This window comes from Cupressus sempervirens, chromosome 2 (assembly GCF_028749045.1).
Source record: "Cupressus sempervirens isolate cs-2001-9-10 chromosome 2, ASM2874904v1, whole genome shotgun sequence".
NCBI classification, from domain to species: Eukaryota; Viridiplantae; Streptophyta; class Pinopsida; order Cupressales; family Cupressaceae; genus Cupressus; species Cupressus sempervirens.
The window spans coordinates 608,431,715-608,503,803 of record NC_143119.1 but is presented as its reverse complement, the minus strand read 5'-3'; positions in this window follow the sequence as shown (position 1 = coordinate 608,503,803).

Here is a 72,089-nt window from a genome sequence, read left to right as displayed (position 1 = left end):
AGTATTAGGGTGGGTGGGAAAAAAGTTGGAATAGATTTTGAAATGGTTTGAGATATTTTAGAATTACAAATTTTTTAGATTGCCACTTTTTGGCACACCATGATCCTAGACATACCCTCAAGAAAAATTTTACAAGTCTGAAATTGATTTAAATTTAGGAAATTGTCTCCAACTTGTAGCTATATGCATAATTAAGCTTGACTAAATCCTCACAAAAATAATTACAATTCTTAATCCTCCATGAATCCTTGAAAAATGGCCATGAATGAGAGAAATAATGCTTGAGAATAATAGTTCAATGATGAAAATTTTCATTTTCATGTTGCTTTAGCTATATAAGTTTCAGTGGTTGTATTTGAAGTTTACGAAGGGACTTATCTCATTACAGAAGTACATTTTTTTTATTAAGGAAAGTAAGTTTTAATAGGGTCTAAAACCCATAAAATACAAAGATTTGACAAAAAAGAATGCTTAAAATATCAAAAGAAACTAAAAGCAACCAACTAAAAAAGCTCCCCACACTAAAGTATAAAACTAGTAAAAAGTCAGGGAGTCAAGACAAAAAACTAGGGCTAGCCAAGAAAAGCCAGGGCATTAAGGAGATATCTTTTAGCATTTATGTTATGTTGATTTCTAGCTCCAACAATCTACCCATCACCTTCTTCATGTCTAAGAGTTCCTAGTGAGATTCCAAGGTGTCTTTCTTCCTCAAGCTAGATTTAGTATGCTTCCTCAAGATATCATCAAGGGCTCTATCCTTTGTATTGTGGGAGATAAGGTCTTCCTTATTGATTCTTTGCTCCTCCATTTTGTTAATGAGAAACTTAGTATTCTCATTGGCCTCTTTGAGAATATTATAGCTTTGTTCCACTATAATCTGCATTGATCTCTCCATCATTTGAACATTGTTCTTGACCTCCTCCACTCTATTGTCCATGCTCTTTTCTTCCTTTGATATCCTATTTTTCAAGCTGTAGTTCTCCCTTTCCAAGCTTCTCACCCTATATTTGAGCTCTTATATTTCATGAAAAATCCACTTGGTGGTGCAAAAGCTATCCACCACATTGTTTTTGGCAATGTTGAGGACATCCATTTCTAGGTTTTCCTTAGTGGTCTTGCTAAAAATAACCAAGGTAGGGTTGATCAACTCTTCCATTTGGATTTTTCCCTCTTCACTCTCTTTGACTAGATTTTGATTAACTCTCTATTGATCCCCACTTTAGAAAAAGACGTGTCAAAATTATGCCACACCACATTCCTATCCTTTCCTTTGATTGAGCATCTATATATATTGGTTCTAAATTCCTCATAGCCCTTCTCCTCTTCCTCCCTTTCACTCTGATTGAGGTCCCCTTCCACCCATTCCTTCTCCACCCTCTTTTTATCCTCCTTGTCCTCTGAGAGTTTTTTTTTCTAACCCTTGGATGTCTAGACATCGCCATATTTGTTTGTTGACATTTTGATGGTGATGATTCTCTTGCCCCTCTCCCTCTCCATTTTGATGGTTTTTTTTACTAGAGCTTCTCAGTGTGGAATCATCCCTCTCTAAGTTAGTATGCATCTCAAGGCTATCCTCTATATTAGAAGGAAAATAATCCTCTTTTGACTCTTTGAAGTCCCCTCTAACTTTCTTGCCCTCCTTCCTATTCTTTATTTTTTTTCACATTGTACTAGCTTTAAAAATATCATAGATTAACAATAATAGTTCCTCATGGAGTGTTAGATTCCTACCATGCTTCTCTTGATAATCATTAATGTTCTCATTCATAGAATAACAGAGGTAGAAGGGGATAGAATTCTTTTTAGCATACCTAAAATGGTTGAGTAACATAAAGTGGTAGGTGAAAAGGTAATTAAATTTGGTGTCGAGGGTGATATATTTGATGATAACTCATAATATGAACCTCCATGGTGGATTGATGGACCTCGAAAGATAATGAGTTCCTCTCTTCACCAATGCCTTTTTTCCCTCTTGATCCTTTGTGAATTCCACCACCGCTCTCCTTGACATTTTTCTCTCTCTAGAATTTCCTTCCCAAGATGAGAATGCTAGTAACAATGGAAATGACATCCTCTATCACTATGAAATCCACCCCATCAATTTTAACTATTTCCTCATTTAGCTCTTAAACATAGTCTTGGTAATGAAGGGTTTCCAACCATGGAGCCATTCAATGAAATTCATGATTTCCCCTTTTTTTCAGAATGTTCCACACCTTGGAATATCTATGCCATTTCTGGGCTTCACCCTCTAGTTCCCTCCTATGTCTTTCCCCTAACATGATATCTTCCTCAACACAAGCTCTATTTCTAGTATTAAAGCCCTTCAAGTCTAAAAGAACTTTGGTACTCCTCATTTTCTTGGACCTTTTTCCCACCTTATGAATTTTTTGCCCAAATTTGATACTTGAAATAAGTTTATAGATATTATTGATGGGAGAAGTATGAGTGCTATCATACTTCCATGTCACATTTCTAAACATTCCTCATAAATCACTAAAAATCATAATAAATTCAGATATTATATTTCTAACCAATCCCCATAACTCATTAGCAAGCATAATGGACTTTTTATGATACCTAATCTAACCTAGATCCTTTTCCTTTCGATTAACTCATCAATTTTTGATAGGATATTATAACCATTCATCCACTTAGCCACTTCATTGCACTTGACTTCCCAATTATCCAGTCTATTTTCCACTTGGTTGGCTTCCCAATACTCATGTGTCATGTAGGTTTTTCTAAAGGTCTTGAGATGTTGGATGCATTCATCAATGATATTCTTAGTCATCCATGTTGGCTTGTTCTTCTCATTTACGCAATCAATAATATTTTTTAAATCTCCTTCTAGTCAAAGATATTTCACTCCCATTTCTTTCACCTATTTAATAGTATGGTGAGCCAAAATAGCCTCTGCATAATGATTAGTTTGTATTCTAAGGGGGACAACAACCACAACAATACCTTTACCAAAAGCATTTATGATGATGCCTCCCACCCTAGCCTTTCTCGAGTTGCCTTTTTTTGCCCCATCAAAATTAGTCTTATGCCATCTCTTTGGCGAGAGAGTCCATTTGCATCCATCACTCTTGTTATTGTCCCTATTCTTTGTAGAGAGAGAGGGGGAAGGACCTTTTATATTAATGTAGTTTTCCATCAATGCATTAAGACATTTGTGGAAAATAATGTCTACCTTTGTTTCTTTATCCCAAAAAATTTTATTGTTCTGCTCTTTCCAAACTCCCCAGCATACTTGTGGTAAGGTCCAATTCCACAAAGCCATGGTGTCACTCCCTAACATCCCAAGGTGCCATTGTTCAAAGAGACCCAAAATGTTGGAAGTGAAGCACCATGACATGTTGAAAAAATATAGGAAAAGAGACTAGATAGTGCTAATGAAAGGACAATGGATAAAAATATTTTCAACACTCTCATAGTGATTTTTTCATAAAATGCATCTATTAGGCATCATATTTCCCCTCTTGGTGAGATTTTCCACCATAAGAATATGGTTTTGGAGAATAATCTAGAAGAAAATATCAATTTTTTGGATGAGCCCTAGGCACCAAGCTTTGGCCCACATAGGGGTCAGGCTAAATTTTCAAAAAGTCTCATAGCCAAAGGCCACAGTATAAATGTCATTGATAGTCCCCCCTAGAAAATGGAATCTTTGTTGTGTGACAAAGGAATATGCCTAATCATGTCCATCAATAGTTTCAGCTCCTAGGACATCTTAGCCAAATCATCCCGTATTATGGATCTTGTAGTCACTCACCCTATTCCCAAATATTTCAATACAAACATTAGCCCATATGTTAAAAGGCTCTATCCCAAAGAGGTCCAAATCTAAGTCATTTGTCATGCAAGAAAGAAATATCTTCACCATTACCTAGTTTCCATTTTTATTTCTAGGCTCTATATCCCAAAGAAGTCTATATCTAAGCCATTTATCATGCAAGAAAGAAATATCTTCACCATTACCTAGTTGTCATTTTTCTCTCTCAAAGGTTAAGCTCTTCATCTTTAGGAGACCATTCCATATGTTAGAGCCCCTAGGGTCAAGATCCCTACTGATGAACTATTTTAGATTGAGCTTAGTAGCATGATTTAGCTTTAGAATATCTCTCCACTCACCATTGGAATTGAAGAGTCTTCAATTATATTTCACTTGAAGAGCATAGTTGAACTATTTCATCTTTCTAATCCCTGGTTCCCATTTTTTATTTAGTCTAAAGATGTTCTCCCAATCCACCAGAGGGTATTTTTTGTTCTCATTGGTGCCTAACCATATGAAATTCCTTTGAATATCTTCCAAGTGATTAACCACCTTAGAAGGGATAGAGAAGAGGCTAAGAGAATAAGTGGTTAAGTTCTACAAGGTGGATTTAATTAGAAACACTTTGCTAGCCTAACTGAGATTGATGTCTTTCCATCCTGCAAGCTTTCTATTGAATCTGTCAATGAGATTCTCCCAAAAGCTATCAGGAGGTTTAGTCCCCAAGGGGAGGCCCAAATAAATCGAAGGGAGGGCCCCAATATTATAACCCAAAATGCCAACAATTTTCTTTTGTCTATATAAAGGGGTGTTGAAGAAGAACACCAAACTCTTCTCCTAGTTGATGAGCTACCTAGAGGCCTTGGAATAAGTGTTGAGGATACTTTTCACAATCCTAGCTTCTCTAACTGAGGCCTCAGCCCCCAAAATGGTATCATCAATAAATTTTGAGTGAGTGAAAACCAAAGGATTGGAAGAAGGTTTGAGGCCCACTAAATCTTCTCTTCTTCTTTTGAAATGTATTAGCCTACCCAAACCTTCAGCTAGAATGATGAAGATGATAGGGGATAAAGGATCACCATGAAGAAGGCCTTTAGAGGATTTGAAAAGGTTAGAGGGTTTCCCATTAACAATGACTACAAAGGAAGGGGTGGAAACCAATTGAGATATAATCATTCCCACTCTAGCATTGAAACCAAAAACTTTAAGAATGTCATCCAAAAACTCCCAATTCACCCTATCATAGGCCTTAGATAGATCAAGTTTGAGTAGAAAACCATCCTATTTAACAAATTCAAGGGAATGAATAACTTCATGAACCTTAATAATGGAGTCCCAAATTTGTCTACCAAGGACAAAACCTTATTGTTGAGGTGCAACAATCTCTGGAAGTAATTTGATAACTCTATTAGTTAGGACTTTCATAAAAATATTATAAAAAGAATTACAAAGGATAATTTATCTAAAAGAGCTAAAAGAATCTACACTAGTGACTTTAGGGATCATAACAAAAAAAAGTAGCATTGATTTCTTTCAACGAGTTCCTAGCATCAAAAAATTCCTACAACTTTAACAAGATCAAATTGAATAATTTCCCAATACATATGGAAGAAAAAGATAGGAAAACCATTAGGGCTAGAGGCCTTCTTAGGAAGCAAAGAAAAAAATACCTCTTTAATTTCTTCAAGCTTTGGGATAACCACTAAGGCCCAATTTTGAGCATCACTAATAACACTGGGGATAGTGTTAAGAATAACATTTTGGTCCTCTTCTAAAAAATTAAGGTCTTTAGTGAAGATTGAAGAGAAGTACCTAATAGCCTCCCCTGCTATCTCATTATCTTCCCTGATAGTGTCATTCCCCTTTTCAATCTCACAAATTTTGTTGACAACCCTATGTTTCATAGTGGATAGGTGAAAGAATCTTGAGTTTTTGTCCCCTTCCTTTAGCCAGACTAACCTAGACCACTACCTCCAAAAAATTTTCCTCTTTTCCAATTATGTTGTGAAGATTAGAAAGGATTTCCTTCTTAGAATTCATCTTTATATCATCATAACTCCAAGTCTAGATCTCTTCCTACACCTTAGCAAGTTCCTCCACAATCCTTTCTTTAGTCTAAAAATTATTGCAAAATTTCATTTTATTTTATTTTTGAATTTCTAACCTAATGAATCTAAGTTTCTTGGAAACCTTGTACATGGTTGTTCCATTAACCTCTATACCCCACCACTCCTTGATTTTATCAAAAATACCTAGGTGCATGGATCACATCTTCTCAAATCTAAAGGGGAAAGATTTCTTTCTTTTAACTTTATCAATAGTAAGAGAGATAGGGGAGTGGTATGATCCAAAACAAAAAAAATATGAAAGCTTGGATTGAAATTGACACATCCTATCCAAAGTTAAAAGGGCTCTATCCATCTCACTTGGATGCATTATGGGCCAATTCTCCTATTGGACCAAGTAAATTTACATCCCCTGAGATTGACATACACTAGGGCCAAGTCCCTTATCAAGTTGGTCAAGTGTTTCCTGCTATCCACATCAGATAATAACCCACCTATCTTCTTAGAAGCCAAGAGAGGATTATTGAAATGCCCATTATAATGCCCTTTAATTCACCCATTTGGGCTACCAAATAAAAAAAAAATCCAAAAAAATCTTCTTCTATTCTTAGTTTTAGGGGCACAAATATTTAGAAGAAACCATCTATCTTGAGTCATAGGATTAAAAAAATTCATGAGCAAAATATTACCACTATCAAAGATAATGTTGGCTTCAAAGCCTTCCTTCTAGATTGTTAGAAAACCACCTGAAGCTCCATCTGAGTCAGTAATTGTGTTCCTCATTTCTTTAACAAAAAGAATCTTTTCAATTTTCTCCTTCTTCATTTTAGTTTCCTAAATTAAAAATAAATCTAGCCAATGATCCCTAATTATATTCCTAAAAAATTTCTATTTGTGGATTCCATTGATTCCATGAATGTCCTAGGAAACAATCTACATGCTTTATTTTGGTTGTAGGATTCTTGGATGGTTCTTTGGGTTTCAACCAAAATGTTCCTCCTTGTTTCTTCCTTTCTTATTTGATTCTTGTTCTTCCTACCTAGGGTACTAGATTTTCTTTCAGTGTTAGCTTTAATCCTACTCCTTGTCACTACAAGTGAGACTAGTGAAGGGTCCCTATTGTTTTTCTTTCTCTTATGATTAACTAGTATCCATGGGTTCTCATTTACTTCCTTGTAGTTATCAAAAAGGGTCTCCAAGTGGGAAAGGTGACTAGGAGTGGTGGTCGAGACCCTTTCAAGGAATCTATTGACCGTTGAAGGGGAGACCTCTTTGTTTTCGCTAAAGTTGAAATCTTGTGAAAGAGGTTGTCCCAGCACCTCCATAAGAGCCCATCCTAAGTCTAGAATGCAAGAAGCATCATTGGTATCTATCTTTGTGGTTTCCTCAAAGAAATTTTTCCCTACACCCACTATATTACCAGCCACATCCTTCCCTCCATTCTCCTAAGAGGTGATTTTGGGACTTGGCTCAACACCTATCAGGACCTTGTTACTATTTTTCAATGAAGCCTTTTGTTGTGCCTCCTTGGATTCTTTATTTCCTTCCATAGTGTTATGTTCCAGTGGAGGTTGCATCTTATCATTTTCTCCAATGGCATCTCCCCCTAGGACCTTTCCTTCTATAGTTTTTTCCTTCCACGCCTTTCTTGGTGCATCAACTTAGTTTAGGGATTTGTGTTGGTTGTCCTTGTTCTTTGCTTGTTTGTTTTGAGCTTTATTTATCTCCTACCTTTTTGCAATGAAAGTAGGAAAAAGTAACATTATCATAGTTAATCTTCTAGACTCATCTACCTAGATGAGACTAAAACTCAATCACTTGAGGCATATCCTATCATTTAACCACTCCCATGCAAATTCTAGCATATGTGAGTCTTTTCTTGGTTGCAGTGATAGCATCAATGGATAGAAATTCCCCAAAAGAGTTGGTGATGCCATCAAGAACATCTTCATGGTGATATTCTAAGGGATTTTCTAGCAACCTGATCAAGACTAGGGCCTGGGTTAGAAAATCAATATTTAGGTCTAGGTTGGAAGTCCACTTTTGAAGTATTAGTGTAGATTTTCACATCATCCAATTATTGACAAAAAGAATCTTGGAGTAATCTTCTAGGTAGAAGAACTCAAAAGACCTAAATTCTTTTTCCATAGCCATTACTTCAACCTAACTTTTCAACTCCCATTTGTTTCTAGCAAAAATCCTTACCAGATCAATATCTGATTAGGGGCCAATAAATTCTGCCACTAGGGTAGTAGTCATACGTAGAATGTTATGGTCAATCATTTTAGTAGGGACTTCTAAGGTGAAAATCCCCTTATCCTTATCAGATTTATTAATGGTCTTCGGGAAAGAGGATTTACCTGATGGTTTGACTCCTGATAGATTATTCCATCTTAGAGAAAAAGAATTTACCTGATGTTTTGACTCCAAATAGATTATTCCATCTCCCCCAGGTCCTTAGGGCCCCTCATTCTAATATCCTTGGTAAGGAAACAAAGATAATCTTTTCTCTTGGGTGTGGCTGCAAAGCACATGGGTCCCCATCTTCTGTTGCATCCTCCTTTCCCTTTTTCTTGTCATGTTCAAGGCCCATAGACTGGTTTCCCTACCCCATCTTGGCATTATTCTTGTTTGAAATCCTATTCAAAATTCCTCTCCACTCCACTATGATCTGCTCCATCTACTCAAGATAACATTTGGTAGAAGTATATGTTACTATTCATGCACCAAAGAACAAAATGAGCCTTGAAATGTCTAGCATAATTGATGTAGGGCACTCTGACCATGTCCCATAGAATCTTGAGTCTTATTTAGTATATTTTAAGTCTTGATATATTAGGAATTAGTTGTTTCATATCATGTTGTTAGGTCTTCAAATTAAGGTCATGTTGACTAATTTCATATTTTAAGTATTATGAGTCATAGTGAGTAAAAAGTGGAAAAATATCATGCAAAGGCATAAATGGAATATATGATAGTGTCAATACATCATAAGATGATGATAAACCTTTTTGTTGAACTGTGATTGAAACTATCATTGTTGAAGAATGATAAAGAAAGGAGATTATTGATAAAGAATGTTTTTAATCATTGTTTTGTCACTGATGTCAAACCTACTATTTATTGGAATGACAATTTCTTATATGATCCAAGTACTATCTCTTAGTTAATTAATAAGGAGGAGTTAATCAATTAGATATAACAAAAGTACCTAAGGGAAAAGTTGAGTTATAATGTTTTTATGAAGTACAAGGATCAGTTAAGACATTGGTAAAATGATGTATTGTTAACATACATGAAGATACAAAGGTTTGTCACACTTAGAAACATTAGAAGAATAAGTTGTAACAAGGCTATTTGCGAAGCTTGACTAAATTTAGTAGTGGGTGCTAAGCAAGTTACTTGATGTCGAGCAGATTGCCTTGTAAGTGCCAAGCAAATGTAAAATCTAGTGTGTACCGAGTGAAAGTGTTTAGGTGCTGAGAAAATAGTTAGTGCCAAGAAAAGTTTAGATGTTGAGCAGTGAAAATGTAGTTGGTGTTGAGCATCAGTAACATTTAGTGGATGCCAAGTGAATCCACTGAAGGTGCTAAGTAACATAATATGTGTCAAGCACAAGTATTTCAATAGTGCCAAGTTGTTGCATTATTTGAAAAGTTAAAGATTTACATATCTAAGCTGATAATGTTGTTACATTGAATTTTGTGAACTAAGTGGAAGATAAGGATGATGAGCTAGTGTCACAAAAAAATATGTTAATTGTTTTTAGGTGAATACAGGTGGATTTCACATAATATTTCTACAAGAAAAAAATTAGAGGGAAAGCTACATCATATCTTTCTAAATCAATTCAAATCCAAGTATGAGTGGGAAGAATAGAGTGGGAAATGTATTCCAAATTTCTACTTAAGAATTTGTATTTCAAAGAATCAAGTAGAGAGTGGTTAGAGTGTGTTGCTGCTAGAGTGTGAAATGTCAAGAACAAGACATAGTGAGGAAGAATAGAGCATAGAGACTCTAATTCAATTAAGTGACCACAAAGAGGAGATTACATTGGCACAATGAGCAAGAAGACTTAAGGAGATAAATATTGAAGGGAGGAAAAGCTATCAGAGCTATAGAGATAGAAAGCCAAGCAAATTTGTGAGCTAAATTGTGATCTAACATTTGCAAGGTTGAGTTGTAAGTTGTATCAAGTCAAAAGCCCTTAATTGTTACTCTCTTACAATTGTATTAGTTGAGGAAAAATCCTATGGACTTAGGTTAGCTCAAAAACCATTGAGAAATCCTTTAATAGGTTGACATTCCAAGTTGAATGTTCTAAAGTCCTTTAACTAGGCACACTCCTAATAGGGTGTTGAAATTCTTTAACAGGGTCACATGGAACAATGTGATGTAGCCTTTAACAGGGCTAGCCTTTAATAGGGCATCACTTCAGAAGGGTGAGAAACAAGGTAGCATGTTACTACTCATTTTTCCCAAATTGGGTTTCCATGTAAATCACTATGTTATTTGTTGATTTCATGAGTTTCATTTCTGCATATTGATTTATTAGTAACTTGCTAGGATGAAGGATTAAGCTTGGATGCATTGTAGTTTGAATGGGCTCATTATACTTAGTGAAAAAGTTTGATTATGTAATTTTGGACCTTGAATAACTAATTTACCACCGCCCCCCCTCCAAGTTATTCTAAAACATTTCTAACAATTGGTTTTAGACCCATTTGCTGATTTGGCTTAAAGGTACTTGAAGTAAGAAAGATCAAGATGCCTAAGAGGGAAGCTCACAAGCTAAATAGAGATAAATTTGCAACATGGTAGCATTTGATGAAGCTACACCTTGGATCTATAGGTGATCATGCACAAACAATAATCACATTAGAACATGTTGATCTAGCTGGTGCTCCTACTATAGAAGATATGAAGAAAAAGAAGGAGCATAATTAGGCTATGATGGAGATAGCCTCTGCCCTCAGTTATGTCGAGTCCGATGACATCAAAGGATGTAAATTTGCATGCCAAATGTGGGAAGACTTGTCAAATATCTATGGAGGAGATGAAAATGTCCAAAGAGAAAAAAGAGAAAGCCTAAGAGGAAAGTTTGATGAAATAATAATGGAGGAAGTTGAGAATATTGCTCAATATGCCTCTAGGATAAAAGAGGTAGTAAGTACAATAAGAAGTGCTAATGGTACTCTAGATGATGAAACTATTAATAGAAAATTCTTGAGAACCTTGCTCTTTGTTTATGCTATTAGAGTTTTAGCCATACAAGAGTTGAGATGCATACCAGGGACCAAACTCTCTCTTGAAGGAATAATGGGTAGGCCTACTACATTTGAGTTATCTAACTTTAATAACTACAAACCTGAGAACCTTGAATCTACTTTCAAGGCAAAGCTATTGTTAAAGGACGAAAAGGAGGTAAAGCCAAAGAAGAAGAAAAGAAATATCAAAGATCAATCCAGTGATAGCAACATTGATGAGGAGGATGTAGAACAATTGGAAGCATTGCTGGCTAGAATATTTCATAGAGGCAAAGGTAAATTAAAAGGTAAGCTTCCTATATTTGTTTCAATTGCAATGAAATAGGTCATATTTTGCAAGATGTCCACAAAGGAAGAACTAAAAAGAAGAAAACAAATACAAGAATAGAAGAGAAGATGATAGTAGAGACCACAAGAACAAGGGTAAAAAGTGCTACATTATTGAAGAAGAAGATTATGATGAGAATGATGATGAAGTTGTCTATGTAGCCATGAAAGATGAATCAAATGATGATGAGTCAATAGCATTGGTAACTTGTGTCAACAATAATGATAAGTGGATCATAGATAGTGGATGCTCTCATTACATGACTAGAGATAAAAGTAAGTTTGTTACCTTTACTCAATATAATGCTAATAGTGTTAGATTTGGAAATGATGCTCCATGTCTAATCAAAGGAAAAGGTAGCATTAAATTTATAGAGAAAATATCATGTGATAATGCATATTATGTTGAAGATCTGAATTATAATTTACTGAGTGTGTCATAGTTAGGTAATGTAGGATGCAAAGTGGAATTTGGAAAAAAAACTATTAAAATCTATGACACTAATAGAAATATGATAGGAAAAGATGACCAGACTAGAAGTAACTTGTTTTACCTAGATATGGAAGATGCTACTTGTCTTTTTGTAAGATTTGATGATGTGTGGCTATGGCATAAGAGACTATGTCATGTAAATTTTGATAATCTAATTAGCATTAGCAAGATGGAGAAACTCAGGGGTTTGCCAAAACTAAAGAAGCCTGACAATGCAATGTGCAAATAGTGTCAACTAGGGAAGATGACAAAGTATAGTTTCAAGAGCAAGACCTATACTTCCAAACAAGTACTAAAGTTAGTTTATACTAACTTATGTGGTCCAATTGAATTGCAAAGCTACAAAAAAGATAGATACATAATGCTATTTGTGGATGATTACTCTAGAATGATGACTGTCATGTTCTTGAAGCAAAAGTCTAATGCATTCCAAATGTTTAAGTGGTACCTAGTGAGAGTTGAGAAGGAAATAGGAAAAAGATTGAAATGCCTAAGATCTAATAGTAGAGGTGAATTTACATCAAGAGAATTTGAGGTATTGCAATGATAAAGGAATCAAAAGGTAAACATCAACACCTAGACCTCAACCACATAATGGTATTGCAAAAAGGAGAAATAAATCAATGATTGACTGTGCCCAAACCTTGATGATGGAGAAGAAGGTTGCACTAAAGTACTAGAGAGAAGCTATAAGTATATCAATCTACACCCTCAATAGAGTTCAAATCAAGAAAGACACCAATACAACACCTTTTGAACTATGGTATGGTCACTCACCTAATGTTAAGCATTTGAAAATGTTTGGTTGTAAGTGTTATATTCTTAAAGAGTCTAGGAATGGAAAATTTGATACAAAAAGTGATGAAGGCATATTCCTTGGATATTCCACTAGAAGCAAAGCTTATAAGTGTTTAAATGCTAACACTAACAAAGTTGTGCAAAGTGAAAATGTAAACTTTGATGAGCATGTGAAATTTCATGATAATGAATCCATCAAGAAAGTAGAAAAATACAAATCCTTTGTATAATTCTATGAAGGAATTTCTAATGAAGAAGATGTTTCTAATCAAATTGGGAATCAACAAGAAATTTTAGTATTTGCTGAGTCATAGCTAGTGAGTGTCGAGTTGCATTTAGATGTTGAGTTGCAGAATAAAGGAAATGTACATTCTAATTCTAAAATCATTACAAATGAAAGAGATGTAGAGTTACCTAATATATATGTGCATAATGACTCTGATGTTGAAAGGCCAAACATAGAAACAAGGTCATAACCTAGGCGATCAAAGTATGTGAGAAGGCACCATCCTACAGACTAGATCATTGGTGACAAAGAAGCCAAACCAATGATAATAAATACAATAAGAAGTGAAACATGTCTACTTAGGAAAGTTGAACCTAGGATAGTGAATGATGCACTACAAGATGATGATTGGTACAAAGCAATGAAAGAAGAAATAGAGTAGATTGAGAAGAATAAGACTCTGACTTTAGTTTCAAGACCAGCAGATAATAATACAATTGGAACCAAGTGGGTGTTCAGGAACAAGCTAGATGAAAATGGTGAGATCACAAGAAATAAGGCTAGACTAGTCTAGAAAGGCTATGCACAAGAAGAAGAATTGGACTATGGGGAAACATTTGCCCCTATTGCAAGAATGGAAGGAGTTAGGAACTTACTTGCATATGCTGCCTATAAAGGTTTCAAATTCTACCAAATGGATGTAAAGTTTTCCTTTCTCAATGACATACTAGAAGAGGAAGTCTATATAGAACAACTCAAGGGTTTTGTTGATTAAAAAAAGGATAAGATTTGCAAGCTGCACAAAGCTCTCTATGGATTGAAACAAGCTCCTAGAGCTTGGTATGATAAACTTCATAAATATCTAGTGAAGATAGGCTTTGAAAGAATAGGTGACAACAACAACATGTACATCAAGTTAGAAGAAGGTAAGGGGATCCTAATATCAAAAATCTTTTTGGATTATATAATCTTTAGAGGAAAAGATGTACTAAACAAAGATTCTCCTAACAAAATGAAACATGAATTTGAAATGTCAATGTTTGAAGAAATAAAGTTCTTTGTTGGATTACAAGTACATCAACTAAAACATGGTATATTTGTGACCCAATCAAAGTATATCAAGGAGATACTCAAGACATTTGGCTTAGAGGATTCCAAACTTATTAGTACACCAATGGTAATAGGGCACAAGTTATCTAAGAATGAGGAGTCTACTGAAGTCAATTAGACAATGTATAGGTCTATAATTGAAAAATTGCAATATGTTATTCATAGTAGACTAGACATTGCATTAGCTATTGGGATAGTACAAGATTTTTTTCTAAGCCAATAGAAAATCACCTTATGGTAGTGAAGAGAATAATGAGGTATTTTAAAGGGATAGATGACTTTGGGTTATACTACAAGAGGAGTGAAAATTTTGAGTTGAATGCTTACATTGATGTAGATTGGGGAGGAAACATTGATGGCAGAAAAAGCACTAGTGAAGGAGCACTCTTCTTAGGAAGAAGACTAGTTACTTGAACTAGCAAGAAGCAAAGTTGTACCTCACAGTTCACAAGTAAAGCTGAGTATGTTGTAGTTTCCATCAATTGTACCAACATTGCATGGATCAAGCACCTATTGAAAGGAATGAAAGAGGAGATAACTAAACCAATGATACTCTATTGTGATAACACAAGTTCCATAAATATATCCAAGAATCTTATGATGCATGCAAAAACTAAGCACATTGCAATCAAGTATCACTATGTAAGAGAATCGGTAGAAGACAAACAAGTGAAGATGGAATATATCAACTAAAAGGAACAAATTGCTGATATCTTCACAAAACCATTACCTAAAGATGTTTTTGAGTATCTTAGAGGTAAGTTAAGGGTAAATCCCCTATCCCAAGCTATTTGAACAAAAATAGAATTATCCTACATCAAAAGTGTTGATTGTTGAAATAATGAAAATTGATGCAGAGGATACCAAAGTGCTGAAATTTCAAATCAGTCACAAGCATGGTGATAGAAAGAGAAGTTGGAAGATGCAAAGTTTAAATCTACATATTCAAAGATGCCAAGTCTTTGGCATTGTTATCAAAGAGGGAGAAATAGAAAAAATTGATTGACAACAAAAGATCAAAGGGAGAAATGCAAATACTAATCTAAGATGATCAAAGGGAGATAGATCAATCAGAGGGAGAAATAAAGGATCAAATGTATAGAAGGAGAAAAAAAAATAACTAAGAAGAAGAAGCATAGAAAGAAAAAGCATAGAAATTAGGATGATAGATCTAAGAGGGAATAGATCAAAAGAATTAGTATGCACAAGCAAAGAGAGAGATATGCAAAAGAGGGAGTCAAAAAATTTTCTTTTTGGCATATTAGCATTATAGTAACTTGATTGATTAGCTTGGTTAATTGATTAGTTTGGTTTGCCAGCAATGCCAAAGAGGGATATTGTCGATTTATGATTGAAAAGATCATTGTTGAAGAATGACGAAGAAAGGAGATTGTTGATAAAGAATTTTTTCAATCATTGTTTTGTCACTAATGTTAAATTTGCTATTTGTTGGAATGACAATTGCTTATATGATCCAAGTAATATCACTTAGTTGATTAATAAGGAGGATTTAATCAATTAGATGTAACAAAATCACCTAAGGGAAAGGTTGAGTTATGATGTGGTAATTGTTGGTGCTCAAAATTGAGTTCTCATTTTGAGCGTCTACTTGAAATTTTGAGTCAAAATAAGCCCTATAAATGCTTTTTTGATGCCTATGTAACTGACTATACTTGAGAAGATTATGAGGTGTTTAATATTTCCAACAACCTTCATCCAACTTATCCACATGTTCCATGAATTTAAACTAGCATTCTGAGTCATTTTGAAGTCCCATTTTGAGCCAGTGTCAAATCTGCATTTTCACTTGTGTCAAACAATGATAGGAGGTTGTGTTTGTGATTGAATATCTTACACCCAAAAAAATTTCATGATGCACTGCTTTGGGAATGTCTAGTGTCCATACCTAAGAACCTATGTTTCAAATTTTGCGCTATTTTAAGTTCGTTTGACTAGGTTTTGAATCCCTCAAATTTGGTCTTTTAATATTGTCAAGTTGATGCAATTAGTTATGAATTCTAGGAAGCCCTGTTTGATGAGTTATAACTCTTCACCAGTTGACCAAAATGATAAAATTTATTTTTTGTTGCATTGTAGATTTCAGAGGCTTGTTATGTTTCAAGTTTTAGCTTATGATGAATCTATTTGATTAGTTTTCAAATGCGATTTCAAATGCATTTTCTATCTTTTACTAGTGTCAAAGTGCAGATTGTTTGGTACCCCTGTTCGAGATGTTATAACTCCAAATCCATAATAGGTGAGATCAAATGGATTGTAACAATATGTGGTACTCAAAAAATAATTAAGTGTACCAATTTTAAAATCTTGATGAATCTGTTTACACACTTTTCCAAGTCCATTCCGTTTGCAAAAAATGTTTTCTATTAGTGTTTTCAATCTGCAAAATCCAAGTAGCTTACTTTGACCGCTCGCCATTTGCGCCCAGTCATTCATCATGAGCCTAGATAATAAATCCATACTCTCCTCATGATAGTGAACCAAAGTCCCAATTTTTTTCTTCCCAAGAATCCATTTTCCCAGTTTTCAAAGCCGATTATGAACCCAATTTAGTGTTTTCTGACATGTTTTCTTGCAGGAAGTTTTGAAGGGTCAACTTTGACAGTCATTATATTTTGACCCCAAATTTTTCATGAGATGAGATTCGATAGGATGCAAGAATACTTAACAAAGAATTAGTGTGTCAAATTCTAGAGCTCGATCAGGTGATTTGATCAGTTTTTAAGGCCAGTCAAAGGGCCATCTAGCACTAAAATGACAATGGGAAATAAGAGGTAAAAATGAGTTTTGAAGGATAATTCATTGCTCAATTTTGATTCTAGTTAGTTTGAGAAGGTCAAGGGATCAGTTCACATACTCAGTTGTTTGAAAATATTTTTTTTTTTAGTTGGACCCATTTTGGGGTGCTTGACTAAACTGCATCAAATTGATAGAACTTGAGGGAATTAAAGATGTTTTTAAAAGGGATAATGTTACAATGTTTTAAATCATTGTAACTTTCAAAACATACATATAGCATTGTGAATTCCGTCAAAGTAAAGGATTGTTCATGCATTGGGATGCAAAAAGGAAGAGCACAAGTAAATATGGCATAAACAAATCCAAGCTATGGAAGCTAATAGGAGATTGGAGGAAATTCATTTTTGGGAGATTAGGAAACATGGGCACATTCAAACTTTATAGAGCTTCATCTTCCCATGCAATCAATCTAGCTTCATCATTGAGTGGTTTGCCTAAAGTTTCACATCTTGGATGGGGTCATTGGTTTACACTTAGGAACTTTGAAGTTGCCACAAACTGCTTTGCAAGTGAAAATTTTCTCAGTGAAGGTGGATATAGAATTGTTTATAAGGGCTAGCTTGCAAATGGAATAATGGTTGCAATCAATAACATCCCAAATAATCTCCTCCAATGCTAAACAAATATTGGGAAAGTTCTCAATTATTTACAAAATCATGATTTATGGATATGACGATAAAGGGAAGAATAAAATGCTAACTCAAAAAAGTGAAGGCTTATCATTAATATGTAAGGAAGCGCTTAGTTTTAAACCTTCCAAAAGCCATAGACGAATACAAAAAATGATTTCTAAGGATGGAAATGACACTCCATCAAAATGTTTGAGGCATTCAAGCAGGGAGTTTGAATGGATGCAGTATCAACATCAAAATGTGTAGTCAAAGAACAATAGGTGAATGCCAAGAGTCAAAAGGCATCAGGACAAAGCCAGGGGAGCTAGAAGAAAGATTCACACATCAGAAGAGGTGATCTTTTTGATCCATTCCATGCCCAATAGGTAAGAATGCTGAGGATAAAGGACACTAATGAGAACAAGCCATTAGTCAAAAGTCTAAAGTTGGCATGATTGGAGAGAGCACCACTTCATGTAAGAAGGAGTAGCCATTTCAAAAATAGATGACAATCCTCACATAGTCTCCAATAATTGGATTAGAACAACAACTAAAAAGAGAAGCCACAGGGCATGAAAGAAAACCATGCAACATTGAAGGAAATATAGTCCACACATTCATTTCAATGAAAAGACCGCCATTTATCTGTTTATATCTCACACTTTTGCACATTGGTATAGACGCACTTTTAAATCCCTCAATTCTCATTGTAGGTTATTTTTTAATTTGCAGATGTGCTGCCTCACCATGCAAACTCTCACATATTCACACTTTTTAGGAGTAGTTGTCTTTTAACTACATGGGTTTCTGAATGAATTACCTTGGGGAGTCATGCCTGGATGTGTAAAAATGGATTGCGTAGCTATTTGTGGTTTTCTTTAGTTGTAAACTATCATGGTTTTACACTCCAAGCTATAAAGAAAGTGAAGAAGAAGTTTGAGGATATAGAGAACAGATAAGGAAGACCTTTGTGAGAAGAAACCCATCAGAGAAAAATGCAAGAAATTGAGAAAGCCATAAGAAATTTGATCCCACATTGAGTGGGGAGAGGCATTTTTTATACTTTAAATATGATTGCACACTTAATGGTTACTATCTTAAAGATAGACGCTTTTTGTTAAAGACAAAGCTTGCAAGGTGGGGTCCGTGGTCAGCCATCTGGTGGGTCGCTCAAGACAAAATTTTAAATGAATCAACAACCGTGATGATGTGGAACCGATGCCTGAGATGGTGCCACATGGATTGATCATGCGGTGGGCACAAGCCTACAAAATAGAGTTGTGCGAAGGATAAAAAGTGTAGGAATGTGAGTATTTGACATGTGGCAAGTGGGTCCCACATGTGATGAGGTGGCACCAAATGAGTAGATCAACATGGGAGCACAGGATGTTGCCATGTGGAAAATCCAATGAACAACACACACCTACAAAAAGAATGGCACACGTGGCATTGGGCTTGCCCAATGATGATGTGGCATTGTATTGTAGAGGTGGACAAATCATGGAGTGCCATGTGGTAGAAAAGGCTCAATCAAACTTGTGTTGACCTCTAATCTGAAGGATGTGGGCAATTTTAAAATTTTTTTTAAAAATCATTTTAGAAGGGCACGCTCAGAATTTTTTTAAAATTCAAAAAGGGGTTTTAATATTAAGTCTAAACATTAGATTAAATTAAAATTTTGAAATTTTTAAAATTTCAAAATGCAGACCTCAGCTTTGTAACAGGGGAGTATTTTTTGAAATGGCTTTCTGGAGGTCCTTGGTATGCAAACATAGCAGTATTATATATCACCAAAATTGGGAGAATACAAACTTTTTGATTTTGGAGTTCATTTTCATATAAGAAGACATCTGTTCAAGTAATAAGAGGTTTTCTCTCAAGTTCCCAATTTGCAACTATATTTAGGTGAGAAAGTTCAAAACTAATTTTTAACATGGTAATGACTTGAATATGGTTAATAGGTAGTGGAAATGTAGTTAAGGTCAAATTCTGATCAGATTCACTTAGTAAAAACTCAATTTTACCAACATTTCATGAGGTAGATCAGATATTTTGGATGCAAAAAGGTTTTCCATCATTGAATTGAGGATATTTTGCAAGTTTGTTACAAGTAATGATGAAAAAAAAAAAAAATCAAATGGGTAGAGAGATGAAAGAGGTTTGGCAACTGCTAGAGATGAAATTCCAAGTGGACACATGTTGTCTTCAGATCAAATCCAAGAATTCATCTTGGTCTATATATTTCTTTCTTTCATCCATTGTAGAGGCTCCAATTTTTGGAGAAAAAACAACTCACTGTTGTGATACTAGGTTTTGGTTCTAGTTTTTGATGTGTTCCCATGACTATGACACCATTCTTTCAACATAATTCTCTTGTATGAATAGAATTAGGAAGGATAATATAGATAATTCAGATCTATTAGGTGTTTTTCGTGTTTTCAATTCATGCGTATGAATGTATAGTTTCAAGAAAGCTAATACAAAGAACAATAGGTTGAGTTTCATCTTGAATCTTGTCTCCTTTATCAGTTAATCCTCAATGTTTTACAATCTTTGACATAGAGCTTAGGTTGTAGTTGTAGTCCCTTAAGGTTGTATGTTAGTTCATTGTTGCTTATAACCCAAGAGGTTATGTAAATGCTTCAGGGAATCAACAGGGTTGCAAGTTTGCTGATGAGGATATCATGTAAGAATGAGGTTCAAATTGAGCATAGATGTCCATTTACAAGTTAAATGGATAGATCAGATATCTGAAGATACAAATAGGTATCAAATATCCATATGTGTGTTTTTGATTCATAGGTTTGCCCAATGGTTAAGGCACTAATTAGTTTATAGGGTCACTTAGTTCTTACTGCTACATATCTGAGGTTTCATTGAAATCAACATTATTAATCAAATGTTCTTTCCCTTTCATGTTGAAGGACTTAAAGGATTAACTCTCACTCAACTTATGTGATTCACATATTTGTATTTAGCTACTGTATATCTCTGTTATTGCATGAGTTATTAGGAGATATAAGGGGTTGTTATCTACATTATGAGATTCAGGAGTATGTTTTTGCACTGGTACCATATTGATTGAATCTGAGGTCCACCTACCAAGGTTTTGCAGAGCCTCAAATGAAGAAGGAGTTATGCCTTATAGTTGGCCCAAGAATGCAGTTAGGTGTATCTATCACAGGAATTTGCTAGCCTTAGATGCATTGGTCTGGTTTCTTGTTTATCTACAAAACTATTAAATCAGGAGCCAACAGTAATGAAGTACAAGGATCAATTAAGACATTATTAAAATGATATATTTTTAACATACATGAAGATACAGAGGTTGGTCACACTTAGAAACATTAGAAGAATAAGTTGTAACAAGGTTGTTTGCAAAACTTGACTAAATTCATTAGTGGGTGTCAAGCAAGTTAGTTCATGCCAAGCGAATTGCCTTGTAAGTGTCAAGCAAATGCAAAATCTAGTGTGTGCCAAGTGAAAGTGTTCAGGTGTCGAGAAAATAGTTGGTGTCGAGCAATAAAAATGTAGTTGGTTATGAGCATCAATAAAATTTAGTGGATGTTGAGTGAATCCACTGAAGGTGTCGAGTAACATAGTATGTGTCGAGCACCAGTATTTTAATGGTTTCAAATTGTTGCATTATTTGAAAAATCAAAGATTCTCCAAATCTAAGTCGATAAGGTTGTTACATTGAATTTTTTGAACTAGGTGGAAGATAAAGATAATGAGCTGGTGTCACAAAAATTTAAGTTAATTTTTTTTAGGCGAATATAGGTGGATTTCACATAATATTTATAGAAGAAACAAATTTGAGGGAAAGCTACATCATATCACTCTAAATCAATTCAAATCCAAGTATGAGTGGGAAGAGTAGAGCATGAAATGTATTCCAAAATTCTACTTAAGAAGTTGTAGGTCAAAGAATCAAGTAGAGAGTGGTTAGAGTGTGTTGCTCCTAGAGTATGAAGTGTCAAGAATAAGACACAGCGAGGAAGAATAGATCACATAGAATCTAATTCGATTAAGTGATCACAGAGAGGAGATTGCATTGGCACAATGATCAAGAAGATGCAAGAAGACAAAGCTTGAAGGGAGGACAAGCTATTAGAGCCATAGAGATAGAAAGCCAAGCAAATTTGTGAGCTTAATTATGATCTAAAACATACAAGGTTGAGTTGTAAGTTGTATTTGGTTAAAATCCCTTAATTGTTACTCTCTTACAATTGTATCAATTGAGGAAAAATCCTATGAAATTAGGTTTCCCTAATAGCCATTGAGAAATCCTTTAATAACGTGACATTCCAAGTTGAATTTTTTAAAGTCCTTTAACTAGGCACACTCCTAACACAGTGTTGAAATTCTTTAAGAGGGTCACATCTAAAAATGTGTTGTAGCCTTTAACAAGGTTGGCCTTTAATAGTGCATCACTTTAGAAGGGTGAGAAACAAGGTAGCATGTTACTGGTGGTTTTTTCCCAAATTGGGTTTCCACCTAAATCACTGTGTTATGTGTTGATTTCATGAGTTTCATTTCTGCATATTGATTTATTAGTAACTTGCTAGGATGAAGGATTAAGCTTAGATGCATGGTAGTTTATATGGGCTCATTATACTTAGTGAAAAAGTTTTATTAGGTGATTTTGGACCTTGAATAACTTATTCACCCCCACTCTTAGTTATTCTAAAACATTTCTAACACTTTTAAGGTACCTTTTAAGTATATTAGAACATAAAATGCAAAATGTGAAAAAATGTGAAAATTGCTAGGAAATGTTGTCACCATTTTCTGATGATAAACCTTTTAAGGTACCTTTTAAGTATATTAGAACATAAAATGAAAAATGTAAAAAAATGTAAAAATTTTCAAGAAATGTTGTTAGCATTTTCTTTGCAAAATTAACAAAGTATAGAAGGTGAACAATCATTCATCTTGTTTGAACTTCTTAGGGAGGTGAAAGGTCTTGTTTGTTGATATAAAGAAATGTAATTTCATTTGGAAAAAAAGGTATAGAGAAGAAGAAGAGATGTGGAATAGAAACATACAGATTATGATAGATAACTTTGTATAATACAAATCTATTTTTTTTGGAAATCTACATATTTTGATATTTGTTTATAGCATTATGTTCTTCCTTATTTTCTCATGGTTTTAGTGATTATTGAATTTCCTTATGAAGGTTATTGGAGGTGTGGATCAATATGAATGCAATGCATCATGAGTTTAGTAATATGTTTATTTGTATTTATGGGTTGAGCAATATATTATTTGTAGTTCTCAGAATTGTTAATCACAACAGTTACATACTTTTATTATATAAAGTTTGGGAGAACTTAAAAGGTATGTGAATGTTTTAGATTTCCCTCCCATTAAGTAGACACCTTATATTGATTCCTTAAGCTATGAATCAACATATTAATTGCTATCATATGTAATAAAAAAATTGTGAATCAGCATTCTATAGAAAAAACCATGATAATGTCTTAGTTGGAGTTCCCCGTATGAGTACTACTATGCATTCTTAGAGTATAGAGGAACCTTGTGGGGAGTAGAGAAAAAAAGAAATGGGTTTATGGGGGCAGCTACCTTCACAATTACACACATTTTTGAATTCTATCATCTACTAATGACTGGAAGCCCAAAAGTCAAAAGCTTGTCATTGACTTTGATAGGGTAATGTTATTTGGAATTTTTTTGTTGTTGTTTTTGGAGAGTAAGTGAGGTTAGAAATAATAAATGTTTTGTTAGGCTTCTTTGTTTAGACTCAGCCTATAGATTATTTATTTGACTAAATAGTGGGAATCCATAGCCTTATAATTAGTCAATATTAGCAAGAGATATCTCAATTTGCCTTTAGTTTGAGAGGTGTTTTGGAGTGTTTGAGTTCTTAATCTACCTTCCAAGGGAGGATATAAGGTAGAGCAATTTGTATTGGTGTTGTGAAGCCTCTAAAGTTTCTAGAACCTTATGAATAGTGAAGGTACTATATTGGCAATGATTTAATTCCTTTGTAATCTTATAGGAATATGGTGTTGATAAAGATCCTAGAGATGTGAGTTGATGGAGGTGTTGTGTGGTGAGGTGTGAGAGGTTGTTGTGTGATTTTTTTTGAAGGTATAGGTAGAGACAACTAGAATAGGTGAAAGTGGCACAAGGAATATGCCATTCAACTTGTCTCTAACCTTAGAGAATTGAAGGGGGTAGCATATTTTATGCTTAGCTAGGCTTGGAAGAACCCTAGGCTAGTTTGAGAGTTTTTATATTAAGAAACAAGTATCATCTCCACCATTACTTGTATCAGTATTGCATATAGTCAAGTAGATAATATGTATGTTCTTTAATGAATACATGGAAATAAAGTTGTGAAATATCATGTAAATATGCCTTTGGCTTGGTTGAGTTTGGTAATGTGAATAGTAAACCTAATTTAAAATAAATCAAACCCATTAAATTGAGTTCCAAAATCAAGATTGGCACAATGTGTCTAACAAAAAATAAGGGGAATAGGAAGATGCCAATTGTCAAATGTAGAAAAAGACATGGGTAGTGTGTAAGAAGCATTATTGAAAAGAAACGGATTTGTAAAAAGATGAAGAAATGAAGTGAGAAACTTGACGAGAAGAGAGAATACTAAGGGACAAAGAGAATCTCAACAAGCATTAATGAAGGAAGGTGAAGTAGACTTGAGAACATATTTCCTTTTAATTAAAGACTGTATGGTTTCCTTAAGATTAAATCAGATGACTAAGAGGAATAAGGAAAACTCAAGTAGAGAAAGAGTAGTGAAAAGAATGGTTTTGGAATATTGTGAGGAAATAATCAAGATAAACAAATATGGAATGGCATTTTTATGAATATGTCAGAAACATGATTTTACTATTGGAGTAATAACAAAGAGGGATAATGATGATTGACCAATTCTAGAAGATATTTAAAAGGAATGTTGAATCCTTTACATTTCTAAATGAGAGGATTGAAGAGGAGGAGTTGTCAAATGCTGATTGATAAAGAAGTTTCACATAAATGACTTCTAAGAGACATGCTTTTATGGCATGTAGAGATAGTGTGAATTGGTAAGGAAAAAAATCTTTGCAATGTCATCGCTTCCTAGCTAGGTTCCCACTACTTCACTTGTACACCTCATAGTGGTGATGCTAGTGTGGTTGATTATGCACTCTAAAACTAGTTTTTCCTCCATTCCATCTACCACTTCTCCATTCTTAGTTACTTATTCAAGTCTTGTTGCCTCTTTCTTTTAGAACATTTATCCAATTTTCCCAAATCAATTCTTTCAGACAAGATAATTTGTTTGTAATGTCATCTACATTTAGGGTCAAGATTTTCACATATACATTATTCAAGCTAGTCTTCTCCATAATAGAAAAAATCAAAGTCTAATAAATGGAGAATCCTTTGATAGGTTAAAGAAAGCATGGGTATAGAAATTCACCATGATTTTGAGAAGAAAAGTAAACAACACCATCAACAGTTTTAATATTTCACAACCTTCATAATAGGCTAGGCCTCAGGAATAAAACCCAAAAGAAAAATGCTAGTAGCAACTAGTTATATTATCACAAAATTCCTCATATTATTGATAAAACTAGGAAAAGTTATTAAAAATAGTAGGTGAAGTTCAAAAATACAAACATGAGAGAGAAATGGGATAATCTTGTCATGCTTGTATTAAGAGGAGGTTTCATAATGGAAATCCCTCCCTATTGCCTTTTCTCATTCCCACCTACATGACACCGAAACACAAATAAATTGAAAAAATACAAACCTTGAGATCTAAAAGCACAAATGTATGAAAATATATTACTGAGAGTAGGATCATTTTCATATTCCTTTTCCAAGGTAGATATATGCATAAATGTTTTCAATGGAAGATAAGAAGAACCTAAATCAATGGAATTCATAGTTGCATGAGCATCTTCCTCCAACTCCAAGCCTAGGTTTGGGGAGTTCCACTCAGTGTACTTAGATATGCTAGCTGATCTGTGCAAAGCAAAATGATAGGAAAAGCCCCAATACTACTCATAGGCAAAGATCTGAATGTTACTTGAATGAAGGCCCAAATTTTCTATTGTTGCTCAAAATATAACATACAACATAATATAATTCATATATATTTTTATTTTTTTGTTATGACCCGATTTGGTCAAAATCTTGACCAATGCGAGGATGAAAAAGAATGATGAAATCATAGCTTTGATTCAAAAATTTGGTAGAATAGCAAGAGGAAATGTACTAGTTCTTCTTAATTAATTATTATAGGACCACATTAAGAACACATTGCACTTAGCAATAACGTGGATCAACTTTAATGTCAAGACTTCCAAGATGGGCATCTTCAGGGAGGCCATGAATCCCCAAATCCTTATGGATAATCAAGAAGAATAGCGGCTGGAAGAACTCATTGATCCGGTGATTGTAGCTATTTTAGACAGAGCCAGGGAGATAGGGATGAACCTCTTGAATAATGCTTGTAATAGTATGATTGATAATTTTAGATCAATCAAATGGCTTTTCCATGAGCTCAAGAGGTCAAAGATCAGGTGAAACATATTGAGGCAACAAGGAAAGGGATGGATGCCAACAAGAGGATGGATTCAGCTGACAAGCTCAGTTTGGCAGAAAAAAGGATACACAACCTAGAAAACTATAATCACAACCTTGTGAATTAGATGTTCTCCTTGTTAAGCTCCATTAAAAACAATATCATCTCTCTCATGGGTTGGATCAAAGACAGAGAAATGCATGAAGATGAGGATGGTAAAGATAGGGATGAGGCCAAAATGGAGGATGACTCTGCAAAGGACAACTCCATTCTTGATTAGGACTAGGGGAACCAAAGGGTACAACAGATGGAAGCAGAGGAGAATCAACTGGCCTTTGAGGCTACTTAGGTTATGCATGATCTAGAGTAAAAGAACGAGGAATAACTCTTGCCTATTCTTTTGTTTATCATTGTCTTTTGGCTTTTTGTTGTGGCTTTAGGCCGTGGCTTTGCTTGTCTTTTTTCCTGGTCTTTTCTTAGAGATCTTTTCTTTGGCTAGGCTTAATGCTTATTATTACCCTCTAAACTTAAACTTTTTTGGTTGGGCTTTCACACTTATTATCAGCCTTTTTTGGTATTAACTATTGGGTTTCAGGTTCCCTGTAAAACCTATTTATCTAATCAAAAACATTAATATTTTGCATTGCAACTTGAATAATATTTTGTACATGTAACATTATGATGACCAAGCTCAGCCACATCTTCACATCTTTAACTTCAGCTTCTCAAAATAATAAATTTGCTAAGAGATATAACAAGTTTAAACTAGAACATGCTTTTGTAAACTCTATCTTAGAATAGTCTTCACTGAAACTTGCATAACTTCTTCTAGACTTAATATCTTATACTTAGCTACATATACTAGACATATAGTATAATTTCCCTATAACATTGCTACTAAAATTACTCAATGATTTGTATGTACCAACTTGATCTTTAATGTTATTCTTCTGTTAGATACCATAGAAAACTACTATGTTGACATAAATGATAGAAATAGTCATGAATCTAACATATCATTATGATAATGATCTAATCATGTTTTTGCAATGCTCCCCCATAGGAATATCATTAGCATTCATGCTTCCAATAATCTCCCCCTTTGGCATTGATGGCAATATAGATGAAAAATATCTTGGTCCAAGAATACCAACTGGGAAAGATTATTAACCTTTCTTTTCAAATTCTCTTCATCAATCATTCTCTTATTGATATGCTTCAATTTACTTTACATCAAGCTATCTTTCCATGTTGTAATTTCTCCTATTTTACTTTTTTGGAACATTTTTAACTATTCTTTTTGAACTATTTTTCATGTTATACTTCTCCCCCATTGACATGAATGTCAAAGGTTTCAACAACCATCAGACTCTACAATAATTATTTCTAACTAGCTCAAGTGTACAAAGAAACTTTTAAAAAACAACATCCAACAAGAGTCCTAAGTGACTCTACCCATCATAGATACTCCCCCATATAGGAAGCATTAGCATTTAGTCTAGAAAAATAATAGTTCTCTATTACACTAGATTGATGCACTCTTGCATCATCTACTCTAATATAAGAAGGGGCATAACCCCTAGCAAAACTCGCAAATACTCAAAAGTATCTTTGGGAAGAGGCTTAGTGAAAATATCTACAATCTTCTCTTTGGTGTTAAAATATTCCAATCTAATTTCATTTTCTAGCAACTTTCTCTCTCAATATGTGATACTCAATAGAAGTGTGCTTGGTCTTAGAATGCAACATATAATCTTAGACATATTTACTGTGCTTGTGTTGTCACAATGTATGACAATAGGTTCACTAAATTCTATCTTTATATCCTTCACCATCTACTTCATCTAAACAACTTGATTACAATTTTTTTTTGTTGCAACATATTTTGCTTCCCCTATACCTTGTGAGATATAGTCTTGCTTCTTTCTTAGCCAAGAAACTAATCTTCCTCTAACAAAGAAGGCTCCACTACTAGTGCTCTTTCTATCATACATACTACCTACCTAATTAGCATCAATATAAGCATATAGAGTGAAATTGTTAGATCCATTATATCATAATATAAACTTTGGTGTTCCTTTCAGGTATCTAAATATTCAAGGCACTAAAAATTGATTCTGTTCTGGACAATTCTCTAGATTTTCTAAGCTCATTCTCAACTAATTCAAGTCTCCCAATCAATGTCTCCTTTGTGAAATGTTCAATACAAGATATCAACTTCTGTATCATTTGAACTATTGAGTTAAATGGTAGTGTTAAGCTCTTCAATATCTTCCATATTGCCTTGTCATCTTCTTTGGTTCCTCCTTGAGATCTGATACCTATAGTAATTTTTTATATTCTGCCTACATATGCTCTTATAGATTCATCTTCCATCATTTTAGCATCATGAAATGCACAAATCCAACTTTGTGACCTCAATTTCATAGAATGTTTATCACTTTCAAAACTATTTTCCAAAGCTTTCCAAATTAAATGAGAAGTATCAAGTGATTTAACCTAGTTGTATTCAATTTCAATAAGTGAAAATAATAGTGCTTCCCTAGCTCTCATGTCGCACATGAAAAGATCTATTTCTTCCTTAGTACAAGTTTTTCAATCACTCTCAGCAATGATTGTCTTTGATGATTTTGTCAAGATCCAATATCTTGGACCTACACACAGCAAATGTGTCTTCATCTTTTCCTTCCAGTTATCATAATTTGATCCATCAAATTTTGAACTATCTTTCCTAAACATGTTTTCCATGGATCTCTCAAAATTGTTAAACTTTATCTTCAAGGAACTAAAGCTCTAATACCAATCATTAGAAACAATAGTCCACCAAAACAACTAAGAGAGGTAGTGAATTTATTATCCAATAATAAAATTTTTATCAACCTTAAACCATTTTAACCATTCAACTAAAGTAAATAGAAACCACAACAAGATGTACATGGACAATTACACCAGATTTGTTAACTAGGGAAACCCTTGATCAAAGGGAAAAATCCAGTGGGAATGATGCCCACAAGATAATTTCCTAATATAAATATTCCTTGTTAGAGGATGGACCCTATTAGAAGTCTATTACAACATTTAGTATATATGATTCCCTATTAGAAGACTTTGAATCCTTGTTAGAAGATTCCAACCCTATTAGGAGTTGTAGAAGACAAAAGAACCCACTATCCAAATAGCTTCTAGGGCAAGACCACTGAACTTACTATCAAAATGATCTCTCAACTATTCCTTGTAGAATAATTGTATGGATTATACTTTAACTTCTTTCCTTTATATTGTCACAAGACCAATCATTGTCATACCTTGTAGACCAAGTCAAGAATCTTAAATCCAAGTATCAAAGTTTGGATCACAAAATAAAACCTTAGCAATGAAGTTTCCTTCACTTCTACTTTACTCTTCTTATCTTCACATTCTTGTCTTTGTGCTACTTAGAATCATTCACATTCCTCCATACATCCATTTATATGATAAAGGAAAATGTCCTTCATTTATATCGAATCCATAAAACAATTCTTGAGTCGGTTGTTACACCTTCTCAATTAAATATTATAGGACTAGATTAAGAATACATTACACTTGGCAATAACATTAATTAATTTGAAAAAAATTCCACAATCATTCATAGTAGGATGTATAATCTGTATTTGATTTTGTGCCATGTTTTTACATCAATGTTTCGGATCACACTCAGTGATCCATCATCAGAATGAGAAGAGCTAGAGGAGAGAAATTATTAGCTGTAGACCAATAAGAGCAAAACTAGGGTGTGGGGAGAAAAGGGGGCACAAAGATCAAGGCATCAAAGTCAATCAAGATAAAGACAGTGACAGGTATCAAGTTGTTTAATATGAAAAGAAATAAAGGCATATTATAAAAAGTGTCAAGAAAATTAATTAAAAATAAAAATAGAAATTAAAATAATAATGAAAATAATAATACAAAGAAATGAATAAGGATAAAAATAAAAAGGATACAAATATAAGTAGGTATAAAATATATATGCAATAATAGCAATAATGAGGGAGGAGTGAAAGGTTTAGGCAAAAATGAAAAAGAAAGATAAAAATACAAATAAAATAAAAGGAAGCAAGAGGTGCAATGGAGAGAATAAAATATATGAATATTGTATAAGTATACATATCCATATATGTAGGCTTATACATATATATATATAGATATATATGCGTACATAAATAAATCTGTGTATCAATATATAAATAAATGCATATGCGTATATGATATATTTATGTATATCAATACATATGTAAATGCATATGCATGTATATATATGTATGTATGTATGTATGTATGTACGTATGTATGTATGTATGTATATATGTATGTATATGCACATATACATACATACATACATATGTGTGTGTGTGTGTGTGTGTGTGTGTCGTAGAGTTGGATATCTATACATTATATTTGTATATGTATAGATGTAGTATATCTAACTATACAATGTATGTATGCCTATATGAAAAAAATAAAAAAATAAAAATAAGCAAGATAAAAAATTAAAGAAAATAAAAAATTAATTAATTAATTAATTAAATACAAAAGAAATAAATATATATTAAAAGTATAAATATAATTTTTATTAATATATAATATAAATATAATAATAATAATAATAAAAGAAAGAAGAGAGGAGTAGAGAGACAAAAGAAAAATTGAAATAAAAATAAAAAGTACAAAAATTAATAATGAAGCGAAGAGGAAAAAAATATAAAAGAAAATGTATACGCACATATACAATGAATAAGAATAAAAGCATGCATATACATATATGTGTGTGTGTGTGTATGTGTGTGTGTGTGTGTGTGTGTGTGTGTGTATGTATATCTATGCATGTATATATATATATATATATGTATATGTATATATATATACATATACATATATATATACATACATATACATATATATATATATATACATATATAAATATATATATATATATGTATATATACATATATAAATATATACATATATACATATATATATATATACATATATACACATATATACATATTATATGTTGTAGAGTTGGATATCATACATAACGAAGCGAAGAGTAAAAATATAAATGAAAATGCATACACCAATAAATAAAAAAATAAGAGAAAAAAAAGCATGCACACACACACACACACACACACACACACACACACACACACACACACATATAAAGACACACATACACCCATAAGAAAAAAAAAATGCAAATAAGATTGGGTAGAAATAAAAGAATGCACATGTCTGTGCAAAAAAATTAATGGGAATGAGTAGGAAATAATGAAGAGAGGGATGTCTATACTCTAACAACCAACCAAGAAAAAGGAACAATGAGCACATTGGAAATTGCAAGGAACTATAGGGACACAACACCTCATCTACTAAAGAAAACTTGTTAATAAGGAAAAAGGAAGCAAAAAAAGGAACAACAATCAAACAAAGAGGAGGGAGTGATAAAAAAAGGAGAGGTGCCAAGGTGGGGTGACATGGGGGGGGTAGGGGGGGCAGGGAAGAGGGAAGAATAAATAGAGAGGTCTTATATTATCTTAGCTAGAAGAGGATGCCATGAAGCACTAATGTGCCAACCATCATAGCAATTCAAGTTGGATGGATGGTTGTGAATTTCTATGGCTTTCTTGAGCTTCCTTTTGAAGAAATCATCTTCTCTAGAGAGCACCTGAGTGTTTTCAAGACATATGTGGTGTTTAGTCATGAGGGAGTGCTCTACGAGGGTAGATTTGAGGGTTCATCCATGGTTAATGTTCACACTATTCTCTTTGATTCTCATAGTAAATGAGAATATAGTCTCCCCTATGTAGGGAGAACCACAACAACAAATGATCTTATAGACACTTGATTCTAGTAAGATATCCCTTTGGTCCTTGAGAGGGGGGAAACAATTTCTCAAAATATGAAAAGGCTTAAATGAGCATTGAATGCCTTTTTTGAGAAGAATATTGGAGATTTTGTGGGAAATGCCTCCAATGTAAGGAAGGGATGAACCAGGGACAAAAGGACTGTGGGTAGGTTTAGATTGGGAGAGAAACTAAGATTTGGCTTGGTTGAGAGATTTAGAGATTTTCTTGCTGGTGAACCCATTCCACAAGAAGACCTGGCATAGATTGGCCATCTCATCGTGGAGGTAATCCTCATCACGTATGTGATAAGCTTGCAAGATTAGGGTTTTGAGGATGCCCATTTTTTCCAAGGGTGGTGATGATAGAAAGCATGAAGATAACGATTTGTATGGGTTGACCTATGATAAAAATTTGTGATCGAGGGATCCATCTAACCATTTAATGAGGAGAATGTTAAGGAAAGAGAGTTAATTGTCAACTTCAAGCTCTTTAGTGATAGAGATGCATTAGACTAGGTTATTAAGATGGGCGTAGAATTCTCCAAGTGTGTCTAGGCCATGGGGCCAACACACATTCATGTCATCAACATAGCATTTCCACCACTTTGGTTTAAGATGAAAGGAGGAAAGAGCGACCTCCTCAAAGTGTCCATGTAAAGGTTAGCAATGATAGGAGATAGAGGGGATCCCATTGCCACTCCATCCACTTGCTCGTAGATGACCCCTTGGAAGGAGAAGAATGTTGATCTTAAGCACAAATCCAATAGGGAGGCAATCTCCCCATTAGTTTTTCTCCTAAAAATTTCAATGGCATCAATGATGGGGACCTTGGTGAAAAGGGAGACTACATTAATGCTAACTAAGATGTCTTGCTTGTCAAGTCTTTTGTCCCTAATAATATCAACAAAATGGCTAGAGCCTTTTATGAATGAATTAGTTTTGCCAATGAGATGAGAAACTAATTTAGCAAGGTGAGAGGTGAGTTTATAGGTTGGGGAACCTATGATATCCACAATAGGTCTCAAAGGGATGCCCTCCTTGTGAATTTTAGGGACACCATAGATGCACCGTGTCACCTCCTTTGAAGGACATAGGTGTTTTTTGGTCACCTCATCTAAGGAAGAGGATTACACTTCAAGCTTGACTTTTTTAAGAATCTTCAAGCATGGGTTACATGATAACATTAATCTTTCAACTTACAACTTGAATAAATTTCCATATATGTAACATTATGGTGAGAGAGCTCAACCACATCATCACCAATATGTCTTCTTCACATCTTTAACTTCATCTTCTCATAATAATAACTCTATTAAGAGATATAACAAGTTTACCAGAACATGCCTTGGTAAACTCTATCTCAGAATAATCTTCACTAAGACTTGCATAACTTCTTCCAGACTTAATATCTTATGATTTGGTCCTTAGGTGTGTATACTAGACACATTATAATCTCCCTTTAACCTCTCTACTAAAATTAATCAATGATCTGTCAATAACAACTTGATCTTTACTATTGTTCTTTTGTCAGATACCACAGAAAATTGGTATGTTGACATCAATGAAAAACAGAGTCATGAATGTAACATATCATCATTATAATGATCTAATCATGTTTTTACATTGCTCCCCCATAGGAATATCATCATCTTCATGCTTCCAACATCACCACCATATCTTTTTTCTCTGAATCTTGTCTCCATTGTTACTGACTAGTTACCTTGAGGTTGTATGGGAAAAGCTTATAATGCAACTAGTATAGGTTGTATATCATTTTGCTATTGCTTTCAATTCAATGAATTAAGTAAACACTTCAATGATATGATAATATTTCTAGGAACTAAGAAGGATATACATAAGAATGAGATTTAGGGTGAATTGCTAATAGTATTGGTTGTAATGTAGTCAATTAGGTCAAAATAGTTGGATAGACATTGAATCCTAATGAATGAGGCACTAATAAATTATTTCAGTTTACATATGAAGATATCATGAATAAGCATCAAGAAAATTCTCAAAGATCAAGTCAATTTTACTTTAATGTATGAAGAGTATCATAGTTAGTTAGTACTTGGTTGCATCTAATTTTTGTGTTTTGGTTAGCTGTTGTTACCTAGAATTATATACATAAATCAAAGAAGAGTTATGACCAAATATCTATTGTAAGGGATGAGTACTATGAATGACTATCATTAAGAGAGTTAAGTGTAAATATGATATTTATTTGTGAACCCTTTTATCCCTCAAGTGCACCCAACCTTGGTTTTGCAGAACCTAAAGAGTAGAAAATCTTTATGATTTTATTGAAGTTGGGTTTAGATTTGAGGACTTCTTAGTTGAGTAAAGGAAGTAGATAATCCTTAGACTAATTTTATCTTCACCATCTTCATATCAAGTCTTTTGTTTCTTAGTAGTTTAAAACACCAACAAAATGGTGACTCTATTGGGGAGTTGCTCAACACATGCTAGTGTGTAAAAAGTATTGTAATTAATTGTTCTATCTATATATGTGTTTGTCAGTTTCTTTCTAGTAATTGCCCATGGTTATATTGGACTTTTCTAGTGAAAACCCTTGAGAATTTAAAAGAGGAGAAAGTGCCTAGTACCACAAGTGTATACTGACATATGCCACCCTTACAAAAGTGTCTTATCTATTAAGCAAGAGTTGCAGTCCCATGTTTCTTTTTTGATTGGTTTCTTTGTATGTCAAACCTATCTCATGTTGTCTCATGATTTTTTCATTGATCCAAAAGCTATATCATGTTAGGTTATCCCTAGAATAGGGTGGTGACTCAGTCAAGGTTTTGAAGCTAGTGCTTATTGACAACTAATCTCTATAAATTGTAGACAAGAGGAAAAGTACACCAGCTTATATAAGAGTCAATCCAGAAGTACCATTGTATACTAATTTACCTTAGGATGGTAGGAAGAACCAAAACAAGAATAAAATGGATTTAAATCCTACTTGGAAATTGACGGGTAGTGTATTAGTAAACTCTCAATACCAACCTATGTTAGGGAGAGAATCTTCTTCATTAAGCTCTAAATTAGAAACCACAAGTCTCTTAGAAGGGATGCTTAGCACCCCACTATAAGAAAAGAAAGCCTATTAGGATAAAAATGTGTCTTAAATGGAATATGTATTGCATAGACTAGATGTGATAGAGGAAATGGATCATAGGCTGGCATATATGAATGTTATGGAATATCCTTTTAATCCCATAGTAGCTCCATGTGCAGAAACAAACCTTATAGATATTGATGACAATGATGATTCAAAAGAAATTTATGCAGATCCAAAGGAAGTATACTCAGAAATAGGATTCCTAAAGAAATGGGTTGTAGAAGAAGAGGCCAAACATGCTCATTTGGAGAAAGAAAGAGAGCAAGCCACCCTGAATGCTCTCATTAAAAGAGATAATTTTCTTAGAAGGATGGCTTCCCTACAAGAGAAGAATGAAAAACTAGAAGGAAGGACTTTAGTTTTACATGCTGATGATTTTTGAGATGTAGACAGTTTGAGATCCAAGGTGTTAGAGTAGGAAAAACTCATAAGCCAAAGGCAAGAACCTATTCTATCTCAAGTTCAATCCTATAAGCCCGTTCAACCAAATCTTGTAGACCAGACTATAAAACCAATAGATAAAGAAAAAGGTAATGTTGTAGGGATCTAAATAAATGAACCTCAAGGTGCACAAAAATTATACAAACCCTCCTATGTATAAGTTAGATTTTGATCTAGAAAAGGCCAAAAAAGAGAAAGGGGATTTAGTAAGAGAGCTTGAGAAAGTTGAAAATGAAGCCCAAGCAACAAAAGCTAGGAGGAAAATCCAATCCATTAAATTCCATTCTACTTTAGCTTCATGGCCTAATTTATCCACCCAAGCCACAACCTCTATCCAAACATGTGGACTAGTATTACCTAACCAAAATATGTCTCAATCAGCCCTTGCTTCATCATCTAGCACTAGTACCCAGATCCTTGTTGTTCAAATATAGTAGTCTCAAAGCATTATCCAGAACCAAACCAATGTAGAAAGTACATCAAATGTTATTGGTTTTCAAAAGAAACCTATATAGATGGAGAAGTATAGAAAAATGTCATTCTTAGGTATTCCTAGTTTCCTACATCCAATATCATTTGACCTTAGAGACAAGGTTGTGAAGTTTTCAGGAAATAATGTTGTCATAGGTGAAGAACATTTAATAATTTGTATAGAAATGCTTAATCATTTTGAAGTAAAACATGGGGATATAGTTATGAAGTTTTTTGTGCACTCATTAACTAAAGATGCAAGAACTAGTTTAGGATATTATCAAATGATAGCATTAGCTCATGGAGTGAATTGGAAAATGTATTCAAATATTAGTATGGAGATAACACTAATGTTGGATTTATGTTGAATGATTTCAATAACATCAAAAAGAGCAATAATGATTCTATCTTTGATTTCAATGTAAGGTTTCAGAAGGGGATGTATAAGCTATTCTAGGTAATGAGATTAAATAAAGATGTATGTCTTACAACATATCTCAATGCCTTTGATAGTAAAATGGCTTATTATTTGAGAGATAAAGATTCCAAAACCTTAATGGATACTTACAAGATAGCCATATCTATTGAGAACAATAGAAAAGCATCTGGTAAGATAGGAAGGAGAGATGATCCAAAATTATTCAACACTAAGAACAATAAGAAGGAAAATGATAAATCTTTAGCATGTAAGAAGCCTAAGGAAGACACAATGGGTCAAGTGTTGAATTTATTGAAAAAATGAACCCACTAGCTTTCAATGCAAACAAATCTAATGCTAGTTAAAAAACCCCATTGAACAACAATCATTTCAATAGTCAACCAAGAATTCAAAACTATCCATACACTACTCAATAGAAAGATGGTAAATATATCCCAAACCAGACTCAAAATATGAAAGATAAGGGTACCCCAAACTCTATGCAAAGAAGTTCAGTCAACATGATAGATGATGTGCCATGGTGCATCATATGCCAATCACCTCATTCCTTAGACTATTGTACTATAGCCCAATCTTTTTTTGCAAATCAAAATGTGCAAAATGAGAAGGAAGAAGAATAAAAGAACCATGATGATTTAAGTTGAAATATGGTTAATATGTGTGATGACTATAAAGATTTTGATCTAGAAGAGCATGAAAATGATATTGCTAATTATAGAACTAGTTACCAATTATATCATCAGTAAGGATTTTTGGATAATGAAGACTATGATGAAGATAAGGTATTTACTAATTCCTCAGATGTGGGCCATATAAATATGAGAAATCCTTCTAAAGAAGAGATTGATAGAATTACAATAGAAATGATATCTCAAGTTCATAGTAATTATAATTTGAGAAGTAGGATGGTTAACAATGAAATTGGTAAGGCTTTTGTTATCTTCATGAAAGATATTACTCATAAGATGAAGGATGATAGTAAAAAAGATATTTTAGTTACAATAAAGGTCAAATATAGTAAGACTAAGTTAAGGAAAATATACAAGAAAAGAAATTAGAATCTGACTTTGCTAAGCAAGTAGCATTGCCTATTATTCAAAACATCTCAGATCTAGGTATTCTTGTAAAACCTACTATATGTTATCCAATTGAGGTGATAGCTATTCTATCAAATATCTATAAAAGTGTCTTTATCTGAATGATTTAGAATAGATGAGCATAAGAGTAAAGCTTCATCATGGTTGAGTGAGATAAGTAATAGTAGTGATACTGTTGAATAAAAAATCATATAGCAAACTCGAGTAGTGGTTGAAGATAGTGTGATCATGTCAAAAATTCCTCAAATGTTCTTAGATGACTCATCTATAGCTTATTTGTAGGATATTGACAAATTTTTTTCTTAGTTTGATTGTAAAAGGAAGAACTCTAAAGAATTACATTATATATTTAGGAGCTTCTAATACTATAATGCCTTTCAAAGTCATGGAAGCCCTAGGTTTACAAGTAGACACCAAAAAAGGTAGATGTAGAGGTATGGATGCTAGGGAAATTCTTGTTATAGGTACTATTAATCCATTATCTTTCAAATTAGTTGCATACCATGGTCTAGAATTGACAATGTCAGTCCTTGTAGTTGATATTCCTCTACACTATGGAATGTTGCTATCCATAAATTGGAGTGGTAATATGGAAGGTAGCCTACAATGTGACTTATCCTATGCTACTTTTCATATAGGTCACAAGGCTATTATGTTAGATAGGGAATCAAGGTTTAACCATATTTTTGGGGATGATGTTGATAAGGATTCCACATGTTTTCTAGATACTCATGTAAATGCATTCATAGTAGAGCTAATTATCATAGAAGTTGAGAAACTCCCAGCTTTAATTGTACATGAGGTGGAGTGTTTCATGGATTAATAGATTTTTTGGATCATGTATTTTAATGGGGAAAGTCTAGAGAAGGTTTAGGATCAAGAAAAGTTTTTGTATCTCTAGAAAAGAACATTTTAGATATTCCTTTACCTTAAAATTTTCATGTACTAATAACATAGAGGAGTAAGAAGCAATCTTACTGGGATTAAGAGTTGAAATTCATCATGGAATAAAAAAATTGTATGTTATTGGTGATTTTGAATTAGTCTCCCAAGTAAGAGAGACTTATCCATCCAAGAACAAGAGAATGAAGTAGTACAAAAATGGTGTATGGGACTTGTTGGTCTAATGTTTCACGGTGCAGAGATTTTCCAAAATTTGTGTAAAAATTCATATAATCCTTGTGTCATATAGATTAGGGTTTCTCTTTTTATAATTTTCCCAATTTTAATGTTACCCTAGTCATGCCTTGGTTTATTTGTTTCTTGAATTATATCAAATTCTCAAGGTTTGTCATCAAACATAATCATTAACATGCCCTAAGTGTGTTAAAACCCTAGGTTATCTTCAAATTTTTGAAAGGGTTGGAAAAATGCCTAAATTCCTCTCTTTTATAGTTTTACAGTGTTTGGGCTTCCCATAAGAGAAAAATGCTTTCTTGCTCCTATCTTCATGGATATGTTCTAGAGATTAGCATAAGGGCATAAAGGAAATTTTGGTTTATGGGTATATGGTTGTATATCTCGTAATAGTGGAGCGGTCCACTTTGGGGTTTTCTAATCATATGATTGATCCTTAGGTGGAGAGACATAAAAGGTTTTCATGTATTCTAAGTTTTGACTTATGGTTCCATGGTGACAAGTTGAGCAGATGAGCAAAAGCAATTCATTAAGGTAGTTTTAGTCATACATTTTCCTTTTGAGCATATGAGTGTAATATGTTGTTAAAATGACCATGTCTATTATTTTACAAGGATACGAGTAACAAACTAAGTGGATGAGTGGAAGGGTGGATCACTTTAGTTCATGCACTTACATTTCATTGAATGTTGTAAGAGCGTAAAGGCCTATGATGGAATAAAGGATGTCTCATGAGAATACTAAATGGTTTTACATTTCTATGTTCAAGGGAAACTCATAAGAATGAGGCAAGGTTTGATTTCTTCTATGTGCCTTCACTATTTTGACATGTGAGCAACTATAAAGTGATGACATAAGGAGGAATGTGTCATGTGGGAATTGAAAAATTGCCACTTGGGCCCTAAGATGAGCAAATAAAGTTGTGACACATTGCATATATCAGATGGGTCCAGCCATCACGGAGGATCACTTAAGTCATTCTTTTTGCATGTGCTTAAATTAGTGGTGATGTTTTTTCTATTTTTTTTAGATCTAATCTAGGTCATTGATTTCTTGAAAAGGAAAAATTTGCATTATGCTCTTACAGTTGCAAGGATACCATGTGGACAAACAACTACTTCATCTCTTTCTTCATGGATAAGAGATTAGTTTAAGCATATGAGCATAAAAGAGAAAATGCAGAATGAAATGAGTACTTTATGCTACTACGAAGGGGATGAAATGTAAGAGTAAGAGATAGTTTGTAAAGGCTTCCTGATGCTACAAGAATGAGGTAACAAGTGTGGGCATAAAGAAAAATGAAGAAAAGACAAAGGGCATTACGATGCTATGGATAAAGCTCCAAGCGTATGATTAGAGGATGGATTTGCAAAGTATTATGATGCTTCAAAAATTAAAGCATGAGTAGGAATGTAAAACAAATTGAAAAGTCATGCTTAAAGAACCCTAATGCTTCTACGCTTGGATTTTTTTGAAGCATCACTAGACAGATGTAAGGTTTGCTAGTTGTATTTCTAGGGTTACAAAGATTGATGGGTTCTGACTTAGCGTATGAGTGGAAGACCAAATTTTAAAAGAGGCTAGCTGAGGTTTCATGCCAATTAAGGAAAAAGGACAAATTGATCATGGCCAAGTAAAATAAAAAGCTAAAAATTACTCTAGGATCAAATTACATGGTTGATATTCTTTGTTGACACCCTGCAAGGGAGGTATTAAAGCTCATACATGCAGAATTTATTAAAAAGCTGGTAGATTGCATCATTAAACTATAAAGATTTGATTGAATGTTCAAATTATTTGCCATTTTGAAAAGTTTTTGTTTTCTATTCTAAAAATTCTCTAGGTATCCATAGCTTTATGTTCTCTATGTCATTGTTGTGGGAATTTGAGATAAAATTTGCAAAAAAAATGGCAAACATGGATGTTGAAGAGGTTCCTGCTGAGGAGGTAGAGGTTGAAGAAGAAGGTCATGACATTGTAGTTGTCACATCAAAAGGGAAGAAGAAGATGGGCACAGAAAAGAATACAAAGAAAACCATAGTCCAAAAGCCAAACAAACATGTAGAGGACTAGTTAAAAATACTTCCAGGATCATCTAATGCAATTTTAGCTAATGACCATGTCTTCAAAGACCCTTACTTCTTATGTAGAGATGTATAGTCCCATAAGATTGATGGGTTTAATCGATTTATTTATTTTTACTAGAATAGAACTAAAAACATACCAGTATGCAACCCATGGAATAGAAATATGGAAAAATTAATATTTCTTGAGGTATTTGTTGATGTGGAATTTTTGAAGGCACTAATAAATTCTTAAAATCTAGTCACAAGGACATTCCATAGGCACAATGGAAGTATTCTATGCACACTTGACAAGAATTCTTTCATAGAAGTTTTTAATTTAGAGGGGCAGATGGATGTGCCTATTGACATTGAGGACTTACAAGGAAAATTTGGGAGGAATAAAATTCATTATCTAAATAATGTGATGCTGACCCACATTCCCTAAAATGTCAAAAAAGTAGGGTAGATACCAAAGAAGGTAGAGGATCACTTGCCCTTGAGAAGATTAGAGAATTACTTCAAGAATATAGGGTACAAATTACACAAGGTTTTAGGAAGTGATGGGTATAGGATTGTGTATATGGCTCCTTGTTTCTAATTGCATGTGATATACAAGACCCTTTCCATAATAGGGAATATGATTATGTGGGATTCATTATGGATGGTACACATCATCAAATTGTCAACGCCAAGAAAGGAGAGATGAAGGACTTCAAATTTCATCATTACTCATTGTTGATGCACCTGATTCTATATAAGAACATTGTTTACATCAGTCAAGACTTCATCGATCAAACTTCTGATGAATTTGGTGAGTTACCTATGCAACTATGGACTCATATTTGGGATAAAAAAATTCATTATTCAAATGAAATTGTATTCTTCAATTTTTTTAGTTTTGTGATTATGAGGATGGTACACCATACTTTCTTTAGGGCCCCTAATGTTTTGAAAACATTACTCAGACCTTCCTTTCTGGATGAAAAAGTAAAATTGGATCATAACTAGGGGATATATTTTTGTTTAAGGAGTGCACATTGATGAGAGTTTATGCATGCCCACAACCTCCACATATATTACCTAAATATTTGCCCCCTAGGTTAGCTATCATTGAATTCTTTTGGCAATTCTTATTGATGAATAAAGAAATGATTCCTCCTTCCCTACACAAACCTACATTTGTATGTAGGAGTTTTAAGGTAGGGGATTTTATAATTGGGAAGAATGCCTATGAAGAATTAAGTGAGTATCGAGGTTTGTATAAGTTTGCTAATAGACCTTATAGAATATGACCCAGAGAACTATATAACAAATGAGGTAACCCATCCCTATAGAAGATTTAATTGCTAATATAGTAGCAACAAGGAAAGTTGATGAGTAGCTATGAAAGTATTGTGAAATCAGGTAAGTGGAGGATGCCTTGAAGAGGACTAACCTAGATTTCAAGGGTTTTTACACTGATATCCCTTATCCTAGCAATTTGAGGAAAATGGTAGAAAATTTTGACCATATCATGGATCAAATGCCAAATGAACTAGAAGGAGAGGAGGCAACAGTGAAAAGAGAATCCCCTAAGCCTAATGTTCAGTTAGATGTTGATGTTCAGGAGGAAGAGTAGCCATTATCTTCCACATGGGTGCCAAAGGGAATAAGAGACATAAAACCATGCACATCCCAGAGAGGGTGGTGAGAAGATCCCTACAAATTATGCAAGGAAATGATTAGTATTTTCCTAATTTTAGATAGAACTACTTACAAGAAAGGGTAACAAAGGTAGGAAGAGCCTCAACTGATCTACAAGTTGTAGCTTTCAGATTAGATGATAGACTCATCTAATATAATAAATTCATGGAGGATGATGATTTTATTAAATAATATAAATTTAAAAGTTTTTTTGTATAAAATTAAGAAAAATGAGCTCACATTAAGCCTTATGCTAGGAGAAGATCCTGAGAAGAACAAGGAACTAGTTGATAAACTACTGGCATCTGATCTAGATAGTGAGACAATGGCCCCTATAGAACCCAAGGAGTTACTAAATAGGAGTGGCATGATTTTAATGCCAAATTGGGATAGTCAAAGAGAATTTATACTTGACCAAATTAGGAGGCAAGATAAAGTAATTAGTTACAAAGCCAACAATAGTGATCAATTAAAAAGAGGGTCAAGGTTTAATATAGACACTAAGAACCTAATAGTATGGAGTGTTGCCCCTGACACTAAGAAGCCCAAAATGATGGATATAGATGAGACTACTCAGGGCAATATGATTGTCTGGACACTAGACAACACCACTGGTAAAGAGATTTCTAGCTTGGTTAAACACTTTGCACTCATGAATGAGGCAAAGGTGGATCAAATTAAGGATAGGCTTGCCACTACATATAATGAATTTCTAGATGTTAGAAAATTATATGAAGAAGAACTCAAGATAGGTTATGTGCAAAAATAAAGAATAGAGGATTTGGAGGAAAGGTCCAAAAATTAGAATAGGAAGTTACATCCCTAAATGACCAACTCAAGATTGCAACAAAGGTAGAACATGCACAAGAAAATGTGGGGGAGGTGAGGCACACTATTGAAGTAGAGGCCCAAATAGAGGATATGCCCATTGGGGTAACAATGCCAATGCCAGTGCCAGTGGTAAGTGTGGAAATTGAATATTCCTAGACTAATAATGCAACAAAGAAGGGTGTGATGATGATGATGCCAAATCACAAGGTAAGCATCTTGAAAAGGATCTCTCAAGATGCATATAATGCATTCACCAACTTGCAAGTTGGAGAACAAATGTGAAAAGAAGTAGTAGGTTGGCTTGATCCAATTTTTCAGCAATTGGGACCTTATATGAAATTTTTTGATAGATTGATACCATTTCTAGCTAAGAATCCAAACCTTCTTAATAAAGTCATTGCTGTTAAAGAGGGCATGGATAAAGTGAAGGATTTGTTACAATTATTTATATAGAAATTGGCAATAATTTAGAATAAGATGAAAGTGTTGATCAATGGATTTTATTCCTTAATTCTTTATGTTCTAAATTCTAATAACCAAATAAGGATTTGAATGAATGGTCTAATTCTTTTGACCATATTGTAAACTTACCACAAGTGGAATCCATTTTTGAAGGTGACACTGATGAGTTTGTTTTCAATGAACTCATCGATACTATGTTTAAAATTGAAACTTAAATGAACAAGTTCATAATAGAGGGAAAAGTAATCACAGATGTCAGGTGGCAGTAGTCTGTTAGTGAGTTGACAACAATCAAGACATGCGAGTGGCCCACCAAAAGAGAAGACAAAATTAAAGATTTGATGCTTTGGCTATCATCTGCAACTATTTTTTGTTGTTTCTTTTTGTGTTAAGGTGTCAAGGACATTTCTTAAGTTTGTTGTATTTCTTGTTGTAAAAGGACACCTATTAGTCACATTTTTCCCTCTGCTTGTTGCAACTCATGCTTATATAAGTGAGCTTTCAAGGCATTGTGATAGGTCTGAATGACTTGTATAATTTTGTTCTCTTTCAAAAAAAAAGTACAATTGGTCTAGTTGTATGTAGGTTTTTTAGTTTACTTTCAATTGTGTACTCTCTAATGATATATAGAAATGACATAATCAACAAGATATTATGGGTTTTTCATTAAGTTCTATTGGTTATTGTATTACTCATCTAAAAGGATAATACAAAGGGATACTTACACTATATCTATGTCACCAATTTCTATCTCTATTTCATGATTTTTTTTATTTTGAGGTCATTTGAATAAGGTTCAATTGATTGAATGTAGTTTGGATGGGTTGTATATTGGTTCTATTGTTGCTTTTAATTCAAGGAATTATATAAATGCTTTAGTAGATCAGTAGAATTCATGAGTTTATGAAAGGGATATTTCATAAGAATGGAGATGGGTCATTATAATTGATAGATTCATTTACAAGTTATTTGAATTAGATCTTCTACCAATAGTTAACCTTTTTCCCAATGGATAAGGCACTGGTCACATAAATCAGAAGCAAGAGAGATTAAATTCTACCACATCTCAAATCAATTATAAATTCAAAATCATTTTCATTCCATTTTGTTCAAGGTTGTAATGCTGGTCAACACTCATTTATATCTTATTTATAAGTCTTAGGTAGCTACTATTTCCATAAATATTTGTAAATTCAAGGAGAATTATGACCAAATCAGCTTATGAGGGATGTATGTTAGTATGAAAATATCAAGAATTGGATAAACTATGCATGATTTAGGCATTGGAGATGAGAATCAAAATGAAATTAATATAATTTACATACACATTAATCATTTGAATCATCTCATAGGTGAACTTGCCTTGGTTTTGTAGATCCTATAGAATAGGAAACCATTCTTGGTTTTGTTGAAGTTGGGTCCAAATGGTTTGCATATAGAATTGTTAATAAGAAGTGGCTAATCCTTAAATTATGTGAGTATTATCATTTTGGTATTAAGCATTTTTTTGTTCAGTAGTTTTAAACAACAATAGGACCAAACTAAGTTGTTTGATGCTTTTGATATCTCTTGGATGGAGAGGAGTTATAAAAACATGGTTGATCTATTGGAAAATGTAGGTATTAAGCCTAAAGATGTATCATTTGCTGGGATTTCACAAATTGAAGTACAAAACTAGCCCTCAATCCCTGATAATATCGAACATTTGAAATTTTTTGAGGATGATAGAGATATTATAAATTTATTGTCAAGTGAAGACAAGTATCATGGTCAAGAACTTGATTGTAGTGCTTTAATTGAAACAATAGATGACAAGGAAATAATCTTTGGCCAAGAAAGTTTGCAGTTGAAAACTAACAAAGTACCCAAAGGATTGGTAGTTTTAAAAAGCATGTTTGATAACCAAGATAGAGTGAATTTGGGAGTCAGGGATCACAAACCACAAGAACTTGAAGAAATAAATCTTGGTACCTTTGAATCTCAAAAAAAGGTTTATATTGGTCAAAACCTATCTATGGAAATTAGAAAGATTTCAACTAATTTGCTAAGAAAGTATAGACATGATTTTGCATGGTCATATGATGACTTTTAAGCTTGTAAAGAAGACTTGTTTCAGCATGTCATACCACATAAAGAGAATGTCAAACCTTGTAGACAAAAGAAGAGACCAATAAACCCCACCTAGCACCTAAAATGCAAGAAGAATTAATGAAACTAAGGGATGGAAGAATAATTCAGCCAATTAGACATTCTACTTAGGTATCAAACTTAGTGCCTATTATGAAGAAAAGTGGAGACAAAAGGCTTTGTGTGGATTTTAGGAACCTAAATATTGTTGCCTTAAAAGATAACTATGGTTTGTCTAATATGGAAGTCATGCTACATTAAGTGACTAGTTCATAATTGATGTCTATAATGGATGAATTCTTAGGTTATAAATAGTTTCTTGCAAATTAAAAGTAATAGTTTAAGATAGCCTTTACTACCCCATGGGGCACATATGTCTATGTAAGAATGCTATTTAGTTTAATTAATGTAGGAGCAACTCTTCATAGGGCTATAGATGTAGCTTTTCCTGAATAAATTGTTAAGTTTATGGTAGTGTATCAAGATGATCTTAAAACATATTCTAAGAAAGTTGAATACCACTGTAAACATTTGGAGAAATGTTTTATTGAATTTATAGAATATGGAGTATCTCTGAACCCAAAGAAATACATATTTGGAGTAATAGAAGGAAGATTGTTAGCTCACATAGTGTCAAAAGATGAGGTAAAAATTGACCTTGAAAGAGTAGCTACCATTGAAAAAGTTCCCAAGCCAAAAAATGTAAAAGGAATACAATCATTCTTTAGGAAAGTAAATTTTCTAAGAAGATTTATTAAAGATTTTGTTGAGATAGTACATCAATATCTAAAATGCTCAAAAAAGGAGTTATTATTAGTTGGGATGGTGAGCCTTCAGAAGTTTTTTAGGACATCAAGATTTCTATAAAAAATGAAGCAATCCTTAGGACTCCTACTTATGCAAAGCCAATGCATATACTTTCCTTTGCAACTTTTCATACCGTGGTAGCAGTTGTGTTGCAGAAAAATGAGGAAGGGTATGAACAATCTATTGCATTTTTTAGAAAGTCCCTTTAAACTACAAATTTGAAGTATGAGATAAATGAATAATAGGCTTATGCCTTAGTAAAAGTTGTCAAAGCCTTCAAATTTTATCTTGTAGGTGTCATTATTGTAGCATTTGTGCCAAGTGTATTGTTAAGGATATTTTATCTTAGTAAGAAGTGTTTAGTAGGAGGTGTCATTGGACTAATAGAATTCAAGAGTTCAACATTGACATCTAGATTACTAAATTGGTAAGGGGTCAAGGATTGGCAAGACTTATGGCTCAATCAAATTTGGAGGCCAATCAAATAAGCATGGTAATAGATGATTTGAGATTAAGCCTATGTGAGATGGATCATTGTGAGTGGTATACTAATGTCATATACTATTTGAAACACATGGAAGCTCTAGCTCACCTTACAAACAATGAAAAGAGAAGCACAAAATTGCATGCAATCAAATACATCATTGTTAGAAATAATCTATGGTGGAGAAACTTTTAGAGAGTATTGTTAAAATGCATTAATTAGGAAAAATCTAAGGAGATATTAAATTCATTCATTCATGGATATATGGAGGACACTATATGGCTAAGACTACTACTCACAAGATAATGAGAACTAGATTTTGGTAGCCTAATCTTTTCAAAGATGCACAGTTACTTGTCAAAAATGTGATGCATGTTAGAGATTTGTAAGTAAACTAAAGTTTTTTAGAAATACTCCTCTAAAACCAATTGAAATTCAAGCACCTTTCCAGCAATGAGGCATGGATTTCATTTTCATAGGAGAAATCTCCCCTAAATCAAGGACTAGTTACTCATGGATCCTAGTAGCTACAAATTATTTTTAAAAATGGGTGGAAGTCATTCCTACAAGAAATTCTACCAACAAAGTGGTGAATAACTTTCTTTTGAATAATATCCTTACAAGGTTTGGATGCCCTCAGAGGATTGTAATTGATAAAGTAATGTGTTTTAGGTTAGAATAATTCATAATTTTTTTGATAAATATGGCATAACTAGGTCAACATCCTCACTATATCATCCATAAGGAAATGGACAAGATGAATCTACCAATAAGAGCTTGTTAAAATTTGTAAAAAAGACTCTAGACGATAACAAAAAGGCATGGGATTCTGAATTATAGTTGGCAGTATGGGATGAATGGGTAATAGCAAATAAAGAAATAGGTGATGCACCTTTTGATCTTGTATAGAAGCCAAGAAAGAATTCCTCAAAATGATTTAGTAGACCTATACAATTACATTCAGATGTATAATAAAGATGTCATTGACGATATGCAAGAAAGAATGGATGAATTTGTAGGATTAACAGAGATAAAAAAAGAAGCCTCTTTCATAAATGAAAATTTATAATTACAAGTCAAGCTATTGTATGATAGAAAGGTTGAAAATAAAAGGTTTGAACCTGAAAGCCTAGTTTTGATGTGGAATGCTAGGATTGAAGACAAAGGGGGGCATGGCAAGTTTGATCCTATATGGTTGGGTCCTTAGTTGATAAGACATAGGGAGAAGATTCTTATATTTTGAAATACTTATCAGGCAATATTCTTGAATTTCCAGTTCATGGATAGTTCTTGAAGAGGTATTTTTGCTAAAAATACTTGTTTTCCATGAACAATAGTTTTAGGGTTTTCTACAACTTTTGCAAATTCTTCTATAGCCTTGTACAATGTTTCTTCCTATGTCATTGCTCTCTTAGAGTTGTCATGAAAAAATTGATCAAGTATGTGGTCTACTTCTTCTAGGGATTTTGAGCCCTCACATGAATTTACACATTCATTGTCCCCAAATAGAGCTAATGTTGGCCTGGTTTTTTACCATTCATAATTTTGTTGCATTTTATAGTGAAACCATAGTGGATTTATGTTTTTAAGAGATGAAGTGTATCAAAAACCTAAATGAAAGTTTTAAGTTTCATGAATCCCTTGCCACTATTCCCTAGTTTTCAAAGAATTAGGAAAGTATTGTTTTATTTTAAAATAATTATGTGGGAAGCTTTTCACTTTATACTTTTTTCTTTGACTTTTTTGTGCTTATTTTTAAATTACTTTCCTAAAAATATTTTTGCCATTGACCCTCTTCTTAAACCATGGTTTTTACCTTTTATTGAGCCACTAATATTCCTTGAAGTATTTTTAACCACAATGGGGTCTACATTTACAAACCATTGATCAAAGAAAGATCAACGATGAGCACTTTCCTACAATTTGAACTTGTTCAAACTTTAGCAACTGTAGTGAAGTGCCTACATGATATGTGTAACTAAGAATGTCAATTACTTGATGAGCCAAAAAAATTGGTTATGTCAAAAAAAGTTCACAATTGTCTGATGGTTGTCAAGACATGCAGGAAGGTTTGAGCCATTTCATTAGTTGAACTAGGTGTTGGGATTACTTTTAAATAATATAACATCGTACCATCGATCATTAAAGATAAATAGTGAGTGCTTCCCCAAAATTTGAAGATGTGTGAGCTTGATGAAATGTATTTGATGAGGTCATTCTGTTAATGGCCCCTAGTTTGAAAAGGTGTTGAAATAGTTGGAAAATGTCAAGACATGCTGGAAAAGAAAACTTATTTTTATTCGTCATGTTTTTTGACTAGATTGTAAACAAGGTGAATCTTATGGAACCGTTAATCATTTCAAGATCAATAGAGATCACTTTCCCACTTTTTGGAAATGTTTGATGTTTAACAAAAGTAGGGAAACACCTGATTGACATGTGGATAGGTGGGGCCAACCATTCAAAAGGGTGGCCTAGTAATGTTGAGTTGGGACACATGCTAAGATGAATTCTACCAATTTGTTGGCTAGTCTACATATTTAGTGAGTTGGAGTGTGACTCTATAAGTGGGACAAAAATATTAAAGGAAAACATCAACATTCCAAAAGTTTTCATGATCGTTGATCTAATGAAGATCGATGATCAACACTTTCCCACAATTTGAACTTGCCCAAACTTTAGCAAATGTGGGGAACTATTGGATAATGTTGTCCTTGATGTCACACAAATGTCATATCAGTCATTAGTCTCAAGTTCACCAAGCTCAGACAGTCTACAATGCAATCTACAATGCCAACCGAGCTCACTCGGTCATTAAAGGAATCATGGAGAAGACAGTGTTCACTGAGCTCACTCGGTCATCAAAGAAATCATGAAGAAGTCAATATTAACCGAGCTTCACTTGGTCTCCAAACCATAGTTTCCACTGAGCTCACTCAGTCATCAAAGAAATCATGAAGAAGTCAGTATTAACTGAGCTTCACTCGGTCTCCAAAATATAGTTTCCACTAAGCTCACTTGGTTATCTTAGGAAACTCAGTACTTACCAAGTTCTCCCGGCGATTGAAGGATTGTCACGAAGTTCGCTGTATTAACCAAGCTCAATCGGTTAACACAGGAATTATTTTTTGAATAAATTTTATTGTGCAGGGTCGGCCAGTATAGGGATTTGCAAATTAATTACTTTTAGCTGACTGTTGTAATTGTTTGTTTAGTCAGTAATTCGAGCTGACTAAGATAATCTAAAAGATATATATGGTCATTCAAGTTATGAATTAAAGTGTGTGAGATTGTGGAAAAGAAGTTATGAATACGAATTATAGTATGAAATGATAAGGTGAATGTTGAGCAAAGTTTGATGAAGGATCAAATGTGTTGAAGGAGCTGTAAAGTTGCATTTGATCAGTGAGGATCTAGCCAAGCATAACAGAGATCTGTAATCAGCAAAGATAAGTTGTACTTCATATCAGGTCACTTCATTGTTGCTTTCTAACCATTGTAAAAGTGAATTCAAAATCTCTTAACAGAGTTGGTTTAACAACCATTCAATAAATCCTCTAACAAGGTGACAGTTCAGTTGAATTTTTCTAAAGACCTCTAGTAAGGCCACTCCTAACAGGGTGATTAAATCCTTTAATAGGGTCACACCTAACAGTGTGTTTTTGTAACCTTTAACAGGGTTGGCTCCTAACAAGGCTCACTTCAAAAGAGTGAAAAATAGTATCTAGTTACATTGGTGGTTTTTTCCATATTGGTTTTCCATGTTAAAACTGGTGTCTCTTGTGTTCTTAATTGCTGAATTACTTTGTGCATGATAACATATCAGTTCTTAATATTTATCATTTACTACTTTATCAAGTTTCAGCATTTTATATTAATCAGATCAAGGGTATATTCAGACATCTTAGGGACTGTGAAAAGTTTTGTAGTAACTGATTCACCCCCTCCCCCTCTTAGTTACTCTATTCTCATTTCCAACAATTGGTATCAGAGCTTTTGGTGCTTGCAAGAAGAGATTTCAAGGATCTAAGCCAAAGATCAAGATGTCTTACAAAAGAGAAATTCCAAAACTCAATAGAGATAACTTCTCCACATGGTAAGGATTGATGAGACTTCATCTGGCTACTGTTGGTGATACTGGATTAAAATACCTTGAAGAAAAATATGGAGAACCTCCTGGCACATTGTCTATCAATGACATTGCTGAAAAGAAGACTCACAACAATATGATGATAGACATAGCATCCGCTCTCAGTTATGAAGAATTTGATGACATTAAGGACTACAAAACTGCCTTTGAGATGTGGAACAAGATAAAAGAGATCTATGGAGGAGATGATAATGTGAGAAGAGCAAAAGCTAAAAGTCTAAGAGGATAATTTGATCAAATGAGGATGAGAGAGGATGAAAACATTGCAAAGTATGTTGAAAGAGTTAAAGCATGCGTGAGTGCAATCAGAGCATCTGGAGGTGATATCAAAGGAGAAATAGTTATAAGCAAAGTTATCAGAACCTTGCTTCCCATGTATGCAATCAAATTTTTTGAAATTCAGGAAAGAAGGTGTGAAGCAAATCATCAGATAAATCTTGAGGCCATAGTTGGAAGACTAACAACATTTGAACTAGATAACTTTGACAACTATGTTCCAACCTCCAAGAACATTGAATCAACATTTCAAGCCAAGCTCTCACTCGAGGAGAAAAACAAAAAGGAGAAGGAATCTCAGTCAAAAAGTGAAAATGAATCAAGCCAAAGTTCAAACAGTGACCTCAAAGTGATTAAAGCTCTACTAGCAAAGAAATATTCTAGAGGCAGAGGAAAATACAAAGGTAAAGTTCCTCTAATCTATTTTTCTTGTGAAGAAATTGGTCATATTGCAACAAGGTGCCCAAACAAGAAAAACCATGATGAAAAGAAATGGAATGGCAAGAAAGACTTCAATTCATCCAAGAACAAAGGTAAGAAATCATGCTTCATGGCTGAAAATTCTAAAGATTCTGATAATAGTGAGGATAAAATTGTTTATATTGCCGTTAAAGATGATTCTGATAGTGATGAGGAAGATAAAATGGCACTTTTTTCTCATATAAGTAAGAATGATACATGGATTATAGACAGTGGTTGCTCACATCATATGACTGGTGATAAAACTAAGTTTGATCAGTTTGAAGACTATGATGGTGGCAATGTAAGGTTTGGTAATAATGAACCTTGTTTCATAAAAGGAAGAGGAAGAATCTGTCTAACCAAAGAACTTGTATGTAATAATGCTTGTTGAGTTGAAGGTCTTAAACATAATTTGCTAAGTGTGGCACAGTTACTCAATACTGGATTCAAGGTGGAATTCATGCATGGAAAGGCAAGACTGTTGAATGAGCAAGGAAAGCTAATAGGATCTGGCACCCAAACTAAAGGTAACTTGTTCTATCTAGAACTTGGTGAATGCTGATGTTTTATTGCTCAAATTGAAGAAAGTTGGTTATGGCATAAAAGGTTGTTTCATGTCAATTTTGATAATCTGGTAAAAATAAGAAAATTCAAGAAAGTGAGAGGCATTCCTAACATTAAGAAACCTGAGGTTGGTCTATGCAAGAATTGTCAGATTGGTAAAATGGGAAAGACTAGTTTTAAAAGTAAGAACTATTAGTCTAAAGATATATTAGAAATTGTGCATACTGATTTATGTGGACCCATTGGAATAGAAAGCTATACTAGAGAAAAGCTTTTCATTCTCTTTGTTGATGACTACTCAAGAATGATGACTATCATGTATCTAAGGAATAAATCAGAAGCATTTGAGAAATTCAAATGGTATTTGGCAAGAGTAGAAAAAGAAATAGGAAAAAGACTAAAATGTTTAAGGTTAGATAGAGGTCGTGAACTCATCTCACATGAATTCAACAACTTCTGCATTGAAAAAGGTATTAAAAGACAGGTTTCAGCACCAGGAACTCCTGAACAAAATGGAATAGTTGAAAGAAGAAACAGATCCATCATGGATTGTGCAAGAACCCTGATGATAGAAAAGAATGTTGCTATCAAATACTAGAAGGAAGCCATCAGTACTGTAGTTCATACCTTAAACTGAGTATAGTTGAAGAAGGACTCATTCAAAACTCCCTATGAATTATGGTATGGCTACAAACCCAATGTAAGTTATCTGAAAGTATTTGGAAGAAAATGTTATATTTTGAAAGAATCTAGAAAAGGAAAATTTGATGTAAAAGGTGATGAAGGAATATTTTTAGGATATTCTTGAAAAAGCAAAGCATATAGATGTTTAAATCTATCCACTCACAAAGTCATAGAAAGTGCACATGTGAAAGTTGATGAGTTTGCAGACAAATCTGAAGAAGAAAGCAAAAAGGTACCTGAAGATTACAGAAGATTTGTTTATATTGAACCAGATACTATAACAAGCATACCGTTAACTCAAGAATCCTCAACTCTCGAGTCATCAGTAACCGAATTACAAATAGTTCAAACCAAGCCACAACAACATTCAAACATTACCGAGCAAGTGTCTACCGAGTCTGAAGTGCCTGAGCTAATTCTTACCAAGCTAGAATAGCTTGAACATGAAATTGAAGCACAAGGAGATAGCAATGAAACTCATTCAAGAGGTAAAGAACCTGTATTAGCTAAATATGTCAGAAGACATCATGCACTAGATCAGATCATTGGAGACAAGTCTGAAGGAACCTTGACAAGAAGCAAGCTGAAAAATACTTGTTTACTTGCTGATTTTGAACCTAGAAGCATTAAAGATGCATTGACAAATGATAGTTGGATTGAGGCAATGAATGAGGAAATAGAACAGATAGAGAAGACCAAGACATGGACTCTAGTACCCAGGCCTAAAAATAAGAATGTAATTGGAAGCAAGTGGGTATTCAGAAACAAGTTGACTGAAGATGGTAAAGTATCTAGAAACAAAGCCAGATTGGTATGCAAAGGATACTCTCAATAAGAAGGCATAGATTATGGAGAAACCTTTGCTCCTATTGCAAGATTGGAAGGAGTCAAAACCTTACTTGCATATGTTTCTTACAAAGGATTCAAAGTTTATCAGATGGATGTCAAGTCAGCATTCCTCAATGGAATACTAGATGAAGAAGTTTACATAGAACAACCTGAAGGTTTTGTTGATCCAAATAAAAAGAACATGGTCTACAAATTATAGAAGGCACTGTATGGTCTGAAACAAGCCCCTAGAGCATGGTATGAAAGATTGCATAACTATCTTATTCAGATTGGTTTTCAAAGAACTAATGATAATAGTAGCTTGTATATAAAGGAAGGACCAGATAATAAAATTGTCTTGGTAGAAATATTTGTAGATGATACTATTTTCACAGGGCATGATGATCTTTGTAAAGAATTTTTAGAACAAATGAACAAGGAATTTGAAATGTCTATGTTTGGTGAAATAAAATTCTTTGTTGGTCTTCAAATTCAACAAAATAAGAATGGCATCTACATCACTCAATCAAAATACATCAAGGAGATATTGAAAAAATTTGGTATGGAGGACTGTAAACCTGTTGGAACTCCTATGTGTACTGGATTGAAACTTACCAAAGATTATGAATCCAAAGAGGTAGATCAAACATTGTATAGATCTATGATTGGAAAATTTCAATACGTAGTTCATACCAGGCCAGATATTGCCCTTGCAATTGGTATTGTTGCAAGATTTTTAGCAAAACTAAGAGAAACTCACCTAATGGCAATCAAAAGAATAATGAGATATTTGAAAGGAACTGAAGATTATGGCTTACGGTACAAATTTGGAGGTAATTTGAATTTGAAAGTATTTACTAATGTTGATTGGGTAGGAAACCTTGATGATAGAAAAAGCACAAGTGGAGGAGCATTCTTTCTTGGAAAAAGATTGGTTTCTTGGAAAAGCAAAAAGCAGAATTGTACATCCCAATCTACAGCAGAGGCAGAGTATGTTGCTGCAGCAGTAAACTGTTCAAATATTATTTGGTTTAAGTAGTTATTACAAGGAATGAAGATGGAGATCAAAGAACCATTTGTCATGTTCTGTGACAATACTAGTGCAATCAACATATCTACGAATCTAGTGATGCATTCCAAGACCAAGCATATTGCAATAAAATATCATTTTGTCAGAGAATTGGTGCAAGACAAGGAGATTAGACTGGAATATGTCCATACAAAGGAAAAAATTGCTAACATATTCACAAAGCCTTTACCTAAGGATGCATTTTTGTATCTCAGAGGTAAGTTAGGGGTCATTCCCCTATTTGAAGTCCACTAAAAATGAGTTCTAGTGATGCATCAATGCATACAAGATTGAAGATCTATCTATTGATGCAGTTTAATTAGAAATCATTGCATATGAATCAGTACTAAAGGTACATTACAATTCACTTAACTTTTGTTGTCTTTGGCATGTGTTGTCAAAGAGGGAGAAATTTACCGTCATATCCTTATGAAATTTGTGAGATTTGAAAAGTTTTCCATGAAGTCCCTTAATAGAGGGAGATTATTGAAAGAGGGAGAAGTTTGTTATCTTGTTGGACTTGTTTTCAAAATTTCATTCTTTTATGACATGTTGTGTTGCCATCAATGCCAAAGAGGAAGATTGTTGGATAATGTTGTCCTTGATGTCACTCAAATGTCATATCAGTCATTAGTCTCAAGTTCACTGAGCTCAAACAGTCTGCAATGCAATCTACAATGCCAGCTAAGCTCACTCGGTCATTAAAGGAATCATGGAGAAGATAGTGTTCACCGAGCTCACTCGATCATCAAAGAAATCATGAAGAAGTCAGTATTAACCGAGCTTCACTCGGTCTCCAAAGTGTAGTTTCCATCGAGCTCACTTGGTCATCAAAGAAATCATGAAGAAGTCAGTATTAACTGAGCTTCACTCAGTCTCCAAAGGATAGTTTCCACTGATCTCACTTGGTTATCTCAGGAAACTCAATACTTACCGAGTTCTCCCGACGATTGAAGGATTGTCACGAAGTTCGTTGTATTAACTGAGCTCAGTCAGTTAACATAGGAATTATTTTTTGAATAAAGTTTACCGTGCAGGGTCGGCCAGTATAGGGATTTGCAAATTAATTACTTTTAGTTGACTATTGTAATTGTTTGTTTAGTCAGTAATTCAAGCCGACTAAGATAATCTGAAAGGTATATATGGTCATTCAAGTTATGAATTAAAGTGTGTGAGATTGTGAAGAAGTTATGAATGTGAATTATAGTATGAAATTATAAGGCAAATGTTGAGCAAAGTCTGATGAAGGATCAGATGTGTTGAAGGAGCTGTAAAGTTGCATTTGATCAGTGAGGATCCAGCCAAGCATAACAGAGATCTGTAATTAGCAAAGAGAAGTTGTACTTTATATCAGGTCACTTCATTGTTTCTTTCTAACTATTGTAATAGTGAATTCAAAATCTCTTAACAGAGTTGGTTTAATAGCCATTCAATAAATCCTCTAACAAGGTGACAGTTCAGTTGAATTGTTCTAAAGACCTCTAGCAAGGTCACTCCTAACCGGGTGATTAAATCCTTTAACAGGGTCACACCTAATAGTGTGTTTTTGTAACCTTTAATAGGGTTGGTTCCTAACAGGGCTCACTTCAGAAGAGTGAAAAATAGTATCTAGTTACATTGGTGGTTTTTCCCATATTGGGTTTCCACGTTAAAATTGGTGTCTCTTGTGTTCTTAATTGCTGAATTACTTTGTGCATGATAACATATCAGTTCTTAATATTTATCATTTACTGCTTTATCAAGTTTCAGCATTTTATATTAATCAGATCAAGGGTATATTCAGACATCTTAGGGACTGTGAAATTTTTTGTAGTAACTGATTCACCCCCTCCCCCTCTCAGTTACTCTATTCTCATTTCCAATAGGAACCACCTTGTTGACATGTGACCAATTGTATAAAAGGTAATATAGTCATTTTGATTTAAAAGCTAAGTCATCTTATTTGTGAAGATCAATGTTTGAATTTCAAATTTTACAATGTGACATGAAATATGATTGTTGGGGTATTAATTATTATCAATACTATTTTGTGTGAGGTTAATTTGGCAATAATAATTCTTATTTTCCATTATTGAACACTTAAATTTTGAATTCTAACAAAGTGAATATTTTTCAAGTTTAGGACACAAATTTCTGATAGTTTTGAATTTCTACTAAATGATTTTTAGAGGAGAAATAACAAGAAAATTGGGTGAGTGTTTTGGGTTTCTAGAAAATTGAGAAAAATATTTCTACAGTAAGTTAATTATCAAACATGCCTCCATGAAGCAATTTTCAAGGAAGGTAGATTATTTAAGAAGGGTCATGTATGATGATTTCTTAGAAGAAATACCACAATCCATGAATGAGCTAGCTAGGGGAAAAGAATTTATTCCAAAAAAAACCCTAGGATACTAGTTAGTGAGGGTTTTTATGTCAAAGAAAACTAGTTGAGAGATGCCCAAGTATTTGTTGGAGGATGAGAATTTTTTTGTAAATGGTTTACAGAGAGAAGACTAGATACTTCCCTCAATAATGAATGAGAATTTGACATACGCAAGTTAATTATCTTGGAAGTTTTCTTTGATGATAATTTCTTGCAATAATGTCAAAGAAATATGATCCAATAACCAAGATTGTGAAGAATCATGCTAGTGATAATATATTCAAGTTTCACTAGAATTAGTTAGAAATATTTTCAAATTAAACCCTAACTATGTAGTCTATGAGAAGATAGATATGGAAGACCACTAGGCTAAGTATGATGCACAAAGAATATATCTAAGGGAAGGACCATTAAAAGAGCATTTTGTTAGAATAAGATCATTTCCCCTGGTTACATCAAACACTCCAGAGCATTTCTTGAAAAAATATTTCAACCCTAGAGCATAGGTGTTGTATTTCTCTCTCTACAAAATCTTTGGCATGGATGAGAAAGACCACATCCCATGTTTCATTGCCTTTATCATTGCTCAAAATCTTCAGTATGGTATGAGTTCTATTATAAAGGCTAAAGTTGATAAGCCCTTTTGCTGATACTCCATGCTGATGTACATATGCTTGTTTAAGGGAGATACCTTTTTCTCTAAAGAAATAAAGTTGGAATTGGAAAGAGATGGATAAAAGCTCCCTATCTAATTGTGGAATGTAGATATGACATTGGAGGTGACTAATGCAAGTTTTTTCAAATTTGATAGGTATTTTTCCTTTAGGCTTAGAATGTTATTAATAGTGGATAGCCCTAGAATAGCACAACCTCTACTAGAATTAATTAGACCAAAGGATCATGCTAAAGGTTTGATGGTGAGTCACAATTGGGGATACATCATCTCATATGCAGTGTCTACTTTTTTTAGAGTTTATCATTTTCTTGGAAGACCACATGTGCTACCCTATCAAGTACCTTTATAAGTGGGGATTGTTGAGCTTTTATGGTAGATAATATTAGTGGAAGAAAGAGAATTGTTGGGAAATTCTAAAGGTACTTTCTTTCACCAAATTATTATTGTCTACAACTTTTCTTTTATCAAAAAGGGATGGAGGCACTTGGAGAATTTTTGAAGCAAATATCAAATGGCTCAATCCCATGCATGTTTGATAGAATAAGAGGGATTTTATGACCTATTAAGAGAAATAATTAAAGTCAAAGATCATGAACATATGGTATACTTTCTAGAGGATATACTTATAAATAAGTTCTCATTACATGAGAAGGAACTTAGGAAGGAGAAATGAAAACTATACAACAAGTTTTTGGATTTTATAAATACTTTGGGGCTAGACTATGATCCCCTAACTAATAGAAAACGTTGGGGCATGAAATTAGATATGTTTATGGATAATTTTTTTGTGATTATGCAAAATTTGAATGAGAAGAAAGAAATTCTAACAAAAGAATACCTAACAAGGCCATTGAGTTTGAGAAAATATTGGCAAGTAAAATGAATTTGAACCTAGGGTAGTACACCTTACAAAAAAAATTCAAGTACATAGTGGTTAGGAGGATACAACCCATTCCTTAGTATAAAAGACCATAGTCTGAAAGCCCACCTACTTCACATGCACTTAAGAAAAAAAAATTAGAGTACGAATCATCTTCTAAGGTTGAAGACTAGTCACCTACCCAAACCCCACTCATGATAGATGATGAAGTATCCTTGAAAAAATAGTTGAGAAAAAAGGGAGGGGAGAAGAATATTGTAGTTACAACTATAGATATAGAAGAAGGAGTACCTAAGGAATCTCCTATGCCAACACTAGCTCTCACTGTTCGAGATTATAGAGGTAAGGAAATAGATCCTATAATAGCACATGCTTCTAAAAAAAATATTGACAATGAGAGTTTTGTTATGTCTAGAGAATTTTCTCAATTCTTGGGGAGAAGAAGTATTGATAATTTTGAGGCCAAGTGCAAAATGATCAAAGTAGAGCAACCTAATAGATAAGACTTTGAAATTGAAGAAGAAGTTAAAAATAGTTTCATGGAGGAATTTGCATAGATAACCCCTTAAGCGGGAAGATAATTGTTAAAATATTCAATAATTTTGATATTACCTAAATGGGACATTGCAAATGTCATGGGTTTTTATGTTGTGAGGAAAGAAAAAATCTTAATTCAAAACTAAAGAAGAGTTCTTATAGCCCCATAAAAGATTAAATTACATAATGATCATCAAGCATTGGTGATATGGTCCATTCTGAAGAAGGATAAAACTAGGGTGCAAGAAGCCTCAAATGCCAAACATGTAGGTGGCCTCATGGTGTATAGGGTAGAAGAGGTGGATGGTAAAAAAATGTCTCCCATGACCAAGGAAATGGTGGATTTTGGAGTAGTTGCTACTACTAAAGACAAGAATAAATTCTTGGAGCTCAATGCTAGGTTTGAAGAGACATTAAAGGCATATGAGGAAAGAGGAAATAAGATACATCAATTGGAGGATCAGGTAGCCCAAATGGATGAGAAACTTGGAAAAATAATAGTGGGATAATCTAGCCAGTTCAAAATCACTTATCCTCCTCATCCCCCAATTGAACCATTCAATTCAACTCCCCTTGTAGAGGTACTAGATACTCTACAAAGACCAAAATTTTATACAAGTAAGGAAAAGAGAAAACTTTGGGCATTACATGTAGAATTGAATGACCAAAATGAGGACAAAATTAGAAAAAAATCTTGTATCTGGTAGATAAATTTGACTAACCCACATTTTATGAGCAACTAGTAAAGATAATGGACATGTAGAATGAGATAAAAGGTAGTAAGGATGCTTTGAAGCCAATTATGAACAATTGGGGTAGTAGGGATAAATATGTCACTCTTTTATGTGTTTTAGTCATTAGTTTGTCTTGTGAATAGATAGAAAAACATTTGAGATAATTAATGATCTCTCTAATTTTGATGATAAGAGGGTTGCAGTGTAGAAGAGATCATAATCTATTTCTCAAAGTATCTTGCTAATTTTTTTGAAATTTTCCGCCATTAACTCAAGAAAATAGATAAATTAAAAGACAAGGAAGAATGGGCCAAAGAATTAGACAATTTATTATGCCTTAGAATTAATGAGGTCATAGATGAATAGGGACAAGTATGGTGGGCACGAACAACTAAAGAAGCTGTTAAAGTTCAAATATTCTTTGATTCCCTTAGGGAATAATTTGTTCAAATAAATAAATTAGGAGATTTTTTTTTTTAAGGAAGCAACACGAGGTATTGAGTTTTAATTGGCTAGATGACACACTTTTTGGCAAGTGGACAGAAGATTTTGTACATTCAAAATAGTTAGTACTTGGTGAAACTGATGCAGATGAGGTGGACCAAGATGGGTTACAAATAATTGATGTATTAGTTAAAGTATAAGAAGAGAAAGATAAAGAATCAATTGTAGCATCAAGCATCAGAGGTTCAAACTGATGACTTGGTAGTAGAAAAATCAAGTATAACTATTAGTTTGTTAGTACAAGATGACCTGGATGGAGAACCACAAGTTAAACTTAGCTCTCAAATATCAAAGCCTGGTCCATCACAAGTAAGTCCAATGGTCACACACTCTAAGGAATGACAACTATATCAAAGCCAATTACAAAATTCCTTAAGAATAAATAATCCACAGCAGAAGTGGTCCCACATAGGAATATTCATGATGTAAATCATTCTGTTGCACCATTTTTTTTCTTTTTTGTTAGTAAATTTTTGTGAATATTTTTTTGTCCTAAGGACATTTTTCATTATTCTCTAGGCATGAAGCTTGTTGCATCTCATGCCATATAAATGAGATTCCAACGCTAGAGAAAGGTTTTGAACTATTTCAATTTTTGCTAGGTTTACATTCAGTCCAGTTTCCTTGATGTCAATTTTGTGATGTATTTTCTCTATGAGTCTGAAGATACATTAACATTTAAGGATCATGTTGTCTTTTCCTAAGTTGTTCTAAGTTTTATTCTAATGTTATGTGATTTTCAATGAAAATTAATACAATGATGAATCACCAAAATATCCATTTTCTCTGAATCTAGTCTCCATGGTTACTAACTAGTTATCTTGAGGTCGTATGGGAAAAGATTTTTCAATTTAATGCAACTAGGATAAGTTGTATATCATTTTTCTATTACTTTTGATTCAATGAATTAAGTAAATTCTTTACAGATAAGATAAAATTTCCAAGTAGTGAGAATGATATGCATAAGAATGAAATTTAGGGTGAATTGCTAATAGTATTGGTTGTAATGCAATCAATTAGGTCACAATGGTTGGATAGACTCTAAATCCCAATGAATGAGGCACTAATAAATTATTTTAATTTACATATGAAGAGATCATGAATAAGAATCAAGAAAAATCTCAAAAATCAAATCAATTTTACTTTAATGTATGAAGAGTATCATAGCTGGGCAGTACTTGGTTGCATCTAATTTCTATGTTTTGGTTAACTATTGTTACCTAAAATTATATGTAAATTAGAGAAGAGTTATGACCAAATATCTTATATAAGGGATGAGTATTGTGAATGAATATCATTAAGAGAGTGAAGTGTAAATATGATATTTAGTTTTGAACCCTTTTATCCCTCAAGTGCATTCTCCTTGGTTTTGTAGAACCTAAAGAGTAGAAAATATTCATGATTTTGTTGGCGTTGGGTCTAGATTTGAAGATTTCTTAGTTGAGTATAGGAAATAGCTAATTCTTAGACTAATTTTCTCTTAACCATATTGCTATCAAGTCTTTTGTTGCTAAAACACCAACATGTCCAATGTGTATAAAAGGAACCTTTGTCTCCTAATTTCAACATCTAGAATTGTACTCAATTTTAGCATTTTGAATTAGCATTAGAAGGATTCTCATGCAATCTATCATCCATTTTCATAATTTATTTATATCACACTAGTACATTCGACCTCATTTTTTGATGAATATTGGTCGAAATTTCAACTGAGGTTGGTCAAAATTTTGACCAACTTACTAATTGGTCAAAATTTTAACCAATATGTTGGTTGAAAACTTTTAAAATTATTGCTGCAATTTCTACCAAGCATTGGTCAAAATTTCAACCAATGCTTGGTAGAAAACTACCACACATTGGTCAAAATTTTAACCAATATGTTGGTCAAAAATTTCAGAACTCCTGGTGTGATTTTTACCAAGCATTGGTCAACATTTTGACCAATGCTTGGTAAAAAACTATCAGACATTGGTCAAACTTTTGACCAATACGTTGGTTAAACTTTTGACCAATACATTGGTCAAAACTTTTAGAATTCTTGGTGTGGTTCTACCAAGCATTGGTCAAAATTTTGACCAATGCTTGACAGTTTTCTACCAAACATTTTTTGAAAATTTGACCAATGTTTCGTAGAAAAGACCCAAACATTGGTCAAAATTCTAACAAATGGTTGATCAAATTTTTTTTTTGAGGCATTCTATAAAACAATTCACATGCCTTGCCTATGATTTGACATTTTGCATGCATCCTAAATTCTCTCATCCCGATGATGGATTACAAAGAGTGATTTGAAGTAATGATGCTAAAAATACACATAATCAAATCCAAAATGAACTTGCATTACAAATGGATTGTGGAAATTTGATATTGTTAATTTTGCATGCATGTCTATGAGGACAATCACAACTTAAACATATATATAATATATTTCTATATATTTAAGTTGTGATTGTGTTGGTAGACATGCATGCAAAATTAAAAAATATCAAGTTCCCACAATCCATTTATATATGTTTAAGTTGTGATTGTCCTAGTAGACATGCATGAAAAATTAACAATATCAAGTTTCCACAATCCATTTATAATGCAAGTTTGTTTTGGATTTGATTGTGTGTGTTTTTTAGCATCATCATTTCAAATCACTCTCTATAATCCATCATCAATCAGATGAGAGAGTGTAGGATGCATGCAAGATGTCAAATCATAGGTAAAGCATGTGAATGTTTTATAGAATACCTCAAAGAAGCTAAGAATATTGAAATACTTACAAGGGTGTGAGGCACTTCATATTTGTTGATCGTACAATATGGTTTAAGAACTCCTCCTCACTAATTAACTTGCACCATAGACCAACAATCTTCATCTTTTTTGTGGGCTCCTATCCCCTTTGTGAGTGTTGATGTAGAAGCCAAAGTAGAAAAAATAAGTTAAAGTGTGTTGAATAAGGTTTCTAATCTCAACTTGGTCAACATTGTTTATTTAAGGGCTATGGACTGGGCAATTCATCAATGTTTGGAAATTAGGGGTAGCATTGCATCCTATTTAACTAATACATGTATAGCCCTAGGAGGAAATAGGTTGTTGGATACTTCTTTTGGCCTAGAAGGATATGACTAAAATAGAGACTAAGCTCAATCAAATATTCCCAAGTTCACGGTAGCTTCTAGTATTTCAATTGATTAGCATACAAATGTAAAAAATAAATGTTTACCAAATGTATGTACTATTGGATTCAATATCAAGCACTAGAAGAAAAATATATATAATACATTCCATTTGGAAACATGACACCAAAATAGATTTTGAGTTCATTTGAATATTCTTAGTTCAATGCAGTAAGCTTAGCAAAATGATTTAATCAAGCCAAAGTGAAACCCTTAGATAGGTTTCTATTTGTCTTGTGTTGCAACAAGTTTAGACAAAAAAGATATGACATCCCATCATTCCCTTGAATCTTTGGAGACAAATCTATGAATAGAAGCAAGCTTAGTAGATGCCTTCGTGAATCTTAATTGCTTAAAAATGCGACAGTGTTAAAGCTCTATTATTTGCTTCCATATTTCTCTTTCTTGGTTGAAAATATTTGTACTTTAAGTGCATCACTAGTCATATATCATAAGATTTAGTTGTGTTTGATTATTTTGGAACATTCATTTGTATTTGTATGTTGGTATAACTCTAGGCTGAAATATTAATTTAGTATATGTTTTGCAAGCAAAACACAAAAACCATTGCCAAAGTTATTATAGGAGTATAATCTTCCCCTAGGAATATTCCCCAAAAATTCTACCAATTATGATTTTGATGAAGTAAGAGCAAAACTTACTATCTATATACCTTTAGTTTGCAAGGTGGGCTTCAAAGATTCTTCAGTTGTGAGATATGCAACAAGAGTGTCAGGCTTTCTACTCAGAGGAAATTAAATAGGTTTTGAAGGAATGAAAACCAAAGTAGTGTTGTAAGTTAAAGTTACCACAATTTTAGTAGATGGCTCATGATCAAATAAGGTGCATTTCACTACAGGCATGAAAAAGTCTAGGCCAAGAGATGCATATGAGGTGCTTCGAGATGGAGTAGTTGTTGATGAGTTTTAAGCTAGATCTAATGTTTCAAGGGAAATAGGTAGATATCTATTAATATTTTTGTCAATATGTTGTACTGAGTTGATTGTAACTTATTGATTCTGGGTAGAAAAATTGGATGGAATGCATCAACTGGCCTTGTTGACAAGTATTTGGTTAGAAAATATCTTATAATCAAGTGTTTTAGTTTCTTTTTATTCCTTAACTTTTGCAATGTCCTATCCATATAGGATTTGATACTTAATTATGTTTGACAGAATACCCACCTACCATTACATAGAACTTAAACACAGCTACACTACTACAAAATAGATTTAGAACATGAAAAAAAGGTAATAATTTTAGAACAAAATGAACTAAACATGTTGATGAATATTATAATGACACCAAGCCGAGGAGGCTACATTTACTAATAGTCTTAACATTATGCATACTTATATTTGAAAGTGGTATCAATATTCATGGATTGCAGAAAATTCTTCCCATCTAATTAAATTAATATAATTCACTTTCATTATCTTATGTGCATACCAAAAAGCAATGCCTTGTATTTTTTTTTAAATCATTAAATATTAAATGGTTTTGTTTCTTTATCCCAAAGTTAGCATCCCATTGACATATAAATTAAATGCTTTGACATGAAAATATTAGATGCAAACTTGACCTTTTATATATTCTATAATCATTGAGATATTCAATTGAATTTAACTAATTAAATAACTCATAAAATCCATAAAATGGCAATATTAAACTAAAAATTGAGCTGCTCAATTTATTGAGAAAATTGTTGATGCTCAAAGGAAATCATTTAGGAGATATAGAATATGGGGAGAGTGGGACAATCCCTTGTTGGATACAATTGATCAATTGTGTGTTTCCTTTGATGCTACAGAAATGTCATATTAGTTATCAGGTAGAGTCTACCGAGCTCAGTTGGTTAGCAAACTGAATTACAAAGTCTACCAAGTGTTTTTGAAAGTTACTCTGTGAAAACAATTTCTAGTGAGCTCACTCAAGCGTCAATGGTTTTTGTGGAAGAAGTCAATTTCTACTGAGTTCACAAGGTTAGGGAAGGAAAATTAGTGTTTATCAAGTACACTTGGTCTCCAAGGGATTTTGCAAAATTTATAGTGTTTACCAAGCTTCAATTGGTTAACACTAGAAATCATTTTTGGAGTACTGTTTACTAAGCAGGGTGAACCATTGAAGGATTTCATTATTTTTGGAAATAAAGTTTAATTGTTTCATGCAATGTTTGCAGCTAACTGATGTAATATTATTGGTAATTGTAACTTGTAAATGAGATGACTTGATAATTTGTAAGGTATAAATAAAAGGTCAAGTTGTGAAATCTAAATGTAATGAGCAAGCATGCAAGTATACTAATTGTGTGAAAAGGAAAGTTTGAGAAAATTTTGAAGAAGGATCGGATATCCTTGAGGAGAAGCAAAGGTGTATTCAATCAAAGAGGAGCTAGTGAAATAGAATAGAGATCTGTATCAGAAAAGTTCAATTGCATCTCATTCAGGTCAACTGATTGTTACTTTCTCACAATTGTAGCAAGTGATTTCTAAATCTCTTAATAGAGTTGGTTTAACAACCATTTTGTAAATCCTCTAACAAGGTGGATAGTTCTATTGAATTGTTCTAAAGTCCTCTAGCAAGGCCACTACTAGTAGGGTAATTAAATATTCTAACAAGGTAACACCTAATAGTGTGTTTTGTAATCTTTAATAGGGTTGGCTCCTAATAGGGTTCACTTCAGAAGAGTGAAAATTAGTAGCTACTTACTTGGTGGTTTTTCCCATGTTGATTTTCCACATTAAATCTGGTGTCTCTTGTGTTCATGTTATTTCTTTCATGCATGTTAAATTTCTATGAATGTTTAAAGATCAGTAATAAGTTAACACATACTATATCTACTAAGTTACAACATTTTTTTGTGTGGCTACTAATTGGCAGTATAAACTAGTTTTATAAGACATCTAAGGGATTTGTGGATATGTTTTTGTGGTAACTAATTCACCCCACCTCTCAATTACTCCATCTATATTTCCAACAATTGGTATTAGAGATTTTGGTGCTTGTAGGAAGGATTTCAAGGATCTAAGATAAAGATCAGGATGTCTTACAAGAGAGAAATCCCAAGGCATAATAGGGATAACTTTTTGGCATGGCAAGGTCTCATGAGACTCCATCTGGCTTCCATTGGAGATAAAAGATTGAAATATCTTAATGAAGCATACGTAACTCCTTCTGGTACACTATCTATCAATGACATTACTGAGAAAAAGACTCATAACACCATGATGATAGATATTGCATCTACCTTAAGCTATGAAGAATTTGATGATATCAAGGATTGCAAAACTACCTTTGAAATGTGGAACAAGCTAAAGGAAACCCATGGAGGTGATGATAATGTGAGGAGAGCCAAAGCAAAAAGTCTAAGAGGACAATTTGATCAAATGAGGATGAGAGGGGATGAGAACATTGCCAAGTATGTTGAAAGAGTCAAAGCAAGTGTCAGTGCAATCAAAGCTTCTGGAGGAGGTATTAAGGAGGAAACAATCATAAGTAAAGTTCTTACAACATTGCTTCCCATTTATGTAATTAGAGTTTCTGTAATTCAAGAAAGAAGATGTGAAGAAAATCATAACATAAATTTAGAGGCCATAGTAGGAATATTGACTACATTTGAGCTAGATAACTATAACAACTATGTTCTAGCTTCCAAGAACATTCAACCAACATTTGAAGCCAAGCTTTCACTCAAAGAAAAAGGCAAGCGAATAAAGGATTCTTAGTCAAAAAGTGAAGAAGAATCATAATAGAGTTCTAACAATGATCTTGAGGTGGTTAAAGCTCTACTAACAAGGAAATATTCTAGAGGCAAAGGAAAATACAAAGGTAAGGTTCCACTGATCTATTTTTCATGTGAGGAAATTGGACATATTGCTTCTAGGTGCCCAAACAAGAAAAAAAAGGATGAGAAGAAAGGTCACAAGTGCAATAGCAAGAAAGACATCAAATCATTCAAGGACATAGGTAAGAAAACATGTTTCATGGCTAAGGATTCTAAGGATTCTAACAATAGTGAGGATGAAATTGTTTACATTGCTATGAAAGATGAATCTGATAATGATGAGGAAGATAAGATGGCACTTATCTCTCATGTAAGAGAAAAACTAATACATGGATCATAGACAGTGATTGCTCTCATCTCATGACTAGTGATAAAAGTAAGTTTGAACATTTTAAAGACTATGATGGTGGTAGTGTGAGGTTTGCTAATAATGAACCTTGTTGCATAAGAGGAAGAGGAAGAATCTCACTAACCAGAGAACTTGTATGTGATAATGCCTACTAGGTTGAAGGACTAAAACATAATATATTGAGTTTGGAATAACTAATCAATATTGGATTCAAAGTGGAGTTCATGCATGCAAAAGAAATATTGCTACATGATAAAGGAAAGCTGATTGGATCAGGCATATAGACAAAAGGTCACTTGTTTTATCTTGAACTTGGTGAATGTTCATGTTTTATTGCTCAAGTTGAAGAAAGTTGGTTATGGCATAGAAGGTTATGTCATGTGAACTTTGATAATCTAGTGAGAATAAAAAAATTCAGGAAAGTAAGAGGTATTCCTAGTATAAAGAAACCTAAGGTTGGTCTATGCAAGAATTTTTAGATTGGTAAGATGGGAAAGACTAGCTTTAAAGTAAGAGCTATCAGTCTAAACAAGTTTTGGAAATTGTGCATATTGATTTTGTGGACCCATTGGAATTGAGAGCTATACTGGAGAAAAGTTCTTCATTCTTTTTGTTAATGATTACTCTACAATGATGACTATCATGTATCTGAGAGAGAAATCAGAAGCATTTGAGAAGTTCGAATGGTATTTGGCCAAAATAGAGATAAAAATAGGGAAAAGACTAAAATGCTTGAGGTTAGACAGAGGTGGTGAATTCATCTCCCATGAGTTCAATAACTTTTTCATTGCAAGAGGGAATCAAAAGAAAGGTATCAACCCCTGGAACTCCCAAGCATAATGGAATAGCTAAAAGGAGAAATAGATTTATCATAGACTATGCAAGAACTCTAATGATTAAAAAGAACATTGCTATCAAATACTAGAAGGAAGCTATTAGCACTGTAGTTCATACCTTGAATCGAGTATAGATGAAGAAGGACTCATTCAAAACCCCCTATGAGTTATGATATGGCTATAAACCCAATGTAAGTTACCTAAAAGTATTTAGAAGAAAATTTTTATATTTTGAAAGAATCTAGAAAAGGTAAATTTGACTTGAAAGGTGATGAAGGAATATTTTTGGGATATTCTTACAAGAGTAAAGCATATAGGGATCATATAGGGATCACAAAGATCACAAAGAAAGACTTTACCACAATCCTGACAACCATGAACCTTTGAATGCCACTACCAAATTGGCACACACAAACAAAGCCAACAACAACCATGCACATGATGAGGCATTGAAGGAACGACCACTCATCAACAAAACACCAAGCTAGGATAAAATGTAGAATCCTGAAATTTGGCTAAGTCTAAAATCTTGAGCCCTAAAAATTGGCTAGGTCTAGATTTTTGAAGCCCTAAAATTTTCTAGAATCTTTATCTTATGTTGGAGAGGTCTGAAACCTATCTCAAAAGATTCGTCACATATATTACAAGATATCTTAAGTATAAGGAACTTATACTTAAACAATATATTTTAAACCCCCTAGAAAGACTATTTTGAACTAGAAAGGTGCAAAATCCAAAAGGGTGTTCAAAACCAACTTTCAAAACATCTTTGGCCAAGCCTAACTGTCCCCTATTTCTCAACCAATAAAGTGCATTGGTCTCAAGTTTCGTGTGAGACCTTGCAACACTTCATGGGAGAAAGTGCATGGCTCTGTGTGAAGATTTACAGCACACCATGCAAGGACTTGCATTCTCACATGGGGACTTGCATTCTTGTGTGAGGAACCACCTTTCCACATGAGAAAACACATCAATGTGACAATAGATCAAGACTAAAAAGCATAAAAACAAGAAAACCTCCACATCGGGGAGTACCAGATCCATGTAAATTGAGGAATGAACACTCAAGAGCATAAACAACAAGAAAGAGGAACATTTAACCATCTAAACTAGAGTAGTAAAGAACATACTAAAAATAGCATTGCAATGAATAGGAGTAACATTGCAATGAATGAACAACCAAACTAAGTATGCAGTTCCTCCCAACCATCAATAGCATCATAAGACCATCATGGATCCTAGCCATCCCTCCTGCATAACATCCCAAGTCACCAATCAGATCATCGGTACTGTCATAATAGGGATGTCACTACTAAACATGCTACCAACATAAGCATAAGGAAATCTAACCTACTAGTAGTAAAGCATTAGATAATCCTACAAGTAGATAACATCACCTATTACATGTCGAACATTGTAATAATAAAATCTAACATTCTAAACCAATAAGCAATAGATAATCTAATATAGCAATTCACATCATCTAGGAAAATGCTAAAAATCATAATATGGGAATGCATAAAATAAACTAACATCATCTAAACATGATATCCAAGAATTCCAATGAAAGCATAAATCACAAGAAAGCATACTCTGGAATCTGAAGCATCAAGTGAAAACATCCAACAATGGTTGCACTAGGACAAGACCATCTCTGTACACCAGTCCCTAGCAGTGGTGAAGGTATCTATGCTTCCCAACCATGTGGCACCCATAGGTCCATACCCACTATGCTGATGGAGATAAAGATCCAACCACAAAACCACAAAACAACATCCATGGCTAACACTCATGCCAGATAGTATGATGGTTGTAACCAAGAACTTAAGACAATACAAGGGTTACAGGTCCTAGTCAGACACTCAATAGGCTACAAAGTAGGGGCTAACATCATGGAGAGTTTCTTGGAATCGACAAGCCCAAGCTTGGATCATGTAGATACAACACCCCTCTACAAAGAATGGCTTGGAACAACATTTTATTATCTTAAGTTTTATTACCATTCACACATTTTCTTTAGTTATCACTTAATCAAAGCTCCTCTCTGCCATACCCATGGTGTCATGATTACCAGGCTATGAGATAGAAGCACCCTCTATATGCTAGCCTACCCTACCCATGCTTATCCTATGACAAGTTCATGTGGGCATGCATACTCCCATCCCAACCCCAATGATCATAACTTATGGCAAATCCACAGAAGATCAGGCCTCACAAGTCACCCAAAAAATGTACATGCATGTACTCATGTGTAGCACACCACCATCATGAAGATCAAAACACAAGGATAGGATGAGAACACAATGCAAAAAAAAACACCCAACTGAAAGCAACTTGAGAGGATAGATTCTACAAAAATCGCAAAGCCAAATAAAACCATACATCATGAAATCACTCTATCGGCCTCAATCTGTGAGTATGGAATCTACATGAATGTTAATGATGCAACAAGACCAAACATCATGAACTCACTCAACCAGCCTTAATCTAAGAGTATGGATTCTACACGAATCCTAGTGTTCACAACACAAAAGCAAAGGTCTAAAAGAAACAATAACACTAGGTATAAAAATTACTCAACCAAACATAAAGTCGAGAGTATGGGTGTGACACACATCCTAATGCAACATAAAAGAGCAATAGTGGGCTAACTGAAATCCAAACAGATCATCCAGGTCCACAACCCACCTTGTGCCAAGAAAACTTGAGAAAATAGGGTGGCACACAAAACAAGGTAAAAACCCTAAATTTTGAAAAAACTTTGAAATTAAAATCCATTTGGCCCTTAGGTACAAACACCCCAAAAATAAAAAATAAACCAAGTTTGGACACCATATGAAAAAATAGCTAGCATCACGACATAAAACCTCAAATCCTCATCTTGAAAAATAAGGAAATGTTCATACCTGCCCAACCAGGTAGAACTAGCATATAGAAACAGAGGGGAAGACTAGTTCTCAACCTCCAAACAAATGGATACCAAAAATAGAGGCAGAAATGGAGCCAAATTAATAAAATAGGAGAGCCCTACCTCATAGAGAAAAGGGAAAAACAAGAAACTAAACCAGAAAATAAAAAGCTCGTAGAAATGGCTAAAAATCATGGCAATTGAAAGTCT